General features: G+C 45.0%; 2 long non-coding RNA genes and 1 pseudogene across 2 annotated transcripts; 2 read left to right on the top strand and 1 right to left on the bottom strand.

Moving 5' to 3' along the window:
* Positions 1 to 541: 541 nt before the first annotated feature.
* Positions 542 to 5306, top strand: LOC135386448 (uncharacterized; annotated as a pseudogene).
* Positions 5307 to 26073: 20767 nt separating this feature from the next.
* On the top strand, positions 26074 to 53243 carry LOC135384083 (uncharacterized). The gene is made up of 4 exons (XR_010420237.1): positions 26074 to 26269; positions 48848 to 48929; positions 49140 to 49202; positions 53075 to 53243. It is a non-coding gene; the product is annotated as an uncharacterized LOC135384083 (long non-coding RNA).
* Positions 46853 to 47271, bottom strand: LOC135384084 (uncharacterized). The gene is made up of 4 exons (XR_010420238.1): positions 47179 to 47271; positions 47050 to 47118; positions 46929 to 46988; positions 46853 to 46868 (listed from the first exon to the last, which is right to left on the bottom strand). It is a non-coding gene; the product is annotated as an uncharacterized LOC135384084 (long non-coding RNA).
* Positions 53244 to 68233: the final 14990 nt, after the last annotated feature.

The following is a 68233-nucleotide window of genomic DNA, read 5'->3' as shown; positions in this document are numbered from 1 at the left end:
ACATCATCAATGTTACTGTAGAGGCCTCGACAGTTCAACTGAATGAATACCTGTCCCATAATTAGAATGGAAATAAGGAAGAGCAAAGGGGCTCTGCACACTGTGTGTTAAGGGGGTGTGACCCTTGGCGGGGGAAGCCTCTGTTTCTCCTTTGACTTGTTGCCATACTTGACTTGATGACATGCAGTCACCATCATAAAGCCCCATTGAGTGTGTGGCAGTCTGGGATGAGCTTCCAGTGAGTCCATCCCAAACTGGAAGCGCGCCATCAACCTCCGTAGAGATTGTGGCGGGAGCCGGCGGAGGCAACTCTCCGCAGACTTTTTTTGTGTTTGGGGGTGTGGAGTGGAGGCCCACAAGTTTGGGTCCCCACGGATACTCTGAGTGATGCCACTCCTTGGCGAACCGCTTCAGAGAAAGATCCTCTTTTCTGAAACTCCAGTTGTGTTTTCGCTGCTTTGTATGTCAGCTGCTGTACAGTCTTAATTCTCAAGATTTCTTTTTCATCGCTAAAGCGTGGGCGGCTTCTTGAATAAGAGGGATGGTTGCCTTCGCAGTTGACACAACGGAAAGTGTCCTTGCACGACTCTGGAGTATGGTCATTGCCGTCACCCCGCACTTGGGGCCATATCAGGTGTCCACGGCACACTTGGGAATGGTGACCAAATCTCTGGCACTTGAAACATCGACGCGGGTTGGGTAATGTAGGGTCGGACGTGACAGTTTACATACCCAGCCTTTGTTTCTGTGGGGATGTGTGCAACTGGAAAGATAATATGACGTTCCTGGTAGGTATTTCCTTGTTGTCCCTGCGGATGGATATCCGTTTGGCACTAATCACCCCTTGGTCTTTTAACCCCTCCTCGATCTCTGTCTCGGAGCACTGTAGTAACTCCTCACTAGAGATAACACCTCTAACTGTATTGAGCGTAGGTGCGCAGTCACTGAAACTGGAATATCACCAATTTGTTTTAGCGACAACAGTGCTGAGCTCTGCAGCCTGCTCTTTACCTCAATGTGGATGTCACCAGTTCTCAATTTTTTGCATTGTACACTTTACCTATTAGTTGTTCGAGAGTTTTAGCAACTAGGAAGGGAGAGATAGTAGCTAGTGGTTTTGTCTCATCCTTCAGCCTGAAGGATGAGGATCTTTGGGAACCATGGTTCTGGAGTAGAACTGAGAAGCTGCAATGTTTGCCCTTCGGTGCGGTGCCTTTTGTGCCGCCGATCGTGTTTTTGAGAGTTTGTCTTATCCATAAAGTGGAATAAGTGATTCGGTGCAGCAGGGTGTCACCCACCATGGAGCCCAACTAGGGAACGTGTCCCACACGTTAACACTGCCTCTGGACTATACCCAAGTGCAGTTTTCTAAAGGTAGAAGTACTGCCCAAGGTTGACCCTTGCCGCCAAAGAAGGTGAAAAAAGGAGGAAGTGGGCAGGACGAGAGAGAGAGGAGAGAAAGAAATGAAAGGAGAGATGGCGACTAGCTGAATAGTCCTGACAGGGCCTTCCAGGACCACCCGTCTATGGGAAGCAGGAGCCAAAGTGGTGTGTTGCTTTCCCAGAGCGGACCCGAAGGGTCCAAAACAACCTCTGTTCCACTCAACCACCAGGGTCCCCCTTTCCCCAGACACGTGAAAGCCACGCACAGCTATACGTGGGGGTCTCCCCCCGGCGGCGACCCAACCATGAGTGCAGGAGGGGGCTACTGCGGCTGCTGCCGGGCGATGGGGCGCCAAGTTCCTGACGCCGGAGTTGTCAAAACTATGAAGAAAAAAAAAGGATGAAGCACAATGTAAGCCTTCATTTTGATACCACTGCGACTGCAGCAATGTAATCCATGTGACGATTTTTTTAAAGGACGTAAATTGTAACAATGCAAAATGGCCGCATGTGTGTCTTTCAGACTGTTAGATTACTTTATTATGTAATCCAATCACACATTGTGGTATATATTGACTATTAATTGAAGGAAATAATATTCAAAAAAGCACTAGAAGCATCCATTGGGAGAACTGAAACGACAACTGACCATGCCATCATGCTGCCGGATGCAGCGTCATAATGTGTGCATGCTTTCCTTTCGTTTAACATAAACACTTCAAGCCCCTCAACAATGGAACTCTGTGTTGCGACACAACGAGGTGCACAGGGCACAGACTGCAAAGACTTCATGGCTTCTTTGTCTTTTCCTTGGAAGGGGTATTCACTTGCGCCGAGTTTTGCACCTATGGCGGAACAGTGTGTGCCGAACAGACCGTAGCTGTAGAAATGATGACACTATATACTGGCATATCTTACTTACACACATAGCTCTATACCAGGGAGCTGAGTAATGCATGTTAGGAACTCCAAATTATTCCACTCCGTTCTTCGATTTGAGATACAATGGGCCTTTTTCACATACACGTCGTATCCTAGCGGCGCTCCAACGAACCATGCTCGGAGCGCGTCAAAACAATTCACGTAGAGAGCAGAAAGGACCAAAACCGGTCCGGAGTGGGGCCAACAAGGTCGCGCCATTCGTGTGGTCTCCCCACTGGTGCACCACTTCTGTCGTCCCCATTCGACATCTAGTGATGACGGAGATATCCCTCTCCGGCGCCTCCAGGTCATACGCATGCTCATAGGCCTTTGTGAAAAAGGTCCATTCTACATTACCGATATGTCGACACTGACACACGAAGAATATCAATCGAAATGTAGCTATATTCTGTTCCGCATATGCTTCTTTTCCCTGTTTCACTTTCACAGCTAAGCTAGTACACGTGGGTAGAAAGAACCTACTCGATGAGTATTTTTAAGCGCCCTGATCGTTTTTTTTTTTTTTTACTTTGATATCAGCATCGGGTAGGATATTGGCCCTGGCGATGCAACTCCCTAATCGTCATCACCATAGGGAGCTGATTAAAAGGCATTAAAAACGTGCATTCTAGGCACCTCAAGAGGCCCTCAAAAGGCCCCAGGAGGCCTTGAATCTTCTCGGAATAGGAGCGAGGCAGTACAGTTTGCCGCGAATGTAGCGCCCGCACCGGCGAGCCTCTGAAAGTGGCGTCGGGATAGCCGATTGGATGCGACTGGATCACACCACGTTTGGCAGCAGTTTCGACGTGTTTCGGTCGTTACACCACTGTTCGGAGGACCAGCCACAATAATTGCTGCATAGTTGGATGCAACGCGACTTATGCGAACTCTCCAGGTGTGAAATTTTACAGTTTTCCCTGGAAAAGTTACGAAAAGGAGCTACGCGCCATATGGGTGCAACTCGTTTGCCGGCAGACGTAAGTAACAGTTTATTTTCGCACGGAATATGCCTATTTTTAACCTGTCTACTTTATGTGCTTCCGGCAAGCCGTGTGCCTACCAAGCACTCTCGAATATGCAGCAAGCACTTCGTGGGCAGCGCAAAGTCCGACAATGCTACACACCCTGCCTACAACCCGTCAACCTTCCCCGAAGCGTACAGGAAGAGACCGATACGTACCACCGATCGCTACGAAAGGGAAAAGGCCCTACTCTCTGTTGTAGACTTTTCTTGGTCGCTGTTGTGGCAATCTTGATCAATATTAGCAGGCTGCGGTTCAGAAGCATGGCGTGTCAAAACCACTATTTACGCGACTTGCCTGCAGGCTTAACTTGCCTGTGGAATAGCGTGTGTTAAATTCTAGTATGTACGCGTGTGCACAAGTGAGGTCCACCGGAAGAGTTAATAAATACTGGGCATATTATCTGTAACAACTGAGTAATGCAACGACATTACAACAGCCAGCCTTACTTGGTGTTTTAGAATGTCGTCGTAGCCGTACAGGTAAAGTGGGAATGTTTATGGTATTCAACATATCCCCCTCACCTGATGCAGGTCAAAACGGCGTAGAGACTGGATTGCCTGTAACGTTCTATCTGCTGCACCGGACCTCACATCAATAAGAACTGTGAGCCCATCGCTTCTGACACTGAAGATCTCTCAGTAGTGGAAGATTATGCAGGATGTGGCATGCATGAAGACGAACCACCAACAAGGAGGTATGATTAGATATTGTGAATGGTGATTCCTAGCATTTCACAGGAATGCTTACTAGTGTGTCAGATTCATAGGCCTTTACAATGACGGATGAGTCAGTCGAAAGCTCGAGGCTCTTAACTTTCTACTGCACTCGCAACGGTGATGGCATGGGAGTTCAAGCCAGCAGCATTCCAACAGTTGACTGTGGCACGTTATGCCCAAAGGCAGTGCACGAGACACGGAGTGCTGGTCCAGCCTACAAGAAACTTACTTCGGTGGCTATAAAAGCATTGTGGATAATGAGCAGCGGCTGTTGGATTTAACTGGAGTGACATTAGTGGTAAGTCAACGATTTGTGGAGGCAAGAAAAGCAGTAAACTAGTATGAGGATGGTATGACTTCACTGCCGCAATTAAATTATACACTTACAAGTACATAATTTACATTATTTGCCTGCAGGTCCTCTCCCTTCTGCAAGCCTCCTCCCAGAGAAAGGTCGCCATGCCCAAGAGCTGCACATTAACGACAAGCTCCTCCTTTTCCTGATGAAGCTGAAGCATGGCTTGCCCTTCTCATGCTGGCGCTCTATTTGGTGTCCATAGAACTGCTGCTGCTAAGGCTTTCAAGGCTGTCCTTTTTCACCTCTGTGCCACTACAAAGTCATGGCTTTTCTGGCCCAGCAGAGCTGCAATCAAAGCAACTATGCCACCAAACTTTCGTCATCTATACCCGGACTGTCGACTGATTATTGATTGCACAGAGTTGAAAGTAGAAATGCCAGACGGGGTCAGAGCACAGAACATGTGGTACTCTCACTACAAGGGCACATATACTATTAAGTATCTCATTGGAATAGCACCAAATGGACTAGTGACATTTCTTTCACCAGGCTTTGGTGGAAGAGCCAGCGACCCAAGTGTAACTGTAGAGTCAGGGCTTCTGCCGCGGCTAGAGCCAGGGGACCTTGTGCACGCTGATAAAGGCTTTCCTGGAATCCGGACAGGTGTCGGGCAACAAAAAGCTACCCTAGTAATGCCTCATTTGCAACCAAACCACAGTTTACCGAGGCTGAGGTTGATGCAACCTACGAGACAGCGGCTGTACTCATACACGTTGAGAGGGTAATCCAAAGGCTACGGATCTTCGACATTTTAACAGGAGGATACCACATGACCGCACAGAATACATGGACAAAATAATGCACATCATATGTGTCTTAACAAACTTGAGACCTGGCATATTTCAAAAGAGTAGTGAAGCTGTGGGTTCACCAATGGTCCAGGCTTCTGTGCCAGTAGCGTAGATGTTTTGCAACAAGCCCATGAACAAGACTAGCCCAAATGTAAGACACTGTAGTTCAAGGATTATTAAAGCAACGGTTCTCCAGCATATTGTATACTCTGCCTTGTACTACAGCTACAGTACACACAAGTGACAGCGAGACAGCTCTAGGAACAAGATTTTTAATTTTCCTCATAAGACATCCTCAGCTCATTAGTGAATGGCAGTACAAGCCATGACTACTGCTTACAGTTATCCACTAATGTGGGCAAGAAATATGAAAAATAAAATTTTCTCAAGTGTGGAATGCAGCATTCCAGAAACTCGTCGTTGCGAAGGACATCCAGGATTAGGTAGTCTGTCTCAGAGTTGACAAAAAAAATTCACTTTTTGAGACCGAGAACATACAGGGACTTGAACCTGGGTATAATACTGGTGCGATTCCCTTAAACGGTAGTCCGGCTTCCCCTGAAGATATATGAGCTGTGGGTCGTCAAGGACACTGCCCTTCCTCTTCGAATACGGACATTTTATTTCCAAGAGGCAAACTTCACCACTGTCATCCCTGCAAACCAAGTTCAAAGGGTCGATACAAGAGATCAAAATCAACTCTGTAAAAGCCTACCTGAAGATCCCATCTGATGAGCATGCAAGCCATGGGTCATCCGAGTCTACAACCAGACCAAGCTGTGTCACCGTAACTCCACAGACATCTTCAAATTCTGCCTTGCCAAGGGCTCCATGGCAATTCCATGGGCCATTGCGGTTGTCCCGACGGGCACTGCAAGTACCATTTTTTCGGCGAGCTCCTCTGGAGACAGAGTCCATCGTAGGATCTGGTGACTCTGCAGGTAGGAAACACAAGCATCAGTCATCTGAAACATTACAACAGGCGTGATAAAAGGAAAAGATAATGGGAAGTTCCACAATTCACACAGCACTTGTGAGCATAACAAGCTAACAGAAGGGAGTGTAGATCACTGCGATACCTTGGTTCCCGTTATTCGGGACTCACGAGCTTTCAGCCATGCAGATCTGTCTGCGGCTGTCGCGGAACAGATCGCAGGAATGTCATCCTTGGTGACGGACACCTTCTCGGCGTAGAAGGCTCTGTCCACCTTCCTAACCTTGTCAATAGGAGAATCGCTCTTGAGCAGCACTCCTTTCACAGTTATACTGCTTGCATAATTTGGAAAAGCTGGCCTAGACAGCTCCCAACTGTACACCGGAATACTATCTCGCTCTGCCATGCTTCCTTTCAGCATCTGTTTCTCCCAAAACATTTGGCGCTTTGGTCCATTCGGCACTTAACATGGCTACCATTGGGCAGTCAATGCCGCCGAAATGGTCCGTAATGTGGGTTAGTGGGACCTCACGAACATTGCTGGGCAGCCCTGGAAAAGGTTACACTTGCATATGCTCTTATGGTACACACAACATGTCCTGATCAGCTATCAGGTCCCACTATGTGCATAACATTAATTCACAATTGACAAATGACATAGTAAACTATATAAGAGATCTGTATGGTGGTCACTCACCTTCACCGAAGCCTGCAGATGCTCGAACAAATTTGGGGTACTTCGTTCGCTTCGAGCGGGCAGGTATACCCCATTGTCGCGCTCTACTTGTCCTGGTTGAACTGTCTTCTTCCTGCAGCACGTAGGGTGCAACAGCAGCAGCGTGTTTGCACTTTCCAGCAGCTCCCGCCTTGCAGGTACATGTCGCTCCGCGCAGGCTTCTGAGTCCACTGGTCTACGCGGAGATTGATCCTTAATTTTATTCATATGGTAGGCAAACGACACTGAAGCCTGGTTAAAACTTCGAAACTCGTTCGTGCACATTCTGGCTTCAGGTCGCGAATGTTGCATGCGTGCAGAAATATGTTATACTTACATGAAGTGTCACGTGATGGCTGCGGTCATTAATTCTTGTCTGTGGCACACAACACCCTTCAATGTCGTCGCCCTCATGGACCTCTCGCACGTTATACACGTGTCCAGCGTCAACTAATAACTTGCCTTTCCTCAAATTACCACCTCTGAAGTACCTTTCTACGTCGTAAAGCATAGCAAAACCAGCCAGTATCTGACACTGTGTCATTGGGGGAGCTTTCATATAATACAGGGACTCGAAACCGAATACTCCCACCACACGTCCCCCAGTTCATCTCTCCCGACAGGAGTGACGAAACCGCCGCTGAGGGCGCTGAACGCAGGGGGCGCAACAGCGCCGTCTGGACCCTCCTCGCTTCCTATAGGGTCGATCAATATTGCACCCGAGAGGCGCCACCAGCATTAGTTGCTTACCTTAACCCTGTATTCACACGAGTCAGTTTTCTGCAGGCAGCAAGTTGGGAACGAGTTACAGGATATCCGAGATGAACAAGGCCATGGCCTTGTTCATCTCGGATATCCTGTCCCTATTGAAAAAAGCGACATCAGGTCTGATGTGATTTGGGACACTGTCTTGATGCTAACACCAGCTGATGTTAACATCAGAGCCGCTCTGATGCTGATGTTAGCATCAAGACAGTGTCCCAGATCACATCAGATCTGATGTTAAAGGAGCAGTATAGAGGCCCACAACTTTTTTTCTGTTTTTGGTCAGTTTGGAATGTTAGGCGGCCGAAAACAGTTTTCCCACAATTAGTGCAACCGTAGCTAAATTGGGACGCCTGCAATAGCTCCCCGAACCTCCCGCGCGCGAAACACCCTCCTTCGCCTTCACGATAGGCACGTGATGAGCGCCACCACACACGTCACTATGTGACGCAAGTGGTGAGGACGCTCCTCATTGGACTTGGGATCACATGATCGAGGTGAGCAACATCGCCCAGGCCGGAGCGTCTGCTACCGTTTGGGAGACGCCATGCGTTCTCCGGCTTCGTGATGTCCGAAACGGAGGGTTTGAAGGCTGTCAACGACACAACCATGATTTTTTGGGACCGCAGGCACCACGCGAAGAACGAGTGGTGCAGCCCGAAATTAACTGCGTTTGTACAGCAAAAACCCCGTGCTTCTCGACAGTGTGCAGCCTGCCCGACAGTTTTCACCGCGCAGTTGGTTCAGTGGCTAACAGGTGGCGCCACAATACCGCTTCCACAATACGGCTTCGCAATAGCTTTCTGCTGCTGTGAATTCTGAGATTGCACAGAAGCCACGGATATATTACTCTTGTCATCGTGATCTTATTTTCTCAGACTGCGTATATGCTTCTTCTTTTAAAGAAAACGTGATATAAATCATATAAATAATAGAAGTCAACAAGAAGCAGCTAGCAATGTTCGTAGCAGACGGTTTTTCCTACGAACGAATGAGGGGCTCTCTACCACGAACGTCACACTAGAGTGGGTGTGATCTGCAGTTGGAGCGCTCCGGCCTGTTACCGCGGCAGCGATATTCCAAATTAATTGCACCGTGGTCATACAACTTTGGACAGAAATATTTTGTGGGAATGCTTTTCACATACTGCTTTACAAGATGACAGCAGTTTTGGGCCATGTTAGATACCACTTTAATGCTCCTTTAACATCACAGCTGCTCTGATGATGATGTTAACATCAGAGCTGTCCAGGCTGATGCTAACATTAGAGCTGCCCTGGCTGATGAAAACATCACAGTTCTCTTGATGCTGATGTTGACATGGAGAGCTGCATTGATGCTGGTTATTGCAATCTTGAAAATGCTGCAGTCTTTGTTTTCTGAATGTTCTGCAAAGAGAGCGCCTCATGCCTGCGGTAGATGAGTACCGACAAGAACCCTCACGAAACAGAAGATAACAGCAACAAAGCATTTTATTCACCACTCCGAAGTACGTACCTTTCAACGCATATCCATTTATCATCAACATACCTGAGCGTTGAACTCACGGGGGCACAAAACTGGTAATGATCGAACGGTGAAAACACAACGAAAAAGAGCACACTTGGTCCTCGTTTCCGGTTCAACTTGTCCGTCTTCCGAAAAAGCACTTCGAAGCGTTGTCACGTCGAGCAAGAGCCTCACCACATTGATCACGGTGCTTGCGTTTCTCTTGCTGGAGGCCGCTGCGTCATACGCGCTCAACCTGCAAGAATTATCGTTCCAGAAAACAGGATGACAGGATACCTATGTAGAGTAGTGTAGAGACATATGACATATCGTCTGCACAAAGCATTACAGTTGATTTCACCTAACATTCTATCTCCCTGTCATTGTGGAGATCGCCTGCAAATAGAGTACATCGGACAATGAGAATGCATGGCGCAGTCGAACATACTACTTCACAGTTGTATTAATTACACACCTGAAACGGCAAGAATCCTGAAGGCGAAGAGCGATTTGGCTTCACATCCAGGGAAGCGTCTTCACTCTGACATTCAAACGAGACTGACTGGTCTGCTCGCGGTTTGAAGGTACGCTTCCACTTACAGACGTTGCAATGTCAGACAGCGTTGCAAGAACGACAGCATCAAGTGAGGGCAACAATACAAAGGCTCTAAAACGCTTTAGACTTGCTGGAACGCTCGAAATTACACGAACTACACGCGGCGACGAGGAACGTCCGTTAGAGCAGCCAAAGCGAACCCAACAAAAACGGCGCATGCGCGACACTGGTTGGTGGCATTGAGAACAAGCAAGGACGCGCGACCAGTTCTGCAAGCGAGCTGGTGGCCCGGTGATGTGAGATATTCGCACGTTAGCACTGCACACGAGCATCAAGAAGGAGGGCCATAGGAGCTTCAAACAAGCAAGCTGTTTTTGTTTCAGGTACCATCATCCGTATTTGTATCATCATATTGCTTGTCCTTGTTGAGGTTCTCGGAGCCCGTTTCAGAAATGTCATTTCTTGCAAAACAAGTGAGTATTATAACGCGGGGGAGCTTATAACGTTTCCTAATACTTACCAAGTATGGCAATTATGGTTGCAATATAGACGGGGATGAGGTCATTATTCGAGGGAAGCGATTACAGTGTACAGGTTACGTGTATGTACATCTGCAACTGCTTTATATTTCTCCTGTACAAGAAACATGAGTCACGCTGCGTGCTTATACGTCAGTGTCATAGTTCAAGAATACCCGAAGAATGAGGAAAACAGAAACATAACGTAATTCTTACAAGTATGGTTTGTTCTACGATAGCATTCTTGTGGTACTTCATTGTGCTGACATTACTTCTGTACTAAGATTCATGTGCCATTTTGTGGGAAGTGAGCGAAAGTTCACTAGTAGCGCTGAGCGACAGTGGATTGTGCCACGGGTACGAGCTGGAGCTGCCTATGCGCGACACAGCCGAGCGCGGCTCGCGTGGCGCAGCATTTACATTTACCGGCTGGCTCGTTGAGAGCGCCACTCACCATGCAGGCGTGAGTTGTATTGCAGTTGGTGAATGATCTCAAATGCTTCCTATCAGGAACCGCGCAACGATCGATTCTGCCTTTGCTCGCGAAATCAATATGTTGATTGGCTGACAGGTTGGAAGTGCAGATGATGGTGGCTTACTTTAGCACTCCATAGTTGTCTCGCGACGCCAAGCCACGGATTTTTACATTTAGCACTCATAAGCCAATATTTTGTATTTGGGGAACCGGTGCGGATCGTGAAGAAGCAACACAAGATTTAAAGTTAACCAAAATATTTATTCCTGTCAAATTACAAACATGCATGTAATTTACTGGCTGAAACGTAGTGATAGCTCAGTATTCTCTCTGTCAACAGCACGCAAAGCAAACCAATCCCATTATCCTACATTTCTGTTTATCTGCAAATCATTCTGTGCAATTTTAACTTCAGTGATTATTTTTTGGGGAGTTCAGCGAATCAGCAGCAATTCTATCGCATCATGCCTCATTGCATCCGCTGAGAGACCGCCAGTTTATTTAATATCTTTTTTGTAATAACATCGGTCTTCGTTTATCGGTGCAAGACAAGGTAGAGTGTTGTCATCATGTCCCGATCACACAATGGAGCAAACATAACTGTGGTGACTTTTTATATAGTACCTTTTTGCTAGGTACGTTCACATCTCAACATCCACACAATACATCAATCAACACCAAGAACGCATTCTCCGTGACGTGTTGTACCAAGCTGCAATATTTTTTTTATTTCCTCTTCCAGAGATGATCCCGTGGCAAATGGCATCGATCAACTTCACACAGCTGCCAGGAAGATAATGGATGTAGGAAGGACTATCATGACTTTTGGGCACTTCGGTTGACGTTGAACATTAAAGTCAATAACAGTCGTATTTCGTTCATTTCCCGAATGAAAGTCTAAAGAAGAAAACAACGACGTTGTTTTTCACTTTAGTCAGACAAATACCATCATTGCAAGTGCGTTTTCCATATGGTTGATTGCTGGTGCTAACTGTCCCCCGCAGAACACACAAGACAAAACGATGACATCCAACCTCACTCAAGAACTAAGTATGGCAGCAGCAGTAGTATGCACCTCATGAAAATGGCGAACAATGGATGCAGTGATGGGCAAAGTACCTCATAATTATACTTAAAGTATAGTACCAAGTACTGTGATCATCAGTACTACAATTTCAGTGCAAAGTAGCTAATCCCAAATGTACTTCAAGTAGAGTACAAAATACTAGCCAGAGTACAAAGTACTAGGCAAAGTACTTCAAGTACATTGCCAATTTAATTTGTATCACTTTTGCATTTCACCGTTTAGGAACTATGTCAGCTTTTAGCGAAACTTTAGCCACTTAACTTCTTGCAAATGCTTTGAAGCCATAAAGTCCTACTGGCTAAGTGCTAACCCGTGAATATGAACTGAATCAGATGGCATAAATTGTAGTTACATGTACAGAGGCAACCAGTCATCTGTGCGGTGGTTATGCAAAATAGTATTATGCATTTACTGCAAGTGTGGAGTTCCGGTACTAATCTTCAGTAATAACAGGCGAGGAAATTTCAGGGGGGAAAAGAGCACAATCCAATAGATATACATCCAGTTACACATTTCTGGGCATTCCTTGCTGCTTTTTGAAATACAACATGTTTTCAAAAATATGAGAAAATTTAAAAAAAGGATTCACAATGTAAGCCTTCATTTTTATACAACTATGATCTGCAGCTATGTAATCCATGTGACGAATTAAAAAAAAGAAAAAAAAACATCCTAGTTGCGATGTTTCCCTCGGGCAGCCACGACCATAGTCCCAACTGCTCAGCGCCGCGAAGTTCTTGACGCGTTGCATACCCTTGCTCACCCCGGCATCTGCGCAACCCAAACACTCATTTCATCGCGCTACGTCTGGCCTCGTATGAAAGCACAAGTCAAGCACTGGACCCGCGGCTGTCAGCCTGCCAGCGGGCTAAAATTCGTCGGCATACGCACACTCCCATCAGCACCTTCCTTCCGCCCGACGCGCGGTTTGACAAAATTCATCTCGTCCTGGTCGGCCCATTGCCACCCTCTCAAGGCCACCGCTGTCTAATCACGGTTGTCTACCGTTTTACTCGCTGGCCCGAGGCCTCCCTGATGCCAGATATCACCGCGCCCACCGTTGCTACCACATTCCTGTACACCTGAGTTTCCCATTTTGGCGTGCCCTCCACCATCAAAACTGACAGAGGCCGCCAGTGCGAGCCGTCCCTCTTCGTGTCCCTAACTGCTCTCCTCGGCTGGCGACAAATACACACTACGGCTTATCACCCGGCGTCCAACGGGCTCGTCGAGCGCTTTCACCGGCATCTGAAGACTGCGATTAAAGCTCACGCCAACCCCCCTCCGCCTGGGTTGAGGCCCTACCCATAATTCTTCTCGGCCTCCGGTCCGTCTACAAGGCCGACCTGAAATACACTACCATGGAGCTTGTCTTTGGTACGACTCTACGACTGCCCGGTGAATTGCTCACTCCGGCAAAGGACCTCAATATCCCCGACCCGTGTGCCTATACGTTAGTCGCCTCCGTGCAGTTTTCGACTCCATCCCGCACGCAGCCGTCCTTCAAGGTCTACGTCAGTCAAGATATTCAGACTTGTACACATGTCTTCGTCCGCGTTGATGGAGTGCGCACACCTCTTCAGCCACCCCACACCGGCCCCCGTTTAGTTCTCAGTCGGTCCCCCAAATTCTTCACCCTATCCCTCAACGGCAGGAGAGACCACGTCTGCTTGGATCGTCTCAAGCCCGCATACATAGACTGCCCTTCCTCCTCCTCTTGAGGCACTCCCGAGACCTGTGCCTCCCGTGCGCCCCCACCAGGATCGTCGACACCGTCTCGACATCGTCGTTACATCAACTGCACTGTTAAAAAAGACTGTAAATTTACGGAACGGCGCCCACGGAACCAGAGCTTCTCTTTTTCATTGCTGCTCCAATTCCGTAGCGGCACATGAACCGTTGCTACCCCGTCGTCTTTCCAGGAATGAGTAGAGCAATATCGCTGAAAATGAAATATTTTGTTCAGACCACGTCACGATTATACTAGCAGAAATATGGAAGACGATACATGCCTTCAGTGAAGCACATATTTACAGTTTTTAAACGATCCAACACTGATATCGCGATATTCGGGCGTAACTTTTTGCTCGGATGAATGTGGCAGGCTCAAGGACGCCGGCGTCTCGCCGTCAGCGAGTGCGCAGCGCGGAGCAACACAGCATTGTCACCTGAGCCGCTAACTGGAAGCCCGCGAAATTCTTTCCTCGTAGACGCATGAGGCGCTCCGTGAAGTTTTAAGTGTTTAGAAGTGCATCTAGTGTTTGGTCTTTGGCCGACTGTACCCCCGCAAAGCAAAGGTGAGTTGAAACTCTGTTTCGTTGTTCCACTACTATACCAAGTCAAATAAGCACCACTTGTATGCATGGTTGAAAAAATTGTTTCGTTGCAGACGCGTTTCAGCAACGGTGTGCAACAGCAGGAGAGCAGTGTCTGTGTGTGTCACTGTGTGTGGATCATGAGTAGAAACGTAAAGAGTTGCCTAACCTTCAGTTATTCAGGGGGAGGCAACTGAAATAATTTGTGTTTTACTGTGATCTCGCACTAAAAATTGATAAATGTTGTGACTCTATTTTCGCTCTTGGAGCTGAGTACACAGAATTCCTTTGTTGTGGAAGGTTCACTTGAAGGTGTCCCAATCTCCAAAGTGGATATCATTCCGATATGGCCTGTTATACTTTCCATTGAAATCTGTTGCATTTGCACTATAGGAAGGCCTCCTGTCTGCAAAATTGCAATCCTCTACAGTTTACAATTCATCAAAGAGGTCACATTTCAGTCTTTCCAGACAAATGTACCTTTACTAGTCAAAGCGGCGTCAAAATTTTCACCAGTAACAGTTTCCTGCTCGCACAGCTGAAGGCTGTACATAAATGGATCCCTTTTTTGCACTCTCTTGGTAGGTGATATACGGGTGCACTTTGTTCCTGCAGAAATTTTCATCTCGTCGAGCTCTTTTCGACCATCTGCTATCACATGAAGATTTTGCAAGTGGTGTTCCTTGCACCATAGAGGGACGTAATGCTGCTTCTAAGAACTATAGAACCAATTCCTCCAGGTGTCATCCTGACGAAATGCCAACACATTCAACACAAAAAGTATTGTGTCAAAGTTTTGCTCTCTGACTTCTTGCAGCCAGCAGTGTGGACAGTGAGGAAGGACATATTGCACGCTGAAAACATCACCTCATTAGATATGCATCGTGCACTGTGAGTTGACAGTCCCTTCTTGTGTGCTTCGACAGTCACTATTCATGAGACTCAACATACAACAGGACACTATCTTGTGGTCTCCAGAGACGAGTACAACCTGTGCTATGGGAAACTGGTACACATCTTTGTGGAAACTGGCCCGGAGGTGATGCCAATTTTTGTTTTTCGCATAACGCCACCAACCTACTAGACCTCATGCTATACCATCTTGAATCTCAGGTACAAGTGAATATTGTTGTGTGCGACCCTCAGAATTAATGGACAGTCATCCATATTCAGCTTATGAAGTAATAAACTCTATTGTTGTCTCCCCCGAATATCACTGCTCAACCATGATTATGGAGGTATATATAGTCTGTTTAACCAAATTTTTGCCAAATATATACAATACTTCTGGTTTCGCTTACTAACTTCTAGTTTTCTGACACAGAAAGTTCCATATGAGAGGTACATATATTTCCCTATGCGTGCTACAGTGATTGCTATATATGTGTGTGGTTTTAAAAGCTTTCTCAATGCTGCTGCGTTTTCTCTTTCTTTTTTTACTAGACGTTTCTGAAGATCAGGAGTAGAGATCACAAAATGAAAAACTTGGTGTCAGTAACATGTCTTGAGGAGCTAATCAGAGTTGCTGTGGGTCATCGAATTTGTCAGGAACGGCGACATACAGGTATGCCACTTTTGTTATAGTGTTTATAATGCTTGTATGAGCTTCAATTGCATTGTTGTTCTAACAATCTTGTAACACCAGTCAGTTGTTTCTAAGTGTATTTAGTGGATGAGTTATCACTTCGCTGTATGGTTGCTGGTGCTGAGAAATGCCTCGATGACATTTTAATTCTTAAAATGGACTATGGAAACAAAGTATAGTACATACATCTCCAGATGCCACTTTGCCCTCTTGCTTGGGGCTTTAAGTGCCATTTTTTGTTTTGCTTTCCTGTTTAGATCAGTCAACATGTGTGAGTGCACCTTCACCAATCCCACAAATGCCTCTGCTCTCACGAATTTATTACCCTTGGGAGAGCCTCAGCAAGACAGTACTTGATGTATTGGAAGCAGACAATGTTCTGCTTCCCTCTCAACGACAGGAAGTGGCACACATGGCAGCGTCATGGCCCTGCATATCCATTGAAGGTGGGAGGCACTCCTGATATTTATTCACAGGTATATTTGCTGTTTGCATGGCTTACCTGGATAGAGTACAGCAGATAAAAAAAAATGTTGTGACATGCATTGAAATGTTGTAGGAGAGCATACCACATACTGGTAAAATATAGCATTTTGAAACTCACGTGATGTAGTAGAGTAACAAAAAACTGGTTTGGAAGTTTAGATATTGCTCTAGCTTAGATTATCTGCGGGTCTGTATAGCGAGAACCCTCCTTATATTATACTACATATTTACTCGGCTGGTACGATACATACTGCAGTAAATACAGCAGGGGATGTAACACATGCGTATAGCAGAGGCCATATCAACTGCTAACCTTTCAGAGACATTCATATGCTTCACATATGGTGGTGTCTCTGCCATGCTGAACTATGCTGATAAGCATGTTTCACGGATGAAAAAAAAAATCCTATCTATGTGCTCAGAAATTTGTTGTGCCACTTGCAGTGGTGGACGTGTAGTGTTCTTCATAAACTTATTTGGAATAGTTGGTAGAGAAATGGAGTGTTTGTCCTGATCATTACACCATGTGAAACTAAGAATATTTCATGCAATTATTTTGAATACTCATAAGGAAATTTTATTAATTGGTTGTGATTTTAGGCACCTGGTTGGTATCATTGAGAACGAAGGGAGCCAGCAGCCATAAAAAAATCAAGAGGGCTACATACATAAATGCGTGAGGCAGTGAGGGCAGCAGATGAATATAGCAAGAAGTGGGAACATGTAAGTTGTAAATGCTTCCTACGAGCATATTACATTTCTTTATTCATCAAATAATTTAATTTGTTGTGGAAGTATTATGACTAAGGAGGCTCAGTAATACTTTCTTTTCTTTTCAGCTCATGTGATACATAGCGGTCAAATGTTCCGCCACCAAAGTCATGCACAAGTTATTTGTAGTCTTTCCAGTAATTTCCAAAATAAAGGGTTATTATTGAAAAGCTATCCTCTCTGGACACACAAAACATGAGAATTGAACAATTAACAATGAAACAAAATCTCTGGACATCTCGCATTGATTATGAGGACTGTAAAGGAAAACAACAGGAAACCAGCTAGCATCATGGCCGACAGCATTTATCCCTGTTTTAAAGCGGAATCATCGTTTCATTACTGGACAGCGCCCCGTCATTATAATTAGTGAATTGCTGCCGTAATGAAGAGGCACATCACGAGTACAGTTTCCTATACTTACTGATATATAGCAGTACCTTGCCCAAACGGCACTTCGGTGATGAAGTACTATTTACTGAGTGGTAGCCGTTGGCAGTTCACAACAGACTCAGCACCGTTTTTCTCAGTTACGGGTGCATTCCTGTACATTCGCCGTCTACCATCAGAGCCGTAACGGAAGACTACGGGCACTTGACTGGCATCAACGGATAGCAGCATTCGTTCCCGTTTTGAAACGGAATATTTTCTTACAGTGTGGGCTCCGGTCCTGCGCAACTTCAAATCGCACGCTTCGCCTACTCGAAAAAGAGGGGGGGGGGGGAGGGTTCAGACATCATCATCCGCTACGGTCATGCGCCGGTGCCCACCCACGGCCGAAGCGAGAAATAAATAATTCCTTTCACTGATCCCCTACAATACTGCCCAGTCAACAGTGACTGTTGGTGAAACGTAGAACCTACGCTGTCTAAGGTTGACAAATGTTGAACAATGTTGAATGTAGGATCATAACGCTGAATCAACGCTGTTTCAACAGTACCTAGTCAATGATGGATTGTGAACGTAAAGAAAAATGTTGATTTTCCATGAGCCACTCAACTGTAGATATACGGAGCAACTATTTGCGTTGATTCTACAGGGTGTTACCCTATAAAAGTCTACCCGCGCCGGCATGCCGTGCTCGCCAATTACTCACTGCAGGCGGTACAATGTGTTGCCTACGTGTAAAACTCATAAGGATATTCCATCATGGTAAATATCGAAGTGATTGAGCACCGTAACGCAAAGTTATAGCGCAAAACGTGAGGTTCCCGTAGTCAAAACAGCCAAGATGGCGCCGCTCAGTAAGCAGACGACATCCCTATTGGGTGTCGTCTGCCGAGTACGTCGGCATTTTTCGTTGCTCACGTTGCTTGCATTTGAGCAAAATACGACAGTTACACGAAAGCGAAATGAAAACTACAGTTCCATCCGGCTGGCACGATATGCGACACGTCGTCGTCTGGGGAGCAGCATGTCAAGTGCTCTTCTCAACGCCGCCATCTTGATTGTTTTCACTACGGGAATTGCACGTTTTGAGTTATAACTTCGTGCTGCGGCGCTCAATCACTTCGAAATTTACCAAGATTAAATGTCCTTATGAGCTCTATATGAAGATCGCACAATGTGCCACCTGCATTGAGTAATTGGCGAGTACGGCATGGCGGCACGGGTATACTTTTATAGGGTAACACCCTGTACATTGTACCTTCAACATATTGTCAACCTTTATCACGAGTGGAAAAGTAGTTGCTTCTTCAGTGCTCATCCAGTTGTTTTGCACTGTATTTTATTCTTATATTCTATTCTGCCGTTCGCGTGTAGAGTAAGGCCTATATGACGTGGTATTTATGTCACTCATGCTGCCATTAATAATAATATTTATTTATTTTATACCCCCTTAGCCATACACTTTTTAAACATATTTGTAAACGATTCATCACGAATCGCACGTATTCAGTAAACAAAACATATTTTACCTTTTCCACGCCATTATAATGATCGGTCACGGAGGTAGAGGGACCATAACAAGAAATCAATTTCCCGACAAGCGCGAGCCGAGCACAACCACGTCTGCCTCATCGCCATCGACATTCTCTAACCGCCGTTTCACAAACAGTCGAGGCTGGCGAGTGGTTGGCGCGTCGCCGTGGCAGTTTGGTAGGATGGACTTTGCATTTTGTCACACGGAAAGGTCTTTGGAACTTCAGCATCATGCGTATTTTGTACTGCAATCGCTGGAGCATCGAGGCAGTACTGGCCAATGCGGTGAACAACTATGTTGAGCGTAACAGCGAATGCCGTAGTGTGCAAAGGCAGGGTTTCTTTGTTCTCCGGCTTTCAAGTTACACAGGTGAGTTTTCTCTCTTCCTTTTGCCTCACTTAAGATTTGTGCATTCTTGTTTTCTCAACTGTCACATGTGGTAGAAGTGCGGAGCACACAGCTTAGTATCGGAAGTAAGCAGCTTTATTTTTTTTTTTTTTTCTTTGCCTGCATAATATGGTTGCGTATCACTGACGAATTTATGCGACCTGTGCGACTGTGTGTTATGTGCGTGTGTGACATGTAGTTTGATGTATCCGAATGGTTACTAAATATAATCGGATGAGATCCTAGTGGGGTAAAGTTTAATGCTGTCTGTGTTTAGTACGATATGGCTTCTGACGATGCCTTCCCAGTGTCGACATCAGTTTGCAACGGAGCTTTACTACTTTCTTGAAGTCGCACGTTCAAACAGCGCAGTTATTTCAGATGTTACAAGTTACAAAATGCAGATATATTTGTTCAGATCTCTTCGATTCATGGACTATTTTATAAATGCTTGTGATATATTGAAGTGGGTGTGATGAAAGCAGCGGTAGCCTATACTATTAACAGGCTGATAAGTATAGATAAGGTCGGCTGCAAAGGAAATGAGTTACCTTTTTACATCTGACTGCGCTGTTCTCCAAAGGTTCCTTGTTTTTTGTATAACCGCTAATCTGGTTGTTGAGTGAGCTAGTGTCGATTTCGTATTTTTTTTTATTAATAGCTTCAGCTACAGTTGTCAGAAGACTTGAACTGCGTCTGATTTCATCCATTGACGGCCTCACGCATGTGTAAAGGACATGTTGTCTCTACAACAATGAAAGGCAGGGCATAAACCAGAAGACGAAGACATCGCTTGGACCGTCCAGTGATTAATCTGCTTCCGCATCACACCATCTATACTCCGAAAGAAGCTGCGGTAAGACACTGTCATGCTTGTGTTTCTTTTGGTTGCAGAGTGTCTGTTTTTGACGTCTATTTAGGGCAGTGTTTGAGGTGCCATCCCATTAGATGGAATGACCTATGTTATTGGTTATCTTTCAGGGATGACCGTTCCGAAGAGGCACAGCGACCATCCATGTGATTATTACTACAATGACCATTATCAGTTCATATGTTTGTTGTACATGTTTCACTAATTGATCTGAGATTTTAATAAACGAGCACATAAATGGTTATGCCCTTCATTATCTTATTGAAAATTCACTATTACACATTTGTACTATTGTATTTTGGACACAATTACGTTTGGAGATACCTGCGCTTTTTGCCACCAGAGGTGGAGCTTTAAAGTAGCATAGTAGGAGTAGCAATAGACAACGTACAATAAACAGTAATTCACAACATTTAATGAACATTCTATCAACGTAGAAAGAGCAGCAGTCAACGTAGAATTAGCGTTATAAAATTATTGTAGATTCGACGTGTTTTTGACCGGACATTTTCTACGTAGCATCTACGTTGCACACTCTCGCGGATTCTACGATGGTGCTGTAGATTTGCAATGTTATTTCAACGTTGATTCTACATTTCGTGGTTGACTGGGTGGTCATCAAATGTAGAGGAGGTGGTGTTCCTCTACGTAAGTCCTGACCGACGATGATACAATTTCACACCTGGCAGGTGTTCGTGGCCTCACGCTAGGACGCTGCGTGTATAACGGGCTGCCAGGTGCAGTAGCGCGCGGCAGCAAAGACTCGTCGTCGTCGTTCACGGGCCGCCACACGTCTCAACGGGTACTGTACTCTCTGCATGGTATATATTTATGTCATAGTTTTGACCAGTGATGGCCACTAACTACTTCTTCAGTAGGTTAACTATAACTGCTAAGTTCTTCGCGATGGAGTGGTTTAACTAATAGTTCAACTACTTTTCAGGGCAGTAGTCAAAACTACTCCTTCAACTACTGCAATGTATTTTAGCTACATCTATAACTACTTAACGTTGTCCATCAACACCAATCCATCGTGGTGTACTCTTGGACACCTAAATAGGAATGACAAGCAGGGAGCATGATATTTAAAGTATACTCTTGTGCCTATGTCGCTTAATTCACATACTGTGGTAAGATGCACTGCCTGTCTCTTGTATATTATGCGCTGACAAAAGAGCTTGCTGACAAAATATTTTCTATGGAGTGAAAGCTTCCGCGATAAAGGTACGTACAACCTACGACGGACCATGTACGAGATTTACGCTCAGGCTCTCTTGTCACAGAGCAATGCACCACGCATATATATATATATATATATATATATATATATATGTATAAACTAAGTTGCAAAATTATTTCACAGCAAATGAGGCTTCACTAGATAAGCACCAGAACTGAAGATTTAGTACACATGCACGGCACAATTGCTCTGCACCTCCGTTCTCGTCAAAGAAGTAGCACAAAGTAAAAGTCGGAAGCACAATCATGCCCTAAAGCTTGCTGCAAAATCGAAAGCAGTTGGCACCTGCAGTAACCTAACCACACTCTCACAAAGAAACCGGATAGTGAGGTCAAAAACCGTCAAGTTTTTGACCCATATTCTAAGGGTGAGCACCTTACGCATACAAGGATGACAGATAGTAAGCGTAAAAAATCGTCATATGTTTTACCCCTATTTTAAGCGGTGTTCGATGCCGGTTATTCTATGGGCTGTTTGGCGACCCTTATGTTCGCTTACTGCACCTAAAAATACCACGTAGTATGCGTCAAACACGAGCACCGTAGACGTTACGTGACCTCACGGTCCTTGTACAGGCAACGGCTGCAATTCTGAAATGACCCGCAGTGCGGTGTTCCGGCGGCTCTTCTGGAAAAGGGTATGTGGTGCGCGATTGCCAAAAGCACCAGAAAGAAGTTTCCAGAGCAGTAGCCGGAAAATATGATTGCCTAACAATTTTGCATTGCAGCTATTGCCTGCCCAAGGGACGCTGGCGTCACGCGGCGCCTAAGGTTCCCAGATATGATGCGTACTGTGCGGCATTCTGGGGATGCAATTATCTCTGTAGAGACGGCATACCATGCGAAATCGTTTCATAGGAAAAAAAAGAACAGCTGCTACAACAGGATCTCGATGATACGAATCTCACAGGGCATGAAAAAAACAGTTCGTAGAATCCAAGACTCGTTAGCAGTACCACACAGATGCACAAAGCATGTATACGCACGGAAGCCCGTTCACTTTAATATGCTATCGCTTAAAAGATATCCATGGCATAGGCATAGCTTGTTGCTCATCCAAAAGGCGTGGCAGTTGACTGTCACGTACGTCATAAAAGCTATGCGCACTGCACTGCAAAATCGTATGACACAAACGAACGCATCCATCACGCACCATAATTCTGTCATTAAATCATTGCCATCGCCACGCTGTGCTGCCCGTATCATTTGGTGGAGGTGCTAGCTTGCTTCCCCTCAGACACCCCTATACAAGACCATCTACAGGACCTTCGTGTACTATTACTGTGCCTCTGGCCCCAACGCTGCTGTGATGGTCGTTGACGCCCCAGCCCGCCCAGATGACGCGACAGACCAGACGACGACGAGACGAGACGAGACCAGACCAGACGATCCCCAGCCCCGTAGATAAACGACGTCCACGACAGCAGCATGGCAAGGCATGGCAAGCGGACCGGAGGCACCGGGCAGCACAGCGTCACCTCATCTTTGTCCACTGACATCCACATCTACCTCCACGAACAATCCGAAACTCATCATCTCCCTAATCGCTCATCAACATTGACCATCGTGCCGAGGAGGTCACGACTTCGGGAGGGGGGGGGGGGGGGGGGTATTGTCACGACGACAATGACGACTCATCTCACGCGACTCATGTCACGCGCATTACCATTCTGTCATTAAATCATTGCCATCGCAACGCTGTGCTGCCCGTATCAATATAAACATAACACAACAATAAATCACAATAACTCAGCTTGTGCACATAACTAATGACTTTGCCACCGTTGTCGACGACGATGGTCAAGTCGACGTGGTGTTCTTATACCCCTGTCACACGGCAAATTGAATGTCATTCCCAGCGAATGATATTCGCACTGAATGACATTCGTTTCGTGTCACACGGTGAAATCAAATGGCAATACATGCGAATGAGTTCGTGGAACTCATTCGCTTTTTCCTCTCGCACCGACAGCGTACCCTCGCAGTAGAGAGGCAGAAAAAAACAACTATAAACCGTTCGAAAAATGAAAGACGAAGGAAAAGTTGTATTCCAATATTTTATCACGAATTTGATAACTTTTGACACGAAGGAAGGAAGGCTAAACACTGTTTTTCGGAGGACCAGCCTCGCTCCCAGTCGTCACGTTGCCAAGTGCGGTGCAGATATAGGCTTCTTAGTTGTCCTTGCTTGTGGTATTTAGCCAATTAAGTGTCCTTGAAAAGACAACGATTCTGTGAAATAATCTAACGTTTCGCTAGTTTAGAGCAAAATAAATAAAAATAGAACTAATGTATCTGTATAATGCTTCAGATGTTCGGCCCTGGTGTCTTAATTAACGACACTGACATCATTTGCGAATGGCATTCTGTTTCTTCGTGTAGCTCGATGTAAGACAAACGAATGACATTCTGTGCGATTGTCATTCGCTGGGAATGTCATTCGGTTTGCCGTGTGACAGGGGTATTAGACTGGTTGAAGGCCTTCGATAGAGTTTCACACCGCAAACTGTTAATCAAACTGAAAACCTTGCTTCAGAATGACAGGATGTTACGTTGGTTGGACTCCTATCTGACCAACCGGAAGCAGTTTGTGAGTGTTACAAGCGGTGACTCCTCGCAGCTACCTGTGATTGCTGGCGTCCCACAGGGTTCAGTGCTAGGGCCGTTACTCTTTTTAATTTTTATAAATGATCTTCATACAGATAACACAGCAATACAGTGCCGATTCTTCGCAGATGACTGCATAGTGTACTCCAGAATTTTTGTCGAGGGCGATCAAGCGAACATGAATAACTCATTGCAAACGATATCTGCCTGGTGTAAGAAGTGGCAAATGGTTTTAAATATCGATAAATGTGTGCAAATGAGAATCACTACTAAGAAGACACCACTCGATTTCTTGTATAATATCAATAATGCAACACTGAAACAGGTCCATGAATACAAGTATTTAGGAGTCATTATCAAGTCTAATTTGAACTGGTCTGTTCACATCGAAGCAACGGTGTCGAAAGCGCTTCGTAAGCTCTGGTACTTACGCAGGACAATGAGACATTGCACTCCACGAACGAAGCTCACTGCCTATACAACATTAGTTCGTCCATTGTTAGAGTACGCGGATATCGTGTGGGATCCCCACACGACTATTGACATAAACCGCATAGAGAATGTACAGAAAAAGGTCTTAAGGTTTATCTACAACGCGTATGTAAGGGAATCATCAGTGACAGCGCTGTACGACACTTCTCGACTCCCCCCACTGGCTCTTCGAAGGAAACTCAGGCGACTGAAATTTTTGCATAGTATCATATACGGCGGAACAGGGTTAAAGTTTGATGACTATTTGACATTCAATTCCAGTCGGCCAACAAGGCAAAAACACAGTAAATTGATACGGGAGCTTCGTTCCAGGAAAAACGTTCTCAATTTTTCATTCTTTCCACGCACAGTGCGGGATTGGAATTGCTTGCCTACCAGTGTGACGGAATTAAATAATGTATCTTCTTTTTTAAAGGCAACTCAATCTTATATTGGAATTCCTGTTGAGTGATTTTATTGTGTTTGAGTTTGTGTGTAATCCCTGCCTTAGCGGTCAACAGGCTGCCGGCAGTATTAGCAAAATAAATAAATAAATAAATAAAAAGCACGTTCTTGCGCAAGGCAATCAATATGCAAGAGTTCTCGCGACGGTCAAAAGAAAAATAAGAAGCACGAGCGCATCACTTGAACCGGGTTCATCATCTCACTATATCCCGCGTTCGCCGCTATCTCATTTAAATCAGAACGTCTGAATTCCTGGAATTATTTCCCACAGCGTTAGTAGCACGCATCGAAACCGTAATACAACAAAAATTCGCCAAATAATTCCACTTTATTGCAGGAAAGAGCCCAGAATAATAGATACATGCATGTGTCTATAGAATACTGTACCTATGGCCTGAAAATGATTAGGCATAAGGCGCACGTGGCCGAACATAAAAAAAAAAAGAATGGGAAAAGCATATTAGAGATACACCAACAGATTGCAATATTTGCAATATACCTCCGCCTGGGTTGCGGCCCTACCCATAATTCTTCTCGGCCTCCGGTCCGTCTACAAGCCGGACCTGAAATACACTACCTCGGAGCTTGTCTTTGGTACGACTCAACGGCTACCCGGTGAACTGCTCACTCCGGCAACGGGCCCCAATATCCCCGACCCGTGTGCCTACGTTAGCCGCCTCCGTGCAGTTTTCGACTCCATCCGGCCAGTCGCATCCCGCACGCCGCCGTCTTTCAAAGTCTACGTCAGTCAAGATATTCAGACTTGTACACACGTCTTCGTCCGCGTTGATGGAGTGCGCAAACCTCTTCAGCCACACCACACCGGCCCCCGTTTAGTTCTCAGTTGGTCCCCCTAATTCTTCACCCTATCCCTCAACGGCAGGCAAGACCACGTCTGCTTGGATCGTCTCAAGCCCGCATACATAGACTGCCCTTCTTCTTCCTCTTGAGGCACTCCCGAGTCCCCCTACCTCTGTGCCGCCCGTGCGCCCCCCACCAGGATCGTCGACACCGTCTCGACCTCGTCGTTCCATCAACTGGGCTCCGGTCCTGCGCAACTTCCACGCGCACGCTTCGCCTACTCGCTAAAAATGGGGGGTGGGGGGGTGCTGCAGTCATCATCATCCGCTACAGTCATGCGCCGGTGCCCAGCCACAGCCGGAGCGAGAACTAAATAATTCCTTTCACTGATCGCCTACCATGAAGGTTGTCTAGTTCCTGCATACTAGTCTTCAAATGTAGAGGTGGTGGTGTTCCTCTACATGAGTCCTGACCGGCGATGATGCAATGTCGCACCTGGCAGGTGTTCGTGGCCTCACGCTAGGACGCTGTCTGTACAACTGGGTGCCAGTTGCAGTAGCGCGCTGCAGCAAAGACTCGTCGTCGTCGTTCACGGACCGCCACACGTCTCAACGGGTACTGTACTTTCTGCATGGTATATATTTATGTCATAGTTTTGACCATTGATGGCCACTAACTACATCTTCTGTAGGTTAACTATAACTGCTAAGTTCTTCGCGATGGAGTGGTTTAACTAATAGTTCAACTACTTTTCAGGGCAGTAGTCAAAACTACTCCTTCGTGGTGTACTCTTGGACACCTAAATAGGAATGACAAGCAGTGACCATGATATTTAAAGTATACTCTTGTGCCTACGTCGCTTAATTCACATACTGTGCTAAAATGTACTGCCTGTCTCTTGTATATTATGCGCTGACAAGAGAGCTTGCTGACGAAATATTTTCTATGGAGTGAAAGCTTTCGCGATAAAGGTACGTACAACATACGAAGTACCATGTACGAGATATCCTCAGGCTCTTTCGTCACAGATCAATGCACCAGGCACATATATATATACAGTCAACCCTCGATTTATGAACCTTCGATTTATGAATTCCCTCGTTTTATGAACACGAGTACGGGGAACCAAACTTTTTCCATTCATTTTTACCTCGTTTTATGAACCTCGATATTCGAATAATGAACGGAATTTCTGGGAACCAACTAGGAGTTGCCCAGCGTCTTTGCCCTCAATTTATGAACGGGTCGTTCCGAGGTCAACAGAAACCTTCAAAGGGATTATTCCGTGGTCTTATGAATGACGCCTGAACGGACAAAACGTTTTCCAGGTATTGCACCCTCGGTTCTTAACCCCTCCAAATCCGAACAACAAACGGGTTTTCCGGGTGACATCTCTCCTCTCCAATGAAACAATTTAGTATTGCATAATAAACAGAGTGTGAATGCGCTAACGTCTGTTCTATGTGAGAGTGATACAGCAGAAGGCATGGCCAAAAGCAAAATTACACAATATATGGCATTATAAACACAATATCAACTCGGAAATACTGTTCCATTTGCTCGATAGTACTCAGTTAACGGAATTTTCCATTTATGAATCCCTCGATTTATGAACGATTTTTCGGGGAACCGAGGGTGTTCATAAATCGAGGGTTGACTGTATATATAAACTAAGTTGCAGAATTATTTCACAGCAAATGAGGCTTCACTAGACAAGCATTAAAAGTGAAGATTTAGTAGGCATGCACGGCACAATTCCTCTGCACCTGCGTTCTCATCAAAGAAGTAGCACAAAGTAAAAGTCGGAAGCACAATCATGCCGTAAAGCTTGGGGTAAAATCGAAAGTAGTTGGCTCCTGCAGTAACCTAATTACACTATCACAAAGAAACCGGATAGTAACGGTCAAAAATCGTCAAGTTTTTTACAAATATTCTAAGGGTGGGCGCTTTACGCATACAAGGATGACGGATAGTAAGCGTAAAAAATCGTCAAATTTTTTACCCCTATTTTAAGCGGTGTTCGATGCCGGTTATTCTATGGGCTGTTTTGCGACCCTTATGTTCGCTTACTGCACCTAAAAATACCACGTACAATGCGTCAAACATGAGCACCGTAGACGTTACGTGACCTCACGGTCCTTGTACAGGCAACGGCTGCAATTCTGAAATGACCCGCAGTGCGTTTTTCCGGCGGCTCTTCTGGAAAAGGGTATGTGGTGCGCGATTGCCAAAAGCATCAGAAAGCAGTTTCCAGAGCAGTAGCCGGAAAATAGGATTGCCTAACAATTTTGCATTGCAGCTATTGCCTGCCCAAGGGACGCTGGCGTCACGCGGCACCTAAGGTTCACAGATACGATGCGTACAGTGCGGCATTCTGAGGATGCAATTATCTCTGTAGAGACGGCACACCATGCGAAATCGTTTCATAGGAAAAGAAAGAACAGCTGCTACAACAGGATCTCGATGATACGAATCTCACAGGGCATGAAAAAAACAGTTCGTAGAATCCGAGACTCGTTAGCAGTACCACAGAGGTGCACAAAGTAGTATACGCACGGAAGCCCGTTCACTTTAATATGCTATCGCTTAAAAGATATCCATGGCATAGGCATAGCTTGTTGCTCATCCAAAAGACGTGGCAGTTGACTGTCACGTACGCCATAATAGCTATGCGCACTGCACTGCAAAATCGTATGACACAAACAAACGCATGCATCACGTGAATAACATATAAAAAGGCACGTTCTTGCGTAAGGCAATCAATATACAAGAGTTCTCGCGACGGTCAAAAGAAAAATAAGAAGCACCTAGTGCATCACTTGAACCGGGTTCATTCTCTCACTATAGCCCGCGTACGCCGCTATCTCATTTAAATCAGAACGTCTGAATACCTGGAAGTATTTCGCACAGCGTTAGTAGCACGCATCTAAACCGTAATGCAACAAAAATTCGCGAAATAATTCCACTTTATTGCAGGAAAGAGCCCAGAATAATAGATACACGTATGCGTCTATAGAATACGGTACCTATGGCCTGAAAATGATTAGGCATAAGGCGCACGTGACTGAACATAAAAAAAACAATGGGAACAGCAGACTAGAGATACACCAACAGTATAACACAACACACAAGTATAAATTGTAGAATAGCTCTATGAACTAGTGATTGGATTAAATTACGTTTATAGTGTAAAAACATTTAATGAGCGTTATACCACTGGACGAGGCATCGTGGTACACACAATATGAGACATATACAAAAAAAAAAAAAACGAAATCCATAGCAGACAAGTCATAAACTAATTATCTATAGGGTGATCTATAGGCAGACTTGTACACGCTACTAAAAAAAAGTAATTGATTACCGTTACCGTTACCTTGTACGAAAAAGTAATTTGTTACCTTTACAAATTACTAGCCGGCAAAAGTAATGAAGTAACGCCTTGAAAAGTAACGTGTTACTTTGCCAATTACTTTCGATATCTGAGAAAACGATATAAAAAAAGATAGGAGAAATTATATAGAAAAAAAGATATCCACACAAAAAAAGGAAACTGAGCGTCGACATCGTTGTGATATCGACAGTATCCCGCACAAGACTGACAGGGGCTCATGGTCACAAGAGTGGCACTAGGTTATCGGGGTCGATAGTTCTGTGAAAAATGTGTGGAGAGGTTGAGAGTTTTGAGAGTTCTGTGAAAAGAGTCCTAACTGGAACTCACCCAAATGACTCATCAGGTTCACGGTACAACCTACAGTCCAACTTACTGCATACAGACCGGATTACGGCCTGTGAAATAGGAGTAGCATTGTGTCCAGCGTAGCAAAAAAGTGAAATAGGAGTAGCATTGTGTCCAGCGTCCAGCACCCGGGTGCCGGCTGCTTTGGAAGACAATCAGATATTCTTTGACGATGTTCTTAACTGTTAACTGTTAATGTTCTTAACTTAACGTCATCGTCGACAGTGCAACGTACAACTCGCTACTTCGGAACAGACAGGAGCGGATCTACAGGGGGGGTGGGGGGGTCAGGATGTCCTGACCCCCTCCTCAATTTGCAATTGAGTAGCCGCAATGCAATTGAGTAGTCGCAGGCAATGAGTAGTTGCAATTCCGGTAGCCGCAAGCGTAAACGTGACAGTGTGAACCAGCCTGTGAACTGTCACGCTTACGCTTGCGGTTACGGGTTACGGGCGCTTACGGGCGGGTACGGGGTTGCCATGACGACGAAGAGACGGCGCCCGCAAGATCGTTTCCGCAAGGAGTTGAGGCAACTTTTCTCCCGCAAGCTCCGTAACCGTAAGGGCACTGGCCAATAGGATGGCAGAAAAGTTCGGATGCCGCGCATGCGTTTTGTCTCGCGCGTCTCCTTGCAAAGATGGCGGAAACATTGGATGTCTTAGAAGCTCTTATTCTCCAAGTTGAGAAGTTTCCCTGGCTATACAATAGCAAAAGAAGCGACAACAGGGATGCCACGAAAAAAGAAAACTCATGGATGACAATTAGCATAGCAGTGGGTCTGTCAGGTGATATCTTCACTCAATGAATCTGTCCGCAGGGGCGGATCCAGAATTTTGCTGAGAAGGGGGTCCAGCGTTGGCCCGCATGGTACATACACGATCTAAGTAAACTAAACACTATGTGAAGACAGAAATTGAGGAGGGGGTTGCGAACGAAGTTGAGTTACGAGCATGACTTTCGACCATCTCTGAAGCAAATTTTTTTGTTTTGATGTGCTGTTTTGACTCGTCATGATGAACGTTAGATATGCTATGTCCTTATTTAGACTAACACTCCTGTTTTTGGTCGAAATATGATTGCTTCAGTTTTACTATTATTAATGCGTGAAGAGTTTAAATTGACCAATTTTTACAAGTTGCAAAGCATCTCGTTAGCAGTAGTTGCTATTACATCAATATCAGAGCCACTGGAAAACACGCTTGTGTCGTCCGCATACGAAATAAATTAAAAATTGACATGAATGTTAATTATGCCATTTAGATATCGAGTATCACATACGGGTGTCACAACTAGGGTCTCTTTATCTCCTCAAAGGCAAACCTTAGGATCTTCAGAACTTACGATGCAATGCTACCCACCCCAGACAATATGTAAAAAAAAATGTGTTAAATAGTTATGAAGATACATGAAGATATATGGCGTCAAACTGCGTTGGAAGCGCAATGGTCGAAATGCCCACATCAGAATGATACGTCATGAAAAAATAACCACTGATTATTTTCGACTAGTTTCAGCGCCAATATGCCTCCTAGGGACGAGGTTTTGATAAATGTTTGAAAGAAAAAAATTCACCACCCTGCCTGATCCGGCGTAAAATCACCGTATAACAACTGAAGTATAGTTCAGCGTACTGCAGACGCATTTTATTTATTATTATTTATTTATTATTATTTTATTTTATTTATTTATTATTATTTTTTATTTTATTATTAAAAGCGGAAAATAATGTGCTTGCTGATATTGTCAAATTGCTATCCATGTCTGTTCAACAGTAGATTCCTAAGATATGGTGTTGCATTTCAATGAGACAGCTAATCTCGAAAATCTGCTAGCGTCATAATACATGATGCAGATAAGGTCTTTTTCGCCAGACCTGGGTAATCTCCAGAGACCTCCCACATGAAATAGTCACAGACTGCCAAACATACCATTCTGAAATCTTTCTCGTCCTTTAAGTAACATTCAACTGAATTTTGTTAGACTCGTAAATCATTTTATCATGTCATTCATGTGATCTGTGGTACTGTCAAATGGGTGCACGTGTCTGTGCAGCAGTATATATCGTGGATCTGATGCTGTTTCTAGCGTTTAAATGGAAAAACTAATCTCGTAATGCCCCCGGAAAAATTGTCCCCAGAATAAATGTTCCCTAGAAGAAACGTCCCCGGAAAAAATGTCCCCTGAGGAAAATTCACTTTTGGTACGCGTGGACTGGTTGACTTCGGACGTTGACTTTTTACTATATAGGACGGTGTGAATGTTTGGATTTTTGAGCACCGAAGCGAGTAATCGTATATCCTATTCCATTTCCTAATCAAATATGGATTTTCAATGTTCGAATTCCAAATCGAATTAATGCTTCTACTGAACTGAATATATTTGAAGAGAACCGGCACACGGAGAAAAAAAAAGAGTAAGCGCTATACTTACGCATACATATACGTACCGTACATGTTTGTATTCCAATATATGTTGTATATGTATCCAATTACGGTTATTCAACGAGTCACTTAAGTTATTCGTATTCAATTCCATTTTAAAATGACTATTCACACATAGCATTTCTTTGCCTAGGTAGTCGCTGTGCGTCAGTTTTGGTGAATTTACTTCATTGTGTCTTGCAACAATGCGGCCTGTACAGTCATGGGGCTCCCGAGATGTGATACCGCTAGACATATTGAAATATATTTTTGTCTGTCAATTTTGTTGCTTTCCCCCCGCATTTTATTTTCCTCTTTACACATCACCGTGCACGTCGATCTGCACACTTCTAAAAAAGAACTTGACATGCTCCTGGTCAATCCGAATGACGTCTTCTCTCCTGATTTGTTGAAACTGGACGGCGTACTACTTTCTGTGACACTTCACATTTGTGCTAATTAGCAGAGAAAATGTTTTTCCGTGTTAGCGCTGCGAAGCAACTATTGCTGTACGCGGTGTACAGGCGTGGACAGAGGACAGCAGGAGGGAGGGTGACAGGGGGTTAGTATGCGTCCTGGGCCGACTTCAGGGCTAAGTGAGCCGACATTCATCAGGAAAGTCCGACGGAAAACCCAGGGAAAACCTCAGAGAGCACACCTGGTGACAGGATTCGAACCCGTGTCACGTTGTATCAACGAACGTGAAATTGATTGCGGTGTATTCCCTACGAGAAATCGTAAGTGAAAGTTGGTCGAGCTTCAAAGTAAAAACCCTTAGTAAGTGGTTAGGAATTTTAGTATTTATTTTGAGCCGGAGGACTTCAAGACCTGCAATATCGCAACCGGGGATTTCGCAAAAATTCCACGCGCACCAAAAGTGGATGTTTCTCGAGGGGACATTTTTTTCCGGGGGACATATTTTCCAGGGGACATTTCTTCCGGGAACATTTTTTCCGGTTCCCTGCCCACGATATCGTGCGACGTCGTGTCGTTCGATGCCATCTCTTCCCGTAATACGTTTGACACAAAGGAAATATGAAATTTAAAAAACTACAGACAGTCAGCGCAAAATGTGACAACTTACATTGCTAGACCGTGAATTATGTGAGACCACGAGACGCCAGAAGCCAGAGTGACCGTTAACCAAGCGCAAGAAAATACGTTTTGCACATGGAACCATGCACGTGTTCTCAGAAGGCAGGGCCTGTATAACAATTCAGAAAACAATACGCGTCAATATATAGGCATAAAGGGCTAATATACTGCAACGCAGCCTCGTTTATCCGTCAAGACGAACTCTCCGTGCCATTTACGCATAAAACTCCGCCCTTTACGCTTACAGCGAACGCGTTTACGTGTACTAGGAATAACACAGAGCTGACGGATACGGCGTCCGTCATTTTGTCGAAATTTACGCTTAAGATTGGATGTAAGCGTAAATTTATCTATTTCGTTTCTGAGAGTATAGTTGATAACTACTTTTTAACTACAATCAGGTAGTTTAACTACATGTACTAAACTACTGGCCATCACTGGTTTTTTTACAATGGGAAATAAGTTCGTAACAGCCGAGGACACGCTTCGACGTGCTACATCATCGAATGCAAGTCTCTCCCCTTGTGACTGAAAGTTGTTGTTTTTTATTCACCTGCGTTCCTTGCAGTCGGTGCAAGACCATGCCTGCCCTTGCAAGCATGCTTAGTGGTTACCAGAGCTGCATAATTTAGTCACGAGGTGTAACTAAGTAGAGTTACATTACCTTAAAAGTAACTACGTTACACTTAAAAGTTTTTACCTGTAAAAGTTACAGGAAAGTTACGTGGAGTGAAATGAACCTCAGTTACAGTTACTCGTGGAATGTCATTGAGTGACTTCTCAATTGATCGCATTTGTCTCGCTACGTAAAGCCCCGAATTATTATTAATATTAGTTCTCAATTACTTCCGGTTTGCTCAACGTGACCAGATGTAAAACTTTGGAACATAGTGTATAGAACGTAGTTGAAAGCCAATTTGTAAAAAAACAAAAACAAAACACACATACTCACTCGCTTGGTAGTCCAGCTGATAATGCTGATAAATTTGCTCTTGAACAGGAATTTTTTAAAGTTCTCATTAGAATAGCTCTGCAACATTCCACGCCAGGACCTCGCATGAAAATTCGATTTAAGAACGAACTTTCCTCAGAGTACAAGTTACTCGAAAAAGTAATTAAAACAGCAACAGATAACTTTTTGCAAAGCAGTTGATACAGTAATTACTGAAAGGAACTCAATTACTTGTAATCAGTTAGTCTCCAGCCCTGGTGGTGGCGTTCCTTCTGTTCCCGACGACCTCCTCATGAGTACCCGCATTTGTATAGGCATGCATCATCAAATCGGTCGACGTCATGAGGTCGTTCTCGGCTTGTAGGACACTTCGTAGTGACAGGCGACAGAATTTCACGCTGGAACACATTGAAATTATGATTGTTTTACACAGAGAAGAGGCGTACACAGTGCTTATAGTTCACTTCCAAAATAAATATTTCCGTGCGATCAGAGCGATTTTGTGAACGCAAAAATCTGCCTACTATTTTTCTTCCTATTTCCCTCTTTGGCTAGACTGTGCCGTGCAACCGACAAATGGCTTCAGAAGTTATAATGCAAGTGATTATTTATGAGCTGCAGTTATCAGAGAAGTGCGAGCGGAAGAGTAGTATGTTACCGTAAAGCAACCAACGCTGGCGGCATCGCTCGTAGTGCTGGTAGTACAATATTAATCGTGCCTATTACTTTTTGGGCCTCTTTTAGTGTCTTTTTAGGCGCCTAAAACGCGTTTTTTGGTGTCTTAGAATGGGCTCTGAGATAGGCTTGAAAGGAAGAAATATAACACTACTAGAGTACTACTGTTTCAAAGTCTACTAGAGATGTTATACCAAAGTGGTGTATATACACCACCATAAATTAAATAAATGAATTTTATGGAAACGGCAAGTTAAACTCTACATCGTGAAATATAGCTGAGATCAGTGTCCACAGGGACTGTTTGGATATACAGGGTGTATTTTATATGCAACAAGTTTTTAAAAGGACGAATTCAATTAGGACACGTTCAATTTCGTCACTAGCTTACTCGATTTGGCGGCCATTAGGAAGACAGTAGCTTGTGTAGTGAGGTGCCTGAATAACAGGTGGCTGTCCCTGTGCACCAATAAGACACTCTCTTACAAAAACTATGTGCTTTCAGGGAAATATGAGATAGTAGAATTGGTGGCAGTCATTATGTAAAGTTGCTCTGTTTCTTTAAAATCCTTAAACGCACGCTGTCCCCGAGAGGACCAGTACATTTTCCCGCGTTTGCGGTGCCGCGCTGCCCACGGGACCACTAGGGGTGATACTTTACCCCATTACTTGTGGTGATGTGGTGGTGTACTGCACGTAACATACACACTCTGTCCCAGTACCTTCTTTAAACTGAACTTAGCCCCTTAGAAGCACGTCTAATTTTCGACATTTAGCAGTGTAGGTTGAACACTATTTCGTTTACCTCTTCGTATGTCGCCCCTGTCGTGTCTTCCCTTGCTTTCTTTTTCATTTCTCCTTGGGCTGACAAGTGAATAATATTGTGAGGTTGACATATTCCAATAGACCTCTACCTGTTTGTAAACAAATGACGTCATGGTGTTCGACAGCGCCACGAATTTGCTAGAGTTGAACTACGTTCAAAGCTAGTGGCGAACAAGGTCGCGCCCGAAAGCCACGGTCTTGAGGGTGTAGCGGCACCTGCTGACAACGACGAGCCCTGTCTCTGCCCTGCTCGTGCTGACTGTTCGTGCAATAATGCGATAGTTAAGATCCGGCCCTCACGCAGTAAAGTGGTTGTTGCCTTGTCTCCTTTATTGTGTGACTCAGCCACAAGGGGATTACGATGGTCTCTGAAAGCGACGCGACCTTCGGTCCTACTTTTGTTTCAATAGGAGGCAGCGAACAATTGCCCATTCGTGGAACCCAGCTCTCCCCTTCCTACGTGTTTCGGTTTCGGTCTGTCCACCAACGTCATGATGACGTTTGTCTAGTAGAGGTTGGATATATTTTTTTTACTTTGGGCTTCGTCCACAATCTTAGGCGATTCTGTTATGTGTGACACCTTCACGATTTTGCTTAAGTGCCGAACAACGGGAATAGCAATGTACATAGAGATCTCAGTGGTGTAAAGGCACAAATTATGCCATTTCGCCAAGTGTTCACCAAGCGTCTGCACTGAAAATTGTTGCTACAAATGAATTTAATGAATCCACTTGCTGCACCTAACGAGAAACATCGACGAGATTAGGTGTGATGAACTAAGTGTGACTGCACGCACGCACGTACGTAAACTGTACAGGAGGAGATGCATATTTTATACATATTGACGCAGTGTGTACCACATTCACAAACTTTGGATAGTAGACGTTGTCATTCGAAACAACGGTTGATGTGTGACAAAACAAGTCTGCTGCCTTTGCTACGTTCACACTACGTCAGTGAACGCCGCTGAATGTTGCGAACGACGGTGAACTTGTCACGTTCACACAGCAATCCGTGAATGCCGATGACGCCGCGAGGATGCCGAAAGCCGCTGCGCGAGAGCAGAGATTACTTCTACTTTTGACGGGAGCGAAGGGAAAGACGGCGAGTCTGGACCAATCAGCGCGTTCCGCGAGCGGGAGTGCTGGGCCGAGAGAGCAGCAGCGTGGACAACATACATGCCGGACACCTAACATGGTCTACGAAATTCTAATCAAGACTCTAAGGCAGTACATGGTGTACGACAGCAAACCCAAGAGGAGCAGAAATGTAAATACCCATACCGCATCACAGCAGCTGCTGAGAGAAGACGAGGTCGACTGTGTTGAGACAAGTGTAGTTGCATGCAGTCTGCTGCTCACAGCGGGCATTCAGGTTGCTGTACAAAACGCAATAAATACGTGTTTTGCAATTGTTACCTTGATTTATCACAACGACATTATACGTATTACACGTGTGGAGCTTGAGTACAGTTCGAAGAATGAAACGGATCAGTTTTTGAAGCGGAGGAAGGTGGTGCCAGTGATGCCGGGGCTATACGCCGAAATAAATCTTTTAAAATAAAGCATTAAAAAATCCACGCTTAAAATTCCACCCTTCGAAATCCATTTTCGAAAATAAACCGTTTAAAAATACACGTCCTCAAAATAAACGCTGTTAAAATAAATCATGGTTAGGCTTAGGAAGGTAACGCTCCGTATCAAAGTAGTAATAGCCGTATGGGCGACATGATGTTCTTTTCGGCGAAACATGCTATTATGGTGTTTCTTACTCATGCTTGTATTGTTATCAATTACATAACAACTTAGGATTTCGAAATATCCAGCTTAAAAGTGATGATGACGATGCGCGTATGAATACAGGACACGCATACTTGATCATACCTGGGTAGTAATAGCATTACTGTAATGAACTTACAGTAATAAATTACTTTTTCTGGTAATTTGTAATATAATGCGTTACTTTTGATATTAGGTAATTTGTAATGTAATTTGATTACATTTGGGATGTAATTTTAATGACATTACTCATTACTTTTTACAAAAGAATCGAGTGTGTGTTCTGTGTTGGCACTTGGCAGAAAGAGAGTTGGGGGACTGGCGAGTGAAAAGAATTCCAACGGCACAATGAACGGTGACGCACTCAATCGGCACGTGAAACGTCAATTCCCTTCGACGAGCCAGTTGCCTTAGGCATGGCACCCACCAACAAACGTTGTTAGGTCAACGGTTTGTAGCCCTGGAGAACCATTGTTTGCGGGCCCCATCCTCCTGACAATCTTCCTGTTGTCGTGATACACTGTGTCTCCTTCGTCTCTACATTGTGGAACGATACGTCATACGTGGCACACTAGCATGACATGTAGAAGAGACAAATAGAAGAGTACAAGCTAACTGTTGCTACATTGTAAGCATACATTTCTATCAGCATGCATATCGATATCTATATCGATGTGAGATCGATATTCAAGTCGATGTGAACATCAATATTTTTGCCGATAACTGTTCATATTTTAAAATTATCGATGCTATCCCAGGCATACAGCCTATAAGGACGAGCTTAAGGGGAAGCGAATTTGGTCGCGACCTTGGATATTGCACCGCAAGCGTCTCGGTTGTTACGATAATTTGATGCGCAAGCTTGCACTGGATATCGAAGACAGCGACGAAAAATGTAAATGGACGTGTTTCTCACCAAAATGTAATAGATTGGCGGAGAATATGCCTGTTTAGTGAGCGGTGATCACAGATGTTTGAACAGACTTTGAACATCATGCGACATGGTCGTACGACACGTATGATCCGACTGCTCAATAGGCTCTGCAATCACACTGACGAAACAAGTTTTGCGACACTGATTTTCCTGTCGTGATGCGGCGGTGTCGTGGCGGTGTGAATGTATGTCGGCGACATCCGGACACAACGACTCGACACGACACGACTGCTTTCGACTTCTTGTGCCGTGTCTCGGAGTGTTGGACGTCGATCGTGTCGCACGAGTGTGGCAGTGCCCTTAAAATGGTGTTCCATGTAAAAAAAACACCATTTAAAAAGTGTACAGGAGCACTGTCACTTTTGAGGTGTAGAAACACGAGTGCACTATGGAACAAGCCAGTGACACTGAAAAAGGATTTTTTGAATTTACAGCATATAAATAAAGCTGCTTGTCCCAATAAATCATCGTTGGAAGTGCGGTTGCCCTTTTTCCGTTACGTCTTTTCTTTTCTTTTTTTTTAAATAGTCACATCATAAATCAATGAAATCTAAGATTTGAAATCCACAGTACTGCGCTGTCTACAGGTGCATGGCTTACTCAAACTGCTCTTACTGACTAATTGTTGCTCGTGAATAATTAAATGCATTATTAGACTGGAATATTAATTTGCTTATCAGTTAGTAGACGCACCAGCTCAGTAAAAGTTTCCCTTTCCGGGGATCCGGGATACTGTGATGGAAATCGGGATGATGGTTCCTTGATATCCCTGGAGTGGGACCAGTTGAAGTGCAAGCAGGACGTCAACGAAACAATACAATATTTACAGCAGAGGAATGTAGACAGGAACCCGCCGGAGTAAGGGTTAAGATGAGGTCCCGAACCTACCAGCCGTAAGTCCCCAGCAGGCCGAGTTGTTTCACCAAGGCTAACTCGGCATCTTATAGCCAGAGTCTTTGGCCCCGCCTGTTATTTGCGAATCCGGAGACAGCCGGTAAAATTTGTTCAGGCTCCTGCTACCGTAGCTGACATAGGTCTTTAGCCTGGTTCTCACATACGACAACGGCGCACGGCAACAGCAACGGTGACGTGCCGTTGCCGCCGCCGTGCGTGTCGCCGTGGCTCCACCTCGCCGTGCTGCCGTGTTCACGTGATGTCGAACATCACGAGCCGCGGCGAGCAAAGATGGATTTCCACGTGTTCTCCTTGCACGTGTTCTCTGTGTATCCTTAAAATCAGAATGCGACAAATCATACAAATAAGGAAACCTTCTCACAAGTTCAATTAATTTGTCGGCATCAAGCTGAGAAGCCGCCATCTTTATTGGTGCGGGCCGTTCATTGGTTGGATGTGATGTGGGCGGGACCAGGGCACGGCAGAAGTTGAGCAAGAAGTTGAGCAAAAGGAAGTTGAGCCATGCTCAACTTCTGCCGTGCCGTGGTCCCGCCCACATCACATTCAACCAATGAACGGCCCGCACCAATGAAGATGGCGGCTTCTCAGCTTGATGCCGAGAAATTAATTGAACTTGTGAGAAGGTTTCCTTATTTGTATGATTTGTCGCATTCTGATTTTAAAGATACACAGAGAACACGTGCAAAGAGAACACGTGGAAATCCATCTTTGCTCGCCGCGACTCGTGATGTTCGACATCACGTGAACACGGCAGCACGGCGAGGTGGAGCGACGGCGACACGCACGGCGGCCGCAACGGCACGTCACCGTTGCTGTTGCCGTGCGCCGTTGTCGTATGTGAGAACTAGGCTTTTGTAAGGGAAACATCCCTTAAGTGCACGACCCAAGGACAGGCCAAACAACAGTCGCGTGCGTTATTATCCCCCATTAGTTAGCGGCTTTGTTAATCCCCGCTATACAGAATGAGTATCCCTTTCAGTACGTTAGAAAGCTTCCAACTGACTCTGAAGGTATAGGGAATGTTATGCAGCACTTTAGCGATACAGGTGCCAGAACTAAAAAAAAAAAAAAAATTAGGTTAGCAATAGCATAGATAAGGTGCGTGTCTGACTACTTAGGGCCCAGGTGGATAGTGACGATGGGACAAAAGATCTTTTGAAACCAGCTGGGCATGGCTCGGGCGAAACTGACCTTACAGGCTGCATCAAAAAAAAAAAAAAAAAAAAAGGCCTCACATTTCCCAATTTGCTATCGATAGCAAATCAGTAAATAACGAAAGCCCTTGGCCGTTTCGAAAAATACAGCAGTGAAGAAAACAAGGACATCAAGAAATGCTGGAGTGACTATCGTGATAATAGAGTGCCTCGTGTCGTGCACGTCGTATTTTCCGTCAACATCCAGCACTCATTACCTCTATGTGGGTCACAACGTGGCTTAAACGGTACTCATACCAAACGCGAATGGGAATTCGAAGCACAGATGTGGTACACAGGAAATTCTTTGCGATCTGGGTTGTCATAATGATGGTGCGCTATTTACCTGTCGTTGACCTCAAGCTAATTCCGCAAGCTTCGCCATAATATAAAACACGGCAACAGAAGTGCTAGCTCAGCTGTATTGTAGGAGTAAGAGCCACGGTAAGGTATACTTGTAATATAACTTGTATTTGTTTTGTTCCCAACCAACATTCTGGGGCGAGTTTCAGCACGCAAGGTATTTACAAAAGGGAGAAGCATTTTCCCTGAGTTGTTCCAAACGTGTCACGTTCTGACTGAGCTAAAGCTGCCGAATAGCCCTACAGCAGGGGTGCCAAACTCATTCGTGCCCGCGGGTCGCATTGAGCCATGGAGGAGCTACGCGGGCCACATAACACGGCTTTGGGGTAGTGTGTTTATGATATAGATGGCAAAACACAGAACTTGAAACGACATAAAACGTAATATATATTTGGGTTATGTAGCGCTGCTCAGTCACAGGGTCAGCAATCCTTTTTATTTGCTCTGTCATGCGGACACTTGTCACCTCTTGTTTGTAACTGTTGTGTCAACATCGTGTGAAAGTGATTGCGCAATTGCAACGTTGTGGTGTTGTTTGTTATAGTTCTGAGCGTAACTTTGACTTCTTCAGGTTCATCTCAGAAAACGCCTGCTCTCAGACATGTGTTGACACAGTTGTCTCGCGACGTTTAAAGCCACGAATTATTATTCTTAGACACAAGTTGCACCGAACATGGACAGGTTTCTCCGCGACAAGATACGTATTTTATATGTACTTTCGTCCAACATAAGAACAAAACGAAGCCGCCCCAACTTCACCGAGCTTGTTCTTATCGGTGCGTCGCACTGCAGGTCAATCAGTTCCATTTGTTAATAATCAGGAAGGTTGTGAAAAACTTGCGCGAAAGTCACGAAACACTTAGCGTGTACACCCTGTATATACACGGTGTCCACGCTAAGTGTGAACAGGTTTTTAAAAAATATATATAACACTTTTTCTAAGATGAAATCAATTGCAATATAGCATATGCTAAAGGGCACTCCCTAGCAGGGCATTAGCAAAGCCCAAAGGCAATGTCTTAATTAACTTTCATTAATTAACTTTTTAATTATAAAAGCTACAAAGTTGTCCCAATGAGAACATCTGTTCCTTTCGGTCACCTGATATCGTAGCCGTTTTCAGAACAAAAATTCGTTCGATAGATCGCCCGCAAAAAATTCGTGAAGGAACGCCATTTTTTCTTTATTTTGTTCATTGCGCTTCTTAGAAGACGTGTCTTTCTTTCACCCCGAATGTGAGAGGGAGAAAGAGCACACTATCGCCTCTCGCGTCCTGGAAAAAGATTAAAAGGAAACAGAAAATGCAACCCAAGATAAGGCCAGTTCCGATAGAGTCACCCGATACATTTGTTTTTGTTTTGTTTCCGCAAGTTAAACCTCATCTTCGACGCATGAGGCGGCACTGTGCTCCTTCCCCCTCTCCCGTTGGGGATGAAGGAAATACGCGTCTTCTAAGAAGCGCAATGAACAAAATAAAGAAAAAAATGGCGTTCCTTCACGAATTTTTTGCGGGCGATCTATCGAACGGATTTTTGTTCTGAAAACGGCTACGATATCAGGTGACCGAAAGGAACCGATGTTCTCATTGGGAAAACTTTGTAGCTTTTATAATTAAAAGTTAATTAATGAAAGTTAATTAAGACATTGCCTTTGGACTTTGCTAATGCCCTGCTAGGGAGTGCCCTTCAGCATATGCTATATTGCAATTGATTTCATCTTGGAAAAAGTGTTATATATTTTTAAACTAAACCTGTTCACACTTAGCGTGGACACCCTGTATATAAACTAAGTTGCAGAATTATTTCACAGCAAATGAGGCTTCACTAGACAAGCATCAAAACTGAAGATTTAGTACACATGCACGGCACAATTGCTCTGCACCTTCGTTCTCATCAAAGAAGTACATCAAAGTAAAAGACGGAAGCACAATCATGCAGTGGCTAATTTTAAGCACCGTGTGTCCGCAGCCGATGGAGGCCAAGGAAGGCCGCATCCGAAGTGCCAAGACTTCCCACCTTCCTCTACTTCCTGAACTGGATGAGCTTGCGGTAAAATCGAAAGCAGTTGGCACCTGCAGTAACCTAACTACGCTCTCACAAAGAAACCGGATAGTAAGGGTCAAAAATCGTCAAGTTTTTTTACCTATATTCTAAGGGTGAGTACCTTACGCATACAAGGATGATGGATAGTAAGCGTAAAAAATCGTCAAATTTTTTACCCCTATTTTAAGTGGTGTTCGATGCCGGTTATCCTATGGGCTGTTTGCGACTCTTATGTTCGCTTACTGCACCTAAAAATACCACATAGTATGCGTCAAACATGAGCACCGTAGACGTCACGTGACCTCACGGTCCTTGTACAGGCAACGGCAGCAATTCTGAAATGACCTGCAATGCGGTTTTCCGGCGGCTCTTCTGGAAAAAAGTATGTGGTTCGCGATTGCCAAAAGCATCAGAAAGAAGTTTCCAGAGCAGTAGCCGGAAAATAGGATTGCCTGTCAATTTTGCATTGCAGCTATTGCCTGCCCAAGGGACGCTGACGTCACGCGGTGCCTAAGGTTCCCAGATATGATGCGTACAGTGTGGCATTCTGGGGATGCAATTATCTCTGTAGAGACGGCATACCATGCGAAATCGTTTCATAGGAAAAACAGAACAGCTGCTACAACAGGATCTCGATGATGCGAACCTCACAGGCATGAAAAAACAGTTCGTATTATCCGAGACTAGTTAGCAGTACCACTACCACATAGGTGCACAAAGTAGTATACGCACCGAAGCCCGTTCACTTTTATATGCTATCGCTTAAAAAATATCCATGGCATAGGCATAGCTTGCTGCTCATACAAAAGACGTGGCACTTGTCTGTCACGTACGCCCAATAGCTAGGCGCACTGCAGTGCAAAATCGTATGACACAAACAAACGCATCCATCACGTGAAGAATATATACAATGCACGTTCTTGCGAAAGTCAAGCAATATAAAAGAGTTCTCGCGACGGTGAAAAGAAAATTAAGAATCACGGGCGCATCACTTGAACCAGGTTCATCCTCTCACTATAGCCCGCGTACGCCGCTATCTCATTTAAATCAGAACATCTGAATACATGGAAGCATTTCCCACAGCGTTAGTAGCACGCATCTAAACCGTAATGCAACAAAAATTCGCCAAATAATTCCACTTTATTGCAGGAAAGAGCCCAGAATAATAGATACTGCATGTGTCCATAGAATACTGCACCTATGAGTAGTATAAATATATGTCCTATAGCCAAGAGTTTTCTGTAATCCAATTCCAATCCAATTCTAAGCCAAAAATCCACTGCTAAGCCAACACAATCCAGTTCTAAGCCAACACAAGCCAATTCCAAAGCCATCTGATTGGCCGCCATTAGCTCCGCCCACTTCACGTTGATTGGCTCATGCCAGGCCTACTGATCGTTGATTGGTTGATCGTAGCTCCTAGAGTCACTATATAAGCTTACGCTACAGTATCGACACTGAACTACGTACAGGAGCACAGCTGCCATCTTGTTGCTCGAGGCTCAGCCACGTGACCCCGTATCGTTTCGTTTTCTCCCGAGCGAGCAGCCTGTGTTGTCGGCCCGGCGTCGCGGCCTCTGGATATGAAGCTCTCGTATACGCGTTAGTATTTCCTTGAGAAAAATGCGCCTTGCTTTTAATGAACCCTTATTTTCAAACAATTTACAAGAATGAAACATGAATTGAACAAGATTTCGTGCGCATGCTGCTGGAGTATAGCATCCACACAAAATCTTGTTCAAGTAAATTCGCGATGTTTCGTTCCGTGTACATTTTTTGCATCCGTTACGCATTAAAATCAGGAGTGCGCTTCATTTTTATTCTTTCGCTTATCTTTCCTTATTGTCAATGTAGAATACCTCAATGCAAGAGGCTGTAACAGCGAATATTGTACACGGCCGGCGCCGTGAAAGCACCTGCGACGAATCGAATTTCAGTGTAAACAGGCCTGCAGCAGAATAAACATTCCACTTCTCAAACAAGTAAACATAAACGTACGGAGAATGTGTGTGTGTGGGGGGGGGGAATATGTTTATTGAGAGAAACACAGGAGTCTGGGAGTGGGATTTTGTGTGTATTGTTTGCCCCCCACACCCTTATGTGTTCCAGACTCTGAACAACCATCACAAAGCTTTTGCACTTTTTTGTGTGTGCAAATTAGCATTACTTGTTTGTTTCAATATTGTGGTTTTAAGAAAGTGTTATTTCCTTTACTCAGATGCATGAGGGTTTTCAATCATTCGCAGTGCTGCCTCTTGTGTAAACAAGTGGGATGCCCTGAAAAGGGCCTTTTGTTTAGTTTGCGGTGGAACCATACTTCAGGATGATGACTTCATTTTATGTTGGCTGCGAGCACTCGCATTGCTACGCTCTTGCTGCCACCTTTTGATGATGTATTCTTCAGCTTGTTGTTGATCTTCCTGAGTGCAATCCGCATCCTCAGGATCAGAAATTTGTCCACAAGTTTCTTTCCGATATTGTGACACGTGGGATATTGTTGAAGCCCTGATTGCAAGACGGCCTGGGTGAGAGCTGGCACTGAAAGGCTCAATATCCTGTGTTCTTGCTGGCGGAATATCGTATCTGCATGTTGCAGCAAACTGAAGACTTTTTTGGATGGTCGACGGAGTGGATTTCGTTCACCGGGTCCGCAATAAGACTTGAATCCCAGAAGGTCGTCGTTGTCCACAACTAAATCTTCGTTTAAGAAGGTCTTGCATGCGTCGCACAGCTTATAGCAAGAAGCAACACTTCTTGAAACATACCCCGCCACATAGCATAGTGACTGAGCTTCTACGTCGTCCATCGGTGTCGGATCATCAAGTTCAGGGGTAATGAGCTGATCTTCTCCGTCCCTAGCGCTGTCACGAATGGTGTCCTGCGCTACACCTTTTCTGAGTTCCACGAATTCCAGCAAGTCTGCACAGTCGCTAATGTAGCTGCCTTTTCTACTCGGACGGAAATACTGTGAGAGCATGATCAGTCTCAAAGTGAGCTTGAACTCCAGTGGTCGAGGAACAGGGTTCTTCGCTCGAACACAAGAAAAGAGGTTTTCGAGGGCGTCCTGACTTAGCCTACCCAGCATTACAAATTTAAAGTTCTGCTGCTTGAGTAGGAAAGTTCTGCTGCTTGAGTAGGAAAGTTCTGCTGCTTGAGTAGGAAAGACTGTAGGGCAATTGCACTGTATGTTGACACCATTACACCAGCCTGCACTGGTTTAAAGCAGCTGCTCTGGTTTTCTTTCTGAATCGTGATGGTTGACATCAGTCCTGCAAATTTATCCAGGAAAAGGTGCTGTTGCCTGCCCAATGACGACTTTTTGCGTCGGGTCAAAATCAAGGCCTGGAGTTAGTTGCATCTCATGAAGGAGGACAGCACAACGTCGTTCCTGAGGATGCATTTGTTCCAGCTTGACCTTCAGAGCTGGTAGAAGCTCTTCCAGAATACCTAGGAGAAGCACGACAAAGACACCATCAAGAACAACTGTGATTTGCTGTTTTAGTCATGTACCTCGTCCAAACTTCACGTTTTTAATCTTCCTTTGCAATGTCCGTTCAGAAGGAAGCGGCATGAGGTGCTCCTTCACGAACTCATAGCCTCCACGGCCACACGCGAGTCGTGCCTTTAATGCCTTGAGCACTGTTGCCTCGTCCCAACTGTGAACAAAAATTGCAGCTTGAACCCTGGTTGTACACTTCTGAAACACTGAGGTGGAGAATGAGGATAAATGTTGTACCGATTAGCTCGTGAGTCTGTATTTTCAACATTTTCGAATCTGGTCTGAGGACAGGAATGTCCTTGGGTCCTCTGGAAAGGGACCAAGATAATGAAAATTGTTGTACCGCCACACGAACGGGTTAGCATAGGAAAGGTGGGAAGGTGCTCACTCTCCAGGGTTTCCATTTTCTTTTCCATTTGGCGGACTTTCTTTAGAGCACTATTGAGACGCCGTCGCAAGTCAACGATTTGAAGCTCATGCTCGCATGGTTTCCCACCACAGAATAGCCGTTCATGACTTGGGGGCACATAGCCATCTTCGACCAAAACTGTCGACGAGTTCAGTGACAATGATGCGTCATCTCTGTCGGCACTAGCGGATGTAGGGTCGATGAGCAGTATGTGCTCCACTTCCATTGAAGCAGCTGTAAAGCAAACTTTTGAATGGAAGAAAAGCAGAGAAGGAAATGTTCATTGCGGCTCATTCCATAATGATAACAATGTCTTACCGCTGGTGGAGGCAGTGGCTGCACAAACAGCTGGAAGCTTCTGAAGCTCGTCTTGTGCTGCAAAGAGATCCAATAGTCTTACATGCGGTTCATTCCATAATGATAATAATTTCTCACCGCTGGTGGAGACGGTGGCTGCACAAACAACAGGAAGCTGCTGAAGCAACTCGTCTTCCGCTGCAAAGAGATCCAAATAGTTTTACATGCGGTTCATTCCATAGGGATGATAATTTCTTACCACTGGTGGGGACGGTGACTTCCGTGACTTCTTGTAGTGTAATAGGCTCCTCAACCATTAAGGGACATGCTGTAAGACAGTATTGTTCACATTAAGATGTTGCGGTGTGACAGGTTGCATGCTTCTTACCATCATGTGATGATGAAACGTCGTCCAGAAACCTATTACAATGCATCAATGGCTCCCCCACCTCGTCATCATCAATGGTACCAGTCTGTGCAGTTCCGACAGCTGGTGACAGAGCTGCTGAGAGATATTGTTGAAAGTTTGTAGAACACATTTTTGATCATTTGACATTGATTTTATATTTGAAAGGTTTATGATAGCCGCACATAGCCATACCTGTTGGTCCTGTGAGTGGTGCCAGGGATGGGCTCCTTGGACGCTTATTACTGCACTTCCTTCCACTCATGTCTGTCCCGGGTATCGTGGGAATGGCATTCCAGAGAAGGAATAGCCTGCCGTCAGCTCTGCCTTTCTAGAATTGCTCCGGCTCGAAATGGTGCTACAAAAGGGAACCGTAAACGTTGTAGCAGATCTCATTCTTATCTAATAGGTGTGCAATGCTAGATGTTTGGTAACATGGTAACATGCAGGTGTCATTATGGAAGAGGCCCACTACCTACACCGTTAGGGTAGGATGTTACAGCGTACACAGAAGCACACACAGAAGCTGTTCTTGTGCATGTACACTCAAGACCGACGTGCAAGGCGCTTGCTTATACATAACAATTGCGATGGGACGACTGAGGCAGGACAGGTACCTACGTGGCATTTTACGTTTAGCACGCGCGGGGAAATGACAAAGTTGACCGCGGGCACGCTCTAATCACAGGGAAGTTTTCTGAAAACGACACAGAAAAAGAAGAAAATATGCTGCTACATGTTACGTTTCAAGAACGGCTGTCGTCCGACTACGCCCCGCTTCAAAAGGGAATTGATTTAAAGCAGTAGCTCGGTGGTTACAACGCGGGAGAACGTACTTAGGTTGAATTGGCAGTATACTGCTAATAAGATGAAATATACATACCTGACAAAGCCTCGAATGTCCTGTAACTTGGAAATCCTTCCTGTTCACGATTCGAAGCCACGCCTCGAGACATTGACCATCTCGCGTTCCTAGGGGAAACCTGAAGAGCGTATGGCCTTTCGCTGTGCTGTTTTTACAGTAAAGAGCCGCGCAACGCGGCATTTCGCGGACTACTAAGCCCTAAAAACGCATACAAAACGGCGAAATCACGGCAGCAGCTTCGAGCAACAAAAAGGCTGCGTCCACGGCTAAGCACACGGCACGCACCAGATCACGTGATCTCTCAGAGCGAATGGGCGCCCGGAGCGGGATCTTGAATAGGGGTAAAGCGTGTCGATACTGTAAGCGTAAGCTTATATAGTGACTGTACTTACCCCCTCTTTCCCACCTAGTGTCTATTTAAATGTTGTTGTGCAATAAACCTGTCAGCCGAGCTTGAGACCGTGTTTGTGTTTGCCTGTTATCGTCCCTACCTCGTCTCGGGTTTTCAAGTCATGGATCGTCACCACCAGCTCGCTTGCTACATAACTTTCCTTTCTAAAAGTAGCGCCCGTTTCTCTTTTATCTCTCGCTTTAAATAAAATTTCTGGACACGTTAGAGCAAACACCCTGTATAATGGAAAGGAACAGAAAGCCTGCTGTGCGTTTTGTTCCGAATTATTGAGAATGCGTCATTTTCAAATTTACCTTGTCCCCAGAGTGCTGCCGATACCTACCGCATTGCATGTGTGGCTACCTGAGCACAAATTCCATTCCGTTCCATTCAAGGAGGCAATATGAAGCTCTCTGTGTCAGCCCTGCTACTGTGCTTCGTCCTTTTGTGGAGTCAATATGAAGTCAACCAGGCATCGTAAGGAAAACACAACCATTTCATTTTCCATTATGTTTTTAACGCAGTCACAGCGGTCGAAAGTTTACCGGTACTTTCGCATTATTACCCGTTCGTTGCCGGTATGCAGGCGTGCTGCTTCGCTTCTATACCATTCGGTTTCATATATATCAACTTGTGAAAAGTCTCTTACGCGTATGCAGTCATTGTGTGTACCTTGCTGTGCTTCAGAGACGACATAGAAGACGCCGCCAATGCCGCCTTGCCTCAACAAAGTATATTCAGTGGAGCTGCGTAAGTATACATTGGTATCTGTTATCGGTCTGTGTTGTCTTTTGTGTGCTTTTAGTGCTTTCAGTGGTCCGCAGCACCAACAGGCGAAGTCGGATATTTTTTAGTCAATGAAAACGATTAAATACCGAGACAAGGCGTACAGAGATGATCACAACCACATTCTCGAATACAGCAACAGGTTTATTCCGAGCCAGGATTTTTCAAGCGAAGAGATTTTCACAGAAAGAGAGAGAGGGTGAGACGGAGGGATTGCTAACACAACTCCCTCTACTCCTGATCTCCACCAGTTCCAGGAGGAACCTTTTGGTTGAGTACCCATCATGGAAGAAGGAAACACAGGAGCAGCCCCTCCGACAGTTTTCCATCGGGACAAGCGCGTAACCGCATTCGCAAAGTATCCTGGGATGCTCCTGTCTACCACGTGAGCGCTCACGTGACCCTCCAGAGAGCACGGCGCCACCAAAGCAGACGACGCGAACTATAGTTGGTAGTTGTGTCACAGTTCAGATGGCAGTATTATGTTGAACGCGGGCTTGCACTATTCTTTCTGTATGTTCGGATGTTTTGTTTTCTATTACAAGACCAGTCACAGTGTGCAGAACGCAAAATGAGTAGGCGGGACATGAAAGATCATGTGTGGTAATGGTGATTTCCAACAATGTGGTAAAGAATGCTGTACCCAGAACACCATTAATCAGATTTGTACAACAACAGGGGATATGAAATGAATGTGCGGCACAGTGCCAGGTGCCAAACGAAGGATTCAAGATGACTCGAACACATACAGGCGACAAAAAAAAAGGAATACAGTCGACCCGCGTTTATCCGGACGGCTTCGTTTCCTATGAAAATGGCCGGATAGCGGGGGAACCGGATAAGTGAAACACGAAAATCCAGAGTGATCCTAAAACGACATCTTTATTGACCATCACACGGAAAACTATCCATTGTCATCTGTTTCATTCTAATACACGCATCCAGTTCTTGCAAACCTTTGTTATTGGCATTGACTTGCGAAATATTGTTCTGTTGCACGAAAAATAATAGCGCTGTTCTCAGTGCCGCCCACGCATTTTTAGCGTCACAGCTGGTGCATTCACGCTTTAATCATCAGATTCTTCTTGAACACTACCCGAAGCGATAACACTGACGATGTCGTCATTTGTGACTGCAGCGCAGGGGTCCTCGTTGCGGACCTTCTCAGTCTGAAATGACCAGATTGCTCAGTAGATATCTTTTGTGTAACGTGACGAAGTCGGCAAGGAGAAAATTCTTCCTAGCAACACCCTCTTTGTGTCAGTAAAAAGGAGGCCACGACCAGGCTTCTCGACCTCGACTGACTAGGTGTGGGCCAAGCGTCATTCCTGGACAATGACCGGTTAATTGAAGCCGATTGTTGGGTATTAGTCACTTCTGTTCCCCGGAATTCTCGTCCGAGTCCTGAATAAAGGAGGGCGAAATACATGGAGAGAAATCCGTCCCGATTATTTTTTGTCCGGATAGCGCAGGATCCGGATAAATAAAGTCCGGATAAACACGGGTCGACTGTAAAAAACACTGATCATGTACTTACGAATAAAACGTGTTCCCGGGACAGGAACACATTGCCATACGTCGTTTCTACGGTGGCGGTCACATTTTCACAATAAATGACTTTCGACAAGCAAAATCACATGGAGAGCAGCGCGAGAAACAAAGTCTTGCAAAACCGAAATTTTAGAGAGGATCACTTGGTGAGCAGTACGTAATGGCGATTTTGACTCGAGCGACCGCTAGAGGGTGGCTACGCTAGTCTGGAGGGAAGAGCCACTCGTTGTGTTTCCTTCCTCCGTGGTTCCTATCTTTCCTTAGCGCAGACGTCGGCTGGAAGTCAGCCTGCCAATTGTTACATTCGGCCAAATGTGTTTACACAGTTCGGAGTCCGTGTCGGTAGCTTTTGTGTTTCGGTTGGGCTCCGACAATCTTACGTTTAAACAGCGTCCAGTTTGGCACATATAGCAGAAACCGCACGCCGAGGGAATGGGGTAAACAATATTTTTCACACAATCCGCAAATATCTCCTTGTTGTTGATGCCACATTGCGCCAGGACATAATTAAAAAGTGTTAAGTGGGACGTGCCAGAAGCATTTGAGAAAACAACCTGCACGTTGTGGCAGATCATACCTTATCTGCTGGACGAATGTTTCATGAGGGCGTCCCGCGCGCAAATTGGGGGTGAGAGAGGGGTACCGGGAGTCGTGGCGACGTGACCGTTCCCTGGAGACACGGTGAATGGTGCGGAACGTCAAACCTTCGGGTCACCAATTGTTGGAATCAGAGGAGAGAGAAAGCAGTAGTCCCTTGGTGTCGGCTACCAGATTCCAACTGGCCCGAGGATGTTTATTTATTCGAGCCACGGAGCAGGTGCTGGATGTCAGGGGCTGGCGATGCGGCAGCTACAAACCTTTGAGAAAACAACCTGCACGTTGTGGCGGGTCATACCTTATCTGCTGGACGAATGTTTCATGGGGGCGTCCCGCGCGCAAAATGGGGGTGAGACTGTTTGCTACTTAAGGCAAGAAGCCTGGTTATTGCGGGCATTCCTCGCTGTGGCAGAACCGCTGTAGGAAAGGTTATTGAAACGTAATAAGCCCTTGTATGTTTGCTTGAGCTCTTGTGTGCTGCGTGTTCCTTGGCTCGCGAGACGGATGGGCTGAGGACCCGAGGTTGTGGGAAATAGGTTTACACAACGTTAAATTTCTTCGTAGCAGAGATAATATTGTGGGAAACAGCGTGGTAATAGGGTACAGCTGGTATACGGCAGAGCAGGCACAGGAGGCACAATAGGGTATTACTTCTATGGTAAGATTCATGTGGCATTTTGTGCGAAGTGATCGTAGTTCACTAGTAGCGCTGTGCGACGGTAGATTGCGCCACGGGTACAGTGCAGGAACAGCCTATGCGACGCACCTGCGACAGCCTATGCAACAGCCTATGCGACAGCGGGCAACAGCCTATGCGACGCACCAGAGAGCGGATGTCCGCGTGGCGCAGCATTTCCATCACAGCGTGCGCTGGATTTGCAGTTGGTTAATGATCTCAAAATGCTTCCTACCAGGAACGGCACAACGATCGATTCTGTCTTTGTTCGTGGTGTCAATACGTTGATTGATTGACAGGGTGAAGTGCAGGTAATGTAGCTTACTTTAGCACTCCATACTTGTCTCGTGACGCAAAGCCACGCTTTTTTAAATTTAGGGCTCATAAGCCTATACGTTATATTTGGAGAGCGGGTGCGGAACGTGAAGAAGCAACACATGATTTAAAGTTGACTAAGACATTTATTCTTCTCAAATTACAAACATGCACATAATTTTTTGGCTTGAAACGTAGTGATGGCTCAGTAAACTCTCTGCCAACAGAACGCAAAGCAACTCAATCCCGTTATCCTACATTTCTGTTTAGCTGCAAATCATTCCGTTGAATTTTAACTCATGCGATTAATTCTTAGCACTTCGGCGAGTGAGCAGCAATGCTGTCGCATTATGCCTCGTTAACGAAAAACTGGCGATAAATAAATAATGATATTAAATAAACGATAAATAAATGGCGGTCCCTGTGCGGATGCATTGCAGTGAGACCGCCAATTTATTTTATTTATTTTTTTGTAATAACATCGATCTTCGTTTATCGGTACAACACAAGGTAGAGCGTTGTCATCATGCCCCTATCACACAATGGAGCCAACAATGTTGTGGTGACGTGGTTACCAAGCTGTTTGCCACGTATCGTTCACATCCCAACATCCACACAATACATCAATCAACATCAAGAACGCATTCTACGTGACGGTGGTACCAAGCTGCATTAATTTTTTGCTTTCCTCTTCCAGCGCTGGTGAGACCGATAAAGCTCTCGAGACTGCCCTGTTTCCAAGTACATATATTGGGTTCTTCGGTGGACGTTGAACTTCCAAGTCAATAACTCTCGTTTTTCGAGTTTCATCTCAGAATAAAGTTGTCGTTGTTTCGTAAATTTCCCGAATTAAAGTTTAAAAAAAAACAACGACGTTGTTTTCAGTTTAGTGAAACAAATATCATCATTGCAAGTGCGTTTTCCCAGATGGTTGACTGGTGGTGCTTCCTCGCACACCACACAAGGCATCCAACCTCATTCGAGAAGTAAATATGATAGCAGCAGTAGTACGCAGCTTATGAAAATCGCGAACAACGAATGCAGTGGTGAGCGGTGTACCTCAAAATTATACTTCAAGTAAGATACCAAGTACCTGTGATCATTAGTACTACAAGTTCAGTGCAAAGTACCTAATCCCAAATGTACTTCAAGTGAACTACGCAGTACTAGGCAAAGTACTTCAAGTACGCGTCAAGTACACTGTCAATTTAATTGGTATCACTTTGCATTTCACCGTTTGAGCTATGTCTTTTGCCAGCTTTTAGCGAAACTTTAGCCGCTTAACTTCTTGGCAAATGCTTTGGAGCCATAAAGTCCTACTGGTTAAGTGCTAACCCGTGAATATGAACTGAATCAGATGGCATAATTTGTAGTTACGTGTACAGAGGCAATCAGTTATCTGTGCTGTGACTGTGCAAAATAGTATTATACCCTGACTGATCCAAGATCGTCCGCCCCCTAGTGGGGTGTTCCGGTAGTAATCTTCAGGCTAGGAAATTTCAGGGGGGAAAAGAGCACAGCCCAACAGCACTGTAAACTGAAAAACACCCATGGGTGTAAATGGGTTGTCCTATATCTCACACCACTTTTTACACCGTATGGTCTGGAACACCCTTTTTAGTGGGTGTATTCTGTGTAAAACACCCTTTGAAAGGGTGCTTTTCCTTGGAAATGCCTTTTTCTGCACCCTTTAAACACCCTTTTAGGAGGGTGTTTAACAATCTTACACCCTTTCGAAAGGATGTAATAAAATGCTAGGAAGTATTCCCGCACCATGCAGTTCCTGGTTTGTATGCCAGAGCTGCCAGAGCTATAAATGGGAAATGAGCCCACGTTCTCACAGCACCTTCACCAGCTAGCTAGCTAGCTTAGAACTAGCTTTGTCGACTTGGTTCCACACGGTAAATCCTCCCTAAAAGCTCCCGAGGCAGCATGCCGAGCCATGTAGTCCGACGTTTTTGCTTGTGTGGTAACAACCACCCTGGAGACGGCAAAGTTCCAACCGTGGTTCCAACGCACAACCTAAATCAGAGCGCAGCGCATAACAAGCACCCATCATCGTCCTAGCAACACTGTGACTGAGTGAGTGAGTGAGCAAAAAAAAAGTAAAGAAACGGAAGCAAAACTGTGGGACATGCGTAAGGGAAGAGGTGAAGATCGCAGCATCGTAACGCCGTCCGTGCTCGTGAAATGAGCGGCGTTACAATCGACGCAAAAATCGAGCGGCCGGCTGGCCATGGCACACACACACGCCAAAAGAATGAATGATACTAGCCCATCATCAACAACAGAATCACACAAAGGAAAACACACACACACACACATATATATATATATATATATATATATATATACAGGGTGTCCACGCTAAGTGTGAACAGATTTTTTTAAAATATATCAATCACTTTTTCCGAGATGAAATCAATTGCAATATAGCATATGCTGAAGGGCACTCCCTAGGGGGGCATTAACAGACTCCTAAGGCAATGTCTTAATTAACTTTCAATAATTAACTTTGTAATTATAAAAGCTACGAAGTTGCTCCAATGAGAACATCTGATCTCTTCAGTCACCAGATACCAAAACCGTTTTCAGAACAAAATCCGTTCGGTAGATCGTCCGCAAAAAATTCGTGAAGGAACGCCATTTTTTTCTTTATTTGGTTTATTGCGCATCTTCAAAGAAGCGGCTTTCCTTTACCCCCAGTGTGAGAGAGTGAAAGAGCACAGTGCCGCCTCATGCGTTAAAGATTAGCTTTAACTTGCGGAAACAAAACAAAAACACAAATCTATCGGGTGACTCTATCGCGACTGCCCTTATCTTGGGCTGCATTTTCTGTTTTCTTTTAATCTTTTTCCAGGACGCAAGAGGCGATAGTGTGCTCTTTCATCCTCTCGTATTGGGGGGAAGGAAAGACGCGTCTCTAGAGATGCGCAATGAATAAAATAAAGAAAAAAATGGCGTTCCTTCACGAATTTTTTGCGGACGATCTATCGAACGGATTTTTGTTCTGAAAACGGCTTTGGTATCTGGTGACCGAAGAGATCAGATGCTCTCATTGGAGCAACTTCGTAGCTTTTATAATTAAAAAGTGAATTATTGAAAGTTAATTAAGACATTGCCTTAGGAGTCTGTTAATGCCCCCTAGGGAGTGCCCTTCAGCATATGCTATATTGCAATTGATTTAATCTCGGAAAAAGTGATTGATATATTTTTAAAAAATCTGTTCACACTTAGCGTGGACACCCTGTATACAAAGGGTAAATAGCCGAAGCTCTGTAGCTGCACGTTGAGCATATGTTTACAATTTGATCGTGCACTCCCAGCCAAGTACAGCTGTTTCGTCCTACTTGGGACTCGTCAGCCTGGCGTAGGGAAGTGACACGATCTTGGGTCGGCGCTAACAGTGCGTCTCGGCGAGACGTCAGACGAAGAAAAACGTCTCAAGACGGCGCGGCGGCGCGGAGGTGGTAGAGTGGAGAGTACTTTGAGTAAAGTGAGGTGATGGTGGAGATTCGTTTCGGAGCGTAGATATATTGACGTTCTCCCGAAAAGATATTGCTACGCAACCTGTGATCCTCGTGCGTATAGTTGTGAAGATCCATGAGTAAATAAGCGTGGGGCGACGACATCGCTTGTTTATATGCGTCCAGAAAATACTCCAGTCTTTTTCTGTCAAATAGTTGCTGCCCGAAATGTTCCATCTGGTGCACGCTGCGCACGGTTCGCCACAGGACGACGTAACTGGCGTTGTAGGATATAGTTCTAAAATGGCTACTCTCAAAAAAAGATGTTTTGGACGAGTAAGAAGATCGACGCGTTGGCGTGGTGAGAACTCCGAATGAAAAGATCGGTCACCTCCTTCAAGGAACCAGCGTTGGTCATGTGATCGTCGACGACGATCAGCGTAGCGCGTGACCTGCCCCACTCTCGCGGTAGCTCCTTGGTAAATTTTACGGAGTCCCCAAATTCGTCCTGCATGCTCGGCGAAGCATATTTCTGTACGTAGAATATTGGTGACGGAAGTTTGTCCACCACGTCGTTCAGGTTCCTCAGCATGTTCGCAACGAAAGCAGATTTGCCGCACATGGAGGGACCGCTTAAGATACAGCGAAAAGGATGACGGAAACGAAAAGGTTCGTGGGAAGACATGTTGCGTGCGTACACGTTGCACGAAGAAAAAGAAGAGACTGAGACTCGAAGAGAAATGCATAGCTTTTATTTACACGACGTCGTCGTCCTCTAGATAGGAACTGTGTTTCCAATACAGATTATCCAGGCTAAAGTTGGACTTCTTTTTCGTCAGTCTGTCCGTCGCTAAGATGCGGTCGAGCGTCTTCATCTTGTCCTGACACATTTCTTGACGTGCTTGCAACCATTCCAGGCAGTGGACTTGAAAGGCTTCCCTCACAATGCTGCGAATAAATCCTTCTTATTCTTCTCAAGTTCTTCGTTTTTTGTCTTTTCCTGACGACGACGAGAAACGCAGGAGAATAAACCACACATGATGTTTTCCACGTAACGATCAGAATGATGACGCGAGCGCAGTGCTCGCTGCCTTTATACAGACAAACGCACACAAAGAAACGAGGGCGAGACCAAAACGAAGAAGCCACCCTTCGCCGCTAGGAGTCGGGCGGGGGGGCGGGCGGGCGGCGCAGAGGGCGCTAGAAGCGCACGCGCGCATGCGTAGCTGCCGTGGCACAGCGCCCCTGTCAGTTGCTTGGTGGCTGTCGTGGAGAGCAGACGTGCGCTCGGTTGCTCCGCAGCCCCCGCGCCCGCTCAGTTTCTGCCTGGCTCTCGGATGGAGCAGTCACACCGTCGCCGCGGGGGAAAAGGTGAGTGATTTGCCGACGTTCCTTTTCTCGCATGTTTGCCGTGCCCCGTGTTTAGACTTGTTTAGCTGTGACCAACGAGTGATTTGCTGATGTGTGTGCGTTGTTTGACCGCGCTCGTGTTAAGCCTTTTCTCGCATGTTTGCCGTACGTGCATGTTTAGACTTGTTTAGCAGTGAGCAAGCCTTTTGTTCATGTTGACGCATGTTTAGCGATGTGTGCCCAGTGGTTCCCGCCTTGTGTTAGCTGCATAGTGTTGTGACGCTGTGGTTAGGTTGATCGCCCCCCTAAGCCTTTTCCCCGATGTGTACTGTTTTCTCCGTGCTGTTTAGCAGTAGCGGTTAGACCTTTTCTCTCGGATGCCTAGACTTGTTTAGCAGTGTTGCCATTTGTACCTGCCGCTAGTATCTTGTTGTTCTCTGTCTTTCTCACATAGAGCTGTGATGGTGGCGCCATCTGGTGTGGCCACCTGTCGTCGATCTCTGCAACTGCCCTTCGCCAACTACCAACATGGCGGGCGCTGGTCACTCGGGCGTTTCAGAGCGGTTTCTTCGCCAAGGCGTTGATTTTCGAATAAATTGTTTCTCTCCACTCTATTTCTATCTATTCTCCTTTCTTTTTCTTTTTTATGGACACAGGTTGCCGCCAACTCACAGCTTGGTCTGGACACGAGATAGATGTTTCCCAATGAGTGTGGTGACACCCTGGAGGGTGCTGAGTAAAGTGGGGGGTCCCAATTAGCTCTAATTGCTAATTAAATCGTGTTTAGACGAAGTTGTGAGTTGGCGGTAGTCTGTGTCCACTCCATACCACTCATATGATGCTAAAAGAAAAACAACAATAATTTTTATAAGGGACCCATCTATACTACCGAACCGAACATCTTCCTAAGATCGGGAATGGATGCTGTATAGAGGCGCATGGTCACACCCTTTTCCAGAATCATGCAGGCCTCTCATGCAATGACTTCATGGGACTACTCGAGTTGTGCCTACAGTGTACGGTCGCAGAAATCAACGAAAACATCCTACAAGAAAAGTTCTGAGTTTGCACTGGTTCCTCCCAAGCACCCAGACTCAGCGAGATCTGTCTGTCTGGACAGGATCTTTGGATCGTAAACAGACTCACTTGAGCTAATATCGCCATAGCCAGATACGAAGATGACTACCTCATCATCCTCGAAGGGCACCATGAAGAAGCTATTCTGGCCCCGTTCAAACAAGCACCCTTTAAATTGAGTACCATTGAAGATCTCCCCGACACATTGGGTAGCATCCAGTTTCTGGATCTCATGATCAAAGGGGTCGACAAAGCCCTACGCTGGGGGATTGCCAACGAACGGCTAAGAACCTTCTTCCCTACGAGAGGGCACATTCCACACTGGTGAAAAACGGCATCGTAATTTCCGTCATCGGATCCGCGCTTCTTTAACCATGCCACCACTCCGTTACCCAGTCCCTTCAGTTTCAGCTGGATAGGGTGCATAATCCCGGTTTCTCTGAGGACACAATAAACGAAGGCATACAACGAATTTACCGGGAGATTAAGCAGGGGAAGAAGAGAGCAGGAAAGAATCAGCGTCCAACAAAGCCAGTTGTAATTCCCTATCACGTGTGGCACATAAGATTAGAAAAATCTGTGCCCAACACGGTGCTGAAGTCAAGCTCAACTGCGACAACAAACTCTCCGGCTTCCAAAAAGGGTGAATCGTTCCTCGGGTAGATGCAAGAAGCAGAACGGGAAAAGCTACGTGCGAAGAGTGCGGAGCCTGCAGAGCTTACGAGATTCCCCTCAGATGCAGAAACTCGCACAAGTAGCTGTCCAATGTAGCTGCATTTGCAGCTACATTGGACAAACGGGCCAGTGCGTTAACGACAGATTGCGTGACGAATTCAATCTCTCCCTATTATTTGTTTCGTCAGCATCAACATGACATTGCGTGAACACACCAACTCCACCAGAAAAAACCTACAGGCTCCTGTGAGCAGCCACGTTAAAGAATGCGGCTGCGAGGCTCTTTTTAACCAGAGAAAGTGTCTCGCCTTTTACAGGAACAAGAGAGGTCGAGATATCCTAGAAGCAACTCGAATCAGGGAAGTAGAGTCGCCATGTGTAAGCTCACCGTCGGTCGAGGTATCCAAGAGGGAAGTTGAGTTCTCGGGTCAAGGTCCAAGACACAACAATTGGTCCCCTCTAGAGCTACGCGCCACGTCGTTTGCGCTCTGCGCTCCACCCTCTCCTGCGGCGGCACCGCCGCCAGTTGTGCTGGCACTGCAACCTGGCGGCTTCACATAGCGTTACATCGATTTCGCAACTCAGTGAAATCGATGAATTTCCTGCAAAATTAGCAAAGGCTCATTCTTCATACTCCTCTACGAAGAGCTGTCTGACTTACGTGACAGTGTGAAGCGTGAAGTGGTGAACTGGCGAAACTCGACTCCTCACTGTGGCTCGGCTGGCGCCTGGAGCCCACCGGGGACCCTGCGCTGTAAGGTGATATGACAGAGCGGCGGCCAGGAGCTCTAAGTGCTCTAAAGTGTAAGGGAGGGTGATCTCTCACACAGTGCCGGATTTACAGTGGTGGGGGCCCCGGGGCACTGTGCTGTTGGGGCTCCCTCGTGTATTCTATGTCTATCCAATGTGTTATTCGGGGTCGATATGCGTTGACGGAGGACAATTTTTTTTACCAAGTTTCCATTTCAGGCATGCGTTTCAGGCATGCAAAACAGATTTCCCTTGGACAAGACCTTTATTTATGGGGGCCCCAGGGCAAGTGCCCCATCTGCCCTCCCCTAAATCTGGCACTGTTCTCACGAGCGTACATTCTGGACATCTGGATGCTCCTCGAATGGGACACGAAGCGCAGGGGAAGGGGGCCACATTGAAACAGTCAAGTTTTCTGGTGCTCTTCCTGCAAGCAGCTCCACATTTCGATGGTATAGCATCGTTCCACACTTGTTTTCTTTTATTTCGTGTTAGCGCCGCGAAGCAACTGTGGCTATGAGCGGTGTACAGACGTGAACAGATGGAGAGAGGACAGCAGGAAGGAGTGGGGGACATGGGGGGTTAGTATGAGTCCTGGGCCGACTTCAGGGGGAACTGGGCCGATATTCGCCAGTAAAGTCTTCGGAAAATGCAGGGAAAACCTCAGACAGCACAGTCGGTGACAGGATTCGAACCCGTGTCACCTCCCAGTCTCGGCGTGGAAAGCGATCATCCTAACCACTATGCCACGGGAGCTGGTTCTTTCTACACTTGTGCTCCATTCCGAACAGCGTCACGGTGCTGCATTCTCCGACTACACTGTGTGCTCGAGAATGCTTATACAAGAAGCAGGAAACTTAGGACGTACTTCTAGGTCCTTCGTTCGTCCTTCTTTTTGTAGGCCTTTTCTGTCAATTTAAACAAACAAAAGTCAGAGAATTTCACTTATACTGAAGGAAAAGTAACAATTGTGCGAATGTCTTTTACCGAAGGGCACTGAAAGATAGTTAAACCGCACTACAATGGTTATTGGAAATAGGAAATTTCGAAATCAAATCAAATCAAAATTGTCCCATATTTTCGTCGTCGTGGTGGAATACATTTGAGTTTTTCGGAGTACATCTGGCTGGTTGCAAGAATGGGAGGCTTATCCTTCGATTACCTTAACTGTGGTCATGCCGAGAAGCTTTCAGGGGAATCCGACCGATTCACTCGACGTGGAGGCTGTCCCTTACAAAAATAAGTTTAGCCAGTCTATTGACATCCTTTGGACGTCCTATTTCCTGAATAGACTTTCTTTGGGCTGTTGAGTATACAGCCTGTCTGTTTCAAGTCCATAGACATCTTTTTGACTATCGTGTATCCTTTCTTTGGGCTGTCAATGTGAGATTGGCACCAACAGTCTATAGACAACCTGCTATAGAAAGGAAACAGATATCTGCCATTGCCTGTCTACTGACTTTGTACAGACTGACGATAAACTGGCCACTGGTCGACATTCCCCTTCTACCATCATCATACGCCCCCTATTCGGATTCATGAACAGTGATCAGTTGAATCCGAACCTGGAATTCTGCTGAGATCCTGTTGTGTGAAAGTGATGTTTTTTACCTGTGTTGAGAAGCAGTACGACATGGTAGAAAGCGCACAAAAACGCGGACTGGAAGAAGACTACAACATCAGCGCTAGACGCAGTACGTGACCGTCATTGGCACAAGTCTAGGATCATTGAGGATAATCCTTAGTCCCATCTGCAATAGCTTAACCAGTGCGAGGACGTAGCAAGAACGTAGCATGTGCTGTTAGAAAGGCATATGGAGCACCGCCATCTCCTTCATAGCAGAAAAGCGATATCATATATTGCTTGACTTTCGAGCTTCTGCAAATTCGAGTGCCCTGCTTGCCTCTGACGAGTCAGAATGAAGGGTGAGGCGTTCCAGCTTAATTCGATTATGCATACATCTAACCCCGAAGTGAGGAATTTCTTGGAGTAGTAACTCTACACCAAGATAACGCTTGTGTTTCTAACTGCTTTCGGTCTGAGACACTGAGAAGGTCCATTGAAAGTCGAACTTGTGCAGTGCCTAATTTGCCATGCAGGTTCACATTGATGCAGGTAGCCATCTCACTGCACAAGTTTGACTTTCAATGGACCTACTGAATGTCTCAAACCGGAGGCAGTTACAAACACAGGGGTTATCTTGGTGGCGAATTAATACTCCAAACTATTCCTTACTTCGGTCTTGGATGGATGCCTAATTGAATTAAGCAGGGATACATCACCCTTCATTCTAACTCAGAGGCAAGCATGACACTGGAATTTGCGGAAGCTCGCAAGTCAAGCAATATATGGTATCTGTTTTCTCTTAGGAAGGAGACGCCAATGCTACGTGCTCGGAGATCGACGTCCTGAAAGCACTAGAATTAAGAAATTGCGAATGGCACTAATGATTTTCCACGGTGACCCTAGACGTGTGCCAATGATGGCCACGTATTGCTTGTCAGCATAGGTTAAACAACATCAATACACATTCACACAACAGGAACTCAACAGAATTCCAGAGATTCAGATTCAACATATTACAGTTCATGAATCCGAATTGTGTGAATATAATGATGATAGAAAGGTAATCGTGGATCAATGGCCAGTCTATTGTCAGTCTATGGAAAGTCAATAGACAGGCAATGGCAGTTGATCATTTCCTAGCCGCCTGGGCCGACTTCGTTCGCGAATTTTTTCCGCGCGCGGCGGCCGGCGCTTGGGTGAAGGGCTCTCCGTGCGCTTACCCGTGGGTGTTGCGTTTGCGGAGGGCTGCCCGAGCACTAACTGTCGCGCATTTTTCCGCCTGGGCCGAATATTCTGGAGTTTTCGTTTGCTGTCTTGAGTGATCAATTGAGAATGCATCATGTAGTAGTTGCTTATGATGAGCCGCTTGAATCCGGCCTTGATTAATGCAAATGATACGGTGTCACCGTATTTGTACCCGCTTCAGTAACTTGCATTCAGTTGCCACAGCTTGGGCAATCTCTTACTGATGTTTCCATTCTTTGTATGAAGATTCTTGAATGTTGTACAAGAGAGTATTAGGTGAAAATCATCCGGTGGACCACCGCAGTTGATATAGTCCTCGAGTTTCAGTAAGTGACGGTACATCACATGCTGTACAACAATATTGAATTTCTGCTCATTCAACATCATTGCAACAACTCGTAGATGGAAATAATTGCATAGCCGCGGTAGTGGAACATATCACCTGATAAGATTTTTATGTACTTTCCAATTTCGACAAATTCATAATCAATCGCGCGATATACACCACTTGTATATGATAATTTGATCGGACTGCTTGCTTGATGAATGCCTTTCCGTTTGCGATGATTATGATTAGATCTAGTGTCGAATACTTGAGTTCTTCATTCTTCTTCATTAGCCAATCTCAAAAACTACACCATGAATCCCAGTGGTCCTTCCAAACTTGATGTGCAGATATTTTTATAGCTATTGTATATGCGGCATACAAATTTTTGCACCTTCAGTTCTGTAATTTCTACCATACCTCCGAATACGACCATGTCTATGACATATCGAAATGTAGCAACAATGGAATCGTTTCGAGGCTCTCTTTTTTTTTATTCAAAGCAATTCTTTATCACATCTCCCATGACTTATGGTATCGAGTACAAAATCCGTCCATCTCTTCGATGTAGAGTAATTGTTTGTTCTCTTTTCCAGTGTGCTTTTACACTTAGTTAAAGCATACCTCTGCTCATTTTATTGGTTATGATTTTGGGATGCTATCAGGTTTAGCACGTAAAATCCCGCCCATGTCACCTTGGGAATTATACAAACTGAATTACAAAAAAAAAAGGTGATGTGTAAGAAAAACGCATGCTTTCTATGATTCTGTGTGGGAGACCCTGCGAGAATCCTCCCCTCCCTGCGGGCGCAACCCTGACAGGAGTGTGGGAAGTTTATGGTCGGCAGCTAGAAAGAATGTCCTCTCTCAGTTTCTTGTGTTTATGGAATCCCTCTACTAAGTCCTCGCTTGCTTAGAAGTGATTGCCTGAATTAATTATTGCCTTGTTTTCTGAGTTGCATTTCAGATGAATACTTGTGTCGTTGCTGTGTGGTTGATCTATGTAGAACTTTCTGTTCCAAAGTTATATTAAACAGCTGGAAGTTATTAAGTTTGTAATGTTTCTAATTTTGATTGAGTATTGCTTCACTCACGTTGGCATAATATTTCTTGACTGCTTAGAAAATGATTGCCTAAATTAATCATTGACTTCTCTTTGTTTCAGGTGTTCACTTGATTGATATTAATAAAGATAATGATCTTGAGTCGAATATTCTCTGTGTAGGGAAAGCCTCAACTAAGCCTCTATTATGTATTTATGAGTTGTGTGTGATGCTTTCCTTTGTACAAAACTTTTACATTAATTTCCATTTAAAATTAATACTTGTGTTGTGTGTTTGTCGTTGCTGCAATGTAGAACTTTCAGTTGCAATGTTATCGTAAAAAAATTTGATATAATTAAATTCGTAATGTTTATCGTTTTGATAGATTATCTGAGTATTGTTTCTATCATTGAATAATGTTGACTTTCTCTACATGTTCTTCAGAATTAAATAACGCTAGCATCTATTTGTGGTAATAAAAAATATCGCCTCTGTGCAAACTTGGTCGCCAAACAGCCTTGCCCCCGCTTTGTCCCTTCACACCCTGGATGAATAAGCAGGTGCACTTGCTTCGCTTTGGCTGTATAGAGAGAGGGACAGCGTCCTCGCCCATCTCAAAGCAAGAATGTGAAAGAGAGGGAGAGAGTGACCCTCACCCGGGCTCAAGGAGGAAAAAGCGGGAGATAGCTCACCTCAGTTCATTATCGTACCATGTCTATTTCCCGTGTGTTAGTGTGGATACCTCCAATGGATTCATAAAACAAAGTAAGGTTTGCAGTGTCTGTTAGAATGAAAATTGTATTTCATAGTGTTCGCCTAGCTTAAGTTGCAAGAGTGATTTTAAACTTAAATAATATTGTATGTCTGTTGTTTGTGTGTTGCTGAAAGTGCCGCACAGAAACCGGTTCACTCTGATATCGTTGTCTGTTCTTAGGTTTTTACTGTCTATTGATTGTTTTGATAGAATTCTCCAGAATTGAGTTATTTTTCTTAGATCTGCGCTGGTCACTTAATAAGAAATTAATTAATAGACCTCTCCGTGTTTACAAACAATTGACTTCAGATGGTACAACAGCGCCTTGGTAGACTGGAACTACCATAGCAAAAAATAAACAAGTCAGAAGAAGGCCATGTTTAAATATAGTTTTTCATATTGTAAGGTTTTTATGCAATTCCATGCATATTATTAGTTGTGTGGCCGCGTTCTGCTCAATTCTACCAGTAACCCCACCTCTTGGTGGCTCTTCTAAAGATGGCTACCGCGCTTTTCTATCTTCAGGAGCCTGAATGGCAAGAGGTTCTCTAGGAGTGCACATGGTGTCTCTATAGAAAGTACGCGCGAACTAAGTCGTAATAACAAACCACATTCCGCACAGAATTACGACGTCGACTTTCGAGACGATGCAGCCAACCCTTGACTGGAGACTTCTTTTCTTTCCGCGGTGGACTGGGAACGCGAATAAAGACACCAAAGCGGCTCAAAACAGACTCTCATTTGGGTGTACCGCTAATACAAAGAAGCGACCCGTGACCTTTGTGAAGGAATAAGGCTTTGTGACATGGGGGCGCTTTCAGTCCGCGCTGTTTCGATTTCACTATGTCTACCAACGTCATGATTACGTCACAGTGACGTTTCTTCAGTAGAGGTTTATTAAAAGTCACGTCCTGTGAAGACGCAGTTTCTTCGTTTTGGCTGTGTGTGTGTGTGTGTGTAGTCCAAAGTTTTTTACTGAAGGACTATTTAGACCAAAGAGTCATTTTGGCTGTATTGGGAGACAGAGTTAAAGAGCGAGAAATGAGCTGCGACGCGATAAACCGATTCGCTCTGTTATCATTAACTGTTCTCTATCAGTGCTACCTATTGATTGTTCTCCTATGTTGTTCAGAATCGAATTATTTTCTTACATTTACGCTAGTCACTTTGAATTTATTATATTTCTAATGCTTTGATTGATTGGTTGACTATTGTTTCAGTATTATTTCCATATATGCAACTGTTGTTTGCGTGATAGAGGAGGCGTCGGTACGGAAATCGGTCCCCTCTGATGTTCTTGACTGTTCTCTATTAGTGCTGACTATTGATCGTGTTGTGTTGTTTCTGAATCGAATTAGTTCCCTAAGTCTGCACTGGCTATTTAGTAGGAAACTAATTAATTAAAAGTTGTGTCACGTTGGAACAAAGCATATGCAAGTTTGCTTCTCTGTTGTGCTCGAGATTCCTTACAGCGTTTAATAAGAAAGTCCCCACTACATGATAATGTTGGTTGGGAGAAATTGTCAGTGTCGCAATAATAGTGGTCAAGTATAGGAGTCTCCGACTTTTTAATTTTGACAATATAATAATAATTCAGATAACAACAATAATAATTCAGACAGTAATTTTGACTGTAATATATTGGTGAAGAATATCCTCTTTGACTAAATCTGGTGTCATCTGATAGAGATTTTATTTCTTCTTGTGATTGTGTTATCCCTCTGTGTGCCCATAGTCTTTGAGTGTCTGTGTTGTGCACAATTAATTACTTACATCAATTACCATTTGTAATTTTAACTGAAATTAAAAAAAAGGCTATTGCTAGTGTTGTAATGATGGTGGTCACGTATGGGAATATCAAACTTTTTATAATAAAAGTTGGAATTTTGATTGTAATCGTAATGATTAAGAATTGACTAATAGTCGTGTCCTCTTTTAATTCCAATTCATTGAAAACTTGTGTGTATGACATGATGATTTCCAATAATAAAAAAATATTGCATGTGTTAGGTTTGATTCTTTCTGTGTGTGATGTCTCTTTAATGCTACTCCATCATACCAGTAATGAATAAGTATATTCTTTTTTAAACGTACTGTCTTGTTTCTTTTTCAGGTTTTCGGGTGGGTTTTTCTCCTTCACACAGATTGGCAACGTAATTGGCGCAATTTCCAACACCATTGGTATTTAATAAACATACTGACAATATATTTGGCTTTAATAAATATATTTCCACTTGTACTTTTTGTGTATGGCTCTTCTTTGTATGTCTATTCTTGTATGCTGGCACCCCTCTCTCCACACGTGCCACCCAGCGCGCGCGGAAAAAACATCCAAGAAAAGTCGGCTGAGGCAGAAAAATGCACGACGGTAAGCGCACGGACAGCCATCCGCGCACGCACCGCTCACCGCGCGCGGAAAAAAAAAATTCGCGAGCCAAGTCGACCCAGGCGGCTAAGGGGAAGTAACTCTCGTAAGTCCTATACTACTCTCGTAATTACAAGAGGACAGAGACGAAAGACAGCACGTCCTTCGTAATGACGTCTCTATCGAACTGGTAGTGGTGGCGAAAGGGCTCGCTGTTGTCGGCCTCACAGAGGTGGACAACGTCTTGAATAACGCCCTTGGGCAATCTGCGTCCTGGGCCGACTTCTAATGTAACTGTGACAACATATGTCTGAAAGTGTTTGTGGGAAAACCCCGGAAAGACCACCAGCACACGCTGCATGCGGGATTCGAACCCGTTTGCCTCTCAGTCTCGACGCGACACGGCCAGCGCGCTAACCACTGAGCCACGTGAGCTGCTGAAAACGTTACAGCAATGTATGCTCTCCTGCATTATGGCTTTTCAACTGAAGACCATATCCCACATTTTGAGCTTGGTCTGTGGGATTTTACAGCAAGTAAGTGTACAGGGTGTTTCACCTAAAGTGATAAAAAAATTCTAGCTGGTGACCTACACGCCGGAGGATTGTGGGACTTTCGGCAATTACCTTCTGGGAGCTTTTGCCGCCATTTAGGAAGGCTTGGGACAATTTTTAATTGAGGGAAATTTATTTTTGCCAATCGAACTTTGAAAATTGCCAAGCGAACCGCATATTTCTTTTACAGAAATATGCAGTCATCCACGGATAACCACAGACCCAACAAAAGCTATGCACAGTATTGCAACAGAAATGGTCGAAAAAATAGTAAACGTTACGCATTAGCCCCGCCTGCTTGATTTTCGCAAAGAAGTGCGCGCCAAATGTGCGGCTAGAGGAGGAAGTGTCCCCGCCTTTTGCCTTCATTGCAATAAGACGGTTGTTTCGTTTTCTTTGTGATAAGACAGTTGTCACCAGCACCAAGGTCAAAGCGGGGGAAAGGTAAAACAAGAGGCGGGAACACTTCCTCCTCTCCTTCCTCGCTTGGCAATTTTCGAAGTTCAATTGCAAAGTTCAATTGTTCAAGCCTGCCTTAATGGTGAAAAAAAAAGTTTCCAGAAGGTAATTGCCGAAAGTCCCACAATCTTCCGGCGAGTACGTCGCCAGTTAGAATTTCGCATCACGTTAGGTGAAACACCCTGTATTTAAGTGTGGGGACATACCTGGACACATAAGTTGCAA

The sequence above is a fragment of the Ornithodoros turicata genome, chromosome 2, assembly GCF_037126465.1.
Source record: "Ornithodoros turicata isolate Travis chromosome 2, ASM3712646v1, whole genome shotgun sequence".
In the NCBI taxonomy this organism is placed as follows: domain Eukaryota; kingdom Metazoa; phylum Arthropoda; class Arachnida; order Ixodida; family Argasidae; genus Ornithodoros; species Ornithodoros turicata.
This window is presented reverse-complemented; position numbering and strand designations above follow the sequence as displayed.